At 33.8% G+C, this 72089-nt stretch overlaps 4 protein-coding genes and 2 pseudogenes across 7 annotated transcripts; 2 read left to right on the top strand and 4 right to left on the bottom strand.

Moving 5' to 3' along the window:
• Positions 1-6723: 6723 nt before the first annotated feature.
• Positions 6724-7438, bottom strand: LOC125808535 (auxin-responsive protein SAUR50-like). The gene has a single exon (XM_049488214.1). The coding sequence runs from the start codon at positions 7436-7438 to the stop codon at positions 6938-6940; it is 501 nt and encodes a 166-aa protein (XP_049344171.1). The 3' UTR covers positions 6724-6937.
• A 12599-nt stretch (positions 7439-20037) lies between these two features.
• Positions 20038-31438, top strand: LOC125808537 (galacturonokinase). Of its 2 annotated transcripts, XM_049488217.1 has the most exons (14): positions 20038-20078; positions 21042-21155; positions 21419-21490; positions 25968-26011; positions 26406-26559; positions 28549-28614; positions 28935-29014; positions 29144-29243; positions 29719-29894; positions 30288-30328; positions 30413-30441; positions 30588-30657; positions 30746-30835; positions 30959-31261. In XM_049488217.1, exons 1-14 carry the CDS (start codon positions 20040-20042, stop codon positions 31216-31218), a joined length of 1335 nt encoding a protein of 444 aa, XP_049344174.1. In that variant the 5' UTR covers positions 20038-20039; the 3' UTR covers positions 31219-31261. The 2 variants fall into 2 exon arrangements, with proteins under 2 accessions (XP_049344174.1, XP_049344173.1); XM_049488216.1 differs by lacking the exons at positions 20038-20078; positions 21042-21155 and having other exon boundaries at positions 21385-21490; positions 29671-29894; positions 30959-31438.
• Positions 31439-32111: 673 nt separating this feature from the next.
• Positions 32112-34595, bottom strand: LOC125808567 (uncharacterized; annotated as a pseudogene).
• Position 34596: 1 nt separating this feature from the next.
• Positions 34597-70362, bottom strand: LOC125808539 (ADP-ribosylation factor-like protein 2). Of its 3 annotated transcripts, none has more exons than XM_049488220.1 (6): positions 70321-70362; positions 40257-40340; positions 40050-40160; positions 38245-38407; positions 35674-35754; positions 34597-34993 (listed from the first exon to the last, which is right to left on the bottom strand). In XM_049488220.1, the coding sequence occupies exons 2-6, from the start codon at positions 40319-40321 to the stop codon at positions 34856-34858; spliced, it is 558 nt and encodes a 185-aa protein (XP_049344177.1). In that variant the 5' UTR covers positions 40322-40340; positions 70321-70362; the 3' UTR covers positions 34597-34855. The 3 variants fall into 3 exon arrangements, with proteins under 3 accessions (XP_049344177.1, XP_049344178.1, XP_049344179.1); XM_049488221.1 differs by lacking the exon at positions 70321-70362 and adding an exon at positions 45968-46074; XM_049488222.1 differs by lacking the exon at positions 70321-70362 and adding an exon at positions 42393-42415.
• On the top strand, positions 45212-46298 carry LOC125808565 (uncharacterized; annotated as a pseudogene).
• LOC125808564 (dirigent protein 17-like) lies at positions 66852-67431 on the bottom strand. The gene is made up of 2 exons (XM_049488244.1): positions 67014-67431; positions 66852-66925 (listed from the first exon to the last, which is right to left on the bottom strand). The coding sequence occupies exons 1-2, from the start codon at positions 67429-67431 to the stop codon at positions 66852-66854; spliced, it is 492 nt and encodes a 163-aa protein (XP_049344201.1).
• Positions 70363-72089: the final 1727 nt, after the last annotated feature.

Genomic DNA, 72089 nt, shown 5'->3' with positions numbered 1-72089 from the left:
ACTTGTTTTCAAGTAAGTATACTCTCCATTCCACCTCAACACAAAATTAAAGAATACTCCATATGTCTCAATTTATGTGATATTTTTCATTTTTTAAAGTCAAACAATTTAAGTTTGATCGAGAATTTGCGTATGAAATCTTCAAGTTTTTTAAAATGAAATTTATATATTTATAAACTACGTAAAAAGTACTATAAATCACAATAATTGACAATTTAAAATATTTAAAAGATATATAAAAATTTACAGTTAAAATATAGACTAATTTGAATCTCAAAATCCAAAAAATATCACATAAATTGAGACGAATGGAATATATTCTTATTATACTTTAAAATAGTTCAAAATAATAAAAATGTCATAAAGAAAAATGTACCAACGTGGGGTACACAGGACAGCCCAAAGTATACGGAAGTTGCGTTAAAAGGAGAATTTTTTCTAAGTATTATTTTTCATAATACACAAATAGCAGTGTACGGCTTACTATCATCCAAAATCTAAATTAGTGCTAGTGTTTTTTTTTTCGGTTTCTCATTTGATATTTGGAGTCTCCATTAGAGTTTCAATTAAATTTAAATTGTGCATTATAGGGTCCATTCTAGGATAACGTTTTGAATAAAATTTTCTTCATATCAAAAGCTCAAATCAGAGATCTCTAACTATGAATAAAACAGTTTTACCATTGCACCACAATGTATATTGATTAATAGAGTATTTTAATCACTCACTAATCACTATATTCTCTTCACATTATTACCCAAAACCACAACCCTCCAAACAAATCATTATTAACTTATTTTATACAATATTTTCTTGACTAAATAATGATACACTTTTTGTTTGGCATTTTGTCACCTAATGCAACCAACTACTTGAATTGGGTGAAAAACTTCCTCTTTTTGTGCTTCCGTTTTCACCCTTGGTTTTTTCTTTTCCTTTGATATTCATATTGAGGTTCTGATTAATTTAGATTTGTGTCGTGTGATGCTCATTTAAGGAGGATAATGTTTTCTAATATAATTTTTTTTATATTTCAAGCTCAAATTCAAGATTTTTTATTAAAAATAATTTTTTTTATTCATTTCACCACAATCCTTCTCGATAATTTCTAAAATGTTATTCACCACCATGTTCATTCACATGCAGTAGTTGATTTGTGTGTCCCTTGACTTTCTTCCTTCGGCATTACTTGACCTAATCCTAATTTATTTATTTATTCATTTATTTCTTCTGTAAATAAAACAAATTTAATATATTGAGGTTGAAGTTAATCTAAACTAATTAATAGAATTACAATAATATATTCATGTGGTGTTTAGAGAAAGATAGTATATTTAGATTTTATACCTTCATGAATTAGTGGTATGGATGGTCTTTCCCAGATCTCACTTAGTGAAATTTCACTAGAATTGTTATTATTGTTGTTGTTGTATTTATTAGACCTTATATCTCTACTTGATTACCTTGTGATGATAGAAAAGTTGTTAAAAAAAAGTTATCGTCTTAATTACAATAAATCAAAATAATTATGAAGGAAAAGCATTACATTTAAAAGAACATACAACTAAAATAATTATGAAGGAAAAGAATTACATTTAAAAGAACATAACAATTAATAAGGTAAAGAGAGAGTTGAAGTATTGAAAACACCCTTAAACTTAGCGTAAATTATTAGTTTCATTCACAAACTATTAACAGCCTTAAAAACACTCCTCTATTTGACTAAACTTAGATACACCCTAATCTACTACATGATCTAACAAATGGTCTCAAACTCTTGTAGGAGCATGATGCTCTTAATAAAAAGTCGAGAGAAGTACTAAAAACAGTCAAAACTTGGTGAGAATTTAGGATATATTTCACTCATATTGTAAGATTGAGGTGTATTTAAGTTCAGTTAATCAAGTAAAAAAATATTTTTAACACTATCAACAATTCAGGAATGAAATTAATAATTGAGATGCTTTCAATAATTAAGAAGTGGCTGCCGTTTTTACCTGAAATTGATACTGTTTTCTCTATTTGGAGAAGATTCATTACTGCTTCCTTCCTAAATTAATTGTTATTATAGTTGAAGAAAAATTATCACAAACTAAAATGTCACTTTCGAAATTTAAGAATGGAGTTTAGCATTTATTTTAATTATACATACTTAAAGAGCAAAAAATAAATCTATTTCTATTAAATATATATATAGTAACTAATTAGTAAATTATATTTTTATTTATTATTTTCTTAAGGGATATTTAAAAAGCTAAAGAAGCAGTTAAAGTGGGTCGGATGGAGTATTTTTATCATATTTATATGGTTTAGTACATGACCAATCTCTAAAATTTATCATGATTCTTCATATGCTTGAATTAAGTCATATTTTAATTAAACACCTTAATTCATAATAAATTGTGTCCAATTAAATATTTTTAATTAAAATTTTTGAATTTGTTTGGGTGTATTCTATCTATAAGGTATATAGTAAAGTTAACAACATAAACTATGTCATTTTCTTTAATTATATTTACGCATTCGCCTCAATAAATCGTAAAACTCCAGACATTTTTTACTAGAGATTGATGCGTATAATTAGAGGAGTTGGCATATTTTATGTGGTTAACTTAACTATTTAATAGACAAATAAAAAAGTACAATTTTTTCAAAAAAAAAATGAATTAAACTATCTAATTAGAACAATTTATAAGAAGTCTAGGTATTTAATTGGACTTGTACCTCTTTCACCTATTTAATATATTATTTATGATCATAGAAGGAAAGGAAAAATAAGAAGTGAATAAAAAAAACATGACCCAAAGTTTATTCTTTCCCTTTGAGATTAAGCGAAAAAATCAACTAATTTTATATTATATTCTCTATTAATTTATGCATATAATTTCTTAGTTGAGGAGAACCACTTTCTTGCAATTGCATGGAAGATTCCCTTTCCTTCAAGAACGAGTCATCATGATGTCTGTAATCAAAGCTATTAATTAAATTATATAAAAGGGATTAGGGATTTAGTTATATGAATTTTGTATTAATAAAAATATTTATATAATTATATGATAAGTTGGTGATGGTAATATTAATGGCTAGTGATGATTGGTGTGTATCAATGTTGTGTTGGATGATGATGGTGGTTATACGAAGTAATTAGTGGTGATAGTGATTAAAAATAATGATTGTCAATCGTAATTGTAGATGGTGATAACTAATAATTGTGGTGAAAGATGGTAATATAGTTAATTTTGATGGTGAGTGATGATGATAGTTGATATATAGTAAAAATTGATGTTAAGTAGTGATTGCAAGTAGTAATTGGGGGTTGTAATGATAGTTAGTGCATGGTGATAATTATTAATGATGACGATCAACTATGATGATTGGCGGCAATAACTGTGGCTGAAAATGATAGTTGCGGATGGTAGATAAAAGTGGGAGATGACAATGTGAGAAAGAAAAGAGGACGGATTGTAGTGGTGAACAATTATTTTTATTAAAAAATAATAATAACCATCTTAATAATTTTAACAATTTGTTATAAATTTTTTATCATTCATTTTGATCTATTGAGTTCATAAAATTTAAAAATTATAAAACACTTAAGATTAAAATTCAAAACTAAAAATAAATAGATTTAATGATTGAAATTTTGATAGTTAATATTAAGATATTTCATTAGGTCCAACTAAATGAAGCGTATTAAGTTCATATGTACTTTAGACTTCTTTAGAAAATTAAATAACGATACATAATCTTTCAATTATAATTAGTTTATATGTAAACTCAAATTAAAGTACTCCCTCCGTCTTATTTTGTTGAGTACTTTTTATTGATTTATTTTTTTAGAAAAGAATGAAAAAAATTTATATTTAAAAATAATAATTTTTTTTATTTTTATTTTATCTTAATTAGAAGTTTTTATAAATATTATGATATATTTTAAAGTAATTTTTAAAAATAATTTTACGGTCACACAGATGATGTGAGTTATGATATATTTACGATCATAAATTTTAAAGATATTCAATTCTTTTCTATATTTTATGTTAATTTATGATATATTTCATTTGAACGGAATGTTTATCGAAATTTTTTTCTTTACCTTTACAAGGTGAAGATAAAAATAAGATTATTTATATATACCACACCCTTTTTAGATGTCACCAATAAAGTTAACTAAATTTATTGTTATTATTTTTATGTCAAATTAATATCAAACAAATTAAAATGAAAAAAAGTATCAAGTTTGAGACATAACGACAATAAAGGTGGTTATAATCTTTCGATTTGACAGCTACTATGGAATCCTCTTAACATTATGTTGTCTAATTAAATAAAAATACTCATAATAGAAAATTTGGAACAAAATGAGTAAGAAAATTGTTAGAATTATTAGCAGGAGAACCCACTCAACAGTTAGGTTGAACTATTGGTACTAGCTTTTCGAGAAATTTCCAAATGAACAATTTCAACGAAATTTTTTTAATTTTCTTATTTTATTATGTTTAACTTATGTATTCCTTTATTCGTAGAATTATATATTGAATAATGTATAGAAATAGTTATAACAGAGTTTCTCTTATTTATACTAACAACTACTCTAGGGGAGGGTTTCTAGCAATCTCCCTTTTTTACCTTTCCCTTTAAGTGACAAAGGGGGTGAGGTCATCGATAAGTCTTTCCTTATTCATTCTATAGAGCGGGGTTGTGGACTAATAATCCAACAAAAAGAATGTTTGTTTCTTAATCAGATGTCTCAAATTTGAATTGTAAATATGAAAAAATCATTGATAGAAAAAGTTTCTCCTCAAATGAGATCCTACACAACTCAAAACAAAATTGATCGGACTTTAATGCAGATATCAAACATTGGATTGAAAAAAAATAAAATTAGGTTGAAACAAAGCAAAAGTCAAGTATAGACACAAGTGCTTTGTGAATCTACCGTTGAAAATTAGTAAATAAAGATAGTACAATTTGTTAAGATGATGATATGACAAAGAAAATAAATAATTAAAGGGCAGACAAATCTAATGGAATCTCATCAAACACTTGAGCCAGTTGGGGAAATTTTAACTAAAAATAAATTAAGTACAACATGAAGACTATTCTTTAGTTAGAAAAATATTTCCATTTTTTTATTATTACTATTATTTTTTCATTTTTCTGAACTGCAAGTGTATTTTTGGCATCACCTGTCAACATTTTTTATTTCTATTTGGGAATCTTGCCAAATTGGAAATCAGGTGATAATAATACTTGGAAGGAGTACAGGTTGTATAAAGCATAAACTTTGAGCATATATATAATCATTTGTCTACATATTTATTTATTGTTATAAAAAAAACTAAAATATAAATTAAAAATTGATTTCAAAGAAAATTTAATGATGAAATATTCCATCTATTTCAATTTATGTAATACTTTTCATTTTCTGAAAGTCAAACAGTTTAAGTTTGATCGAAAATTTGCGCATGAAATCTTCAAATATTTTGAAATTAAATTTATATATTTGTAATCTATGTAAAAAGTACTCTAAGTCATAATTTCAAAAAAAAAACTCCAAGTCATACTACCTCCGTTCACTTTTCATAGTTTCCTTTTTTAGAATCAAACTATATAAACTTTGACTAACATTTTATGATGTTCATATTGATATGCAAAAAATTGCAATTTATAATACTTTTTGTATAGTTTTTGAATATCTAATTTTTTTTGTTTAAAATGTCAAATTAATGTAATTTAATTTAACTTTGAAAATTAGTCAAATTGACTTTCGAAAAGCGCAACATGACAAATAAAAGTGGACAGAGAGAGTAATAATTAACAATTCAAAATTTTTCACATTTAGAAAATTTTATTTGTCACCTAATATTATCGAAATTGACAATTTTCAATTAATATTTTTACTTAATCATAATAAAACTCATAATGTTTTTAACTGAAAGTGATTTTAATTGTCAATTCATCAGAAAAATAAGTAGTAGTAGTATAAGATAAGAAAATTGACGTGTGTTGATTGCAAATAAAGTTGGGAACTTTAGAATTGTATTGGACTTGTAAACATTATCAAAAAGTCAGGATAAGAATATGACACTTATTTTATCTCATTCATTCTTCAATCTTTATCAAAAGTAAAAAAAATCTTTGCTAGAGCTTTTACTCAAAATGTAGCTTTATGCAGAACAAACTTAAATTATATATATAAACTTTATCAGAGATTCGAGCACATGACTCTTTTTGCTATAGTAAAAATAGGTTTTAGTGATAATAAATATACATATTAACAAAAATTACTAAATCATTTATCAATATTAGTTAGAAATATTTAAAAATAATTATTATCATTAATTAATTATCAGTAAAAATAATATTTGATGCATGATTTAGATCTCACACTTTCTTGTCGTTTTTCTTTCTTATTATTTTCTAGCTAACATTTTAATATTAACGATTAATTACCACAACAATTTGATTGGAAAATCTCAGATTCTTTAAGGGGTCACTTCAAATATAGAATCCAACCAAAAATAAAGGGAAATACAAAACAAATCCCAACAGAAAAATCATATTCAACCAAAAAAATAACACCAAAATTTCTGAAATTAATATGAAAATTACATTAGTTACTGTAAACCTTTTTTTTTTCCATCACTTCATCCTCTTAATAACAATGATCCTAAGGAGTAATACAATACAATAATAATCATCAGCCTCTGTCACCACCACCACCAGAACAAATAAATACATTTAATTGTCTGGGGAAAATACCACTAATTAATTAACAACCTTAAAAAAAAAAATTAAAAATTACCCACATCTCATTGGAACCCAGCAAACTTTCAGAAAATTAAATTCTGTGTTCTAGGATGGTTTTAAAATTTCAAAAAATAAAAAACCTAACCCTAAATCTTCCTCCTTCAAGAAACTGAACCGGACCGGTTTAAACCCTAGCATTATGCAAAAGAGGAGCAAATCCTTGTGAAGCAGCTTCTTTACAAGAGTGATCTAAACCATCAAACCCAACTTCATTAATCATTTCATCTAAACCCAAAAAATGACCGAACCGGTCTTCATCCCGGTCCAATAACCTTAATATCTCCGAAAAGTACTCAACTTCACAAGGCAAAACTAAACCGCCGGTTCTTTGATACCCAAACTCCTCCTCTGCTTTATCAAGTAGAGATATAAAGACAGGGAGGTTCAAGAACCGGGTCGGAATAACGAACCGGGTTCTTTCTGGACCGATGTAAACCGCTAAAGATCCTGAAGGTGTGCGGCGGCGGCGGTGGTTCGAACCGGGTAAAGCCGGTTCATCTGAATCGGATGAGGAGTATGATAAAACGCCGCGGCGCTTAAGGGATTTGTGTTTCCAACGCTTGACGACTTGTTTGAGGCGTACGATTTGGGTAATCATGTTTACTTTCTTGATGGCAGAAGCCATTGTGTGACGAGAGAAAATGAAGAGAGTGAGAGAAAGGAGGAGATGTTTTGGTGTTTGGAGACTTGTTATTATAGAGGGAAAAAAATTGAAGAGTTGAGGTGGCTAAGGGTAGTGGGATTGTAGAAAAAGTGTACTACTAAATTCCATTGAGTTTGTTTCCTTCTTGTACTTGTTTGATTTTGACCAAGATAGTCTTCCAAAGCATTTTAGGAGATATATTAATTTTTTGTGTAAGTAATACTATCAAACGGTAAGTTATTTATTTAGGTATAAAATTAATGTGGTGTTAATTTGATTTGCAATTTAAGTATTTCACATAAGTAATACATATGGGAATATATGTATTATTTTAGTATAAAGTACAGAAACTTCAATAATTTGAGCGTCAGTTGCATCATATTTCGAAAGTTTATTAAATTATAATAATTTTAGATTTTTCATAATTTGTCGATAGATTATACATGAGTTATGTATCAGATATATAACTATAAACCAGATTCATACTGATTTAGGTATGGATAATTGTGGTTATCTATCAATAACAACATTTGTACCAAATACATTATACAAAAACAAAGTTGTAATGTATCTGATAGAGGTGGAGTGATTTATCCAGATAGAAATTTTTAGAGATTATGTTATCTTAAATCGTGTAATTATGTAATAAGTAAACTCTGTGTCATAATTTATAATCCCAACATCAAAATAATACATAAATTATCTCATAACTAATTTATATATTATTAATATTTGTATTACTTTAACCACTACTAAACGACTCTTAAAGACTTGCTTGGTTGATTATGTTAGAAAATTTGGCACAATGTGCTAACTTATCCATAGAAAGAAAATTGGTATAGAATAGCCAAGTTCTAATTTTCTTGGCATAAAATGGTCTTTTTCACACTGATTGACTCAACTAAATTAGCATTACATGACCCAAAAGCAGGATTGTACATGGTCGGATTGGTTCGAGTTTTTCAAATATCAAATCAAACTATTTGTGTTGGATTTTTAAATCTATAAACCAAACCAAACCAATAAAACACGGGTTTTTCAACTTCGGATTTTTTCAAATTGTTTCGCTAAAGTATTCATACAAACACATAATTTACTTGTACTTCAAATATTTTTTCAGTCCTACCAAAATATAACTATCTAAGGTGTTTCTTAAGAATACAACACAAACAATGATATGATTAATGACACTAAAATATCCAAAAAAAATAATAATAATGAAATCGCATAAAACAAATATTGCAAATTAACAAGTCATAATGAAAATGATCATAATTTAAAAGTACTAAATCATGCTAAAATAAGTTTAATAAGTATTAGTTACATGACTAAATATTAAAGGAAATTAAAATCAGATTATGTACTTTAATTGTCTAAACCAATGTAAAACTAAAGAACAAATATTCAATATTATTGTTATTCTTAGTGTTAAATTTATTTTCTTTTTGCATTAATATTAATTTGATTTTGATTTAAGTTTTATTATAATTACCAATATCTATGGACTATAATCTTTATGGAACCATTCAAAATTCTAAGTTTCAAACTTGAAATAATATATTAAAAGATAAAAGTTATGAAAAAGAATAAGAAATATTTAAAAAATTATATCAAAGTAAATATTTTATGTATAAATATTTTTTTTAAAATTATATATATAATGTCGGGTTGGTTTGGTGCTGGATTGTTTTTTTTAGTTAAAACCAAACCAACCCAAATATAGTCGGATTTTTTTTTCAACACCAAACCCAGTCAAACCAACCACTAGTCGGGTTTTTTTTTCTGATTTGACTCGATTTGTGGTTTGATTCGATTTTGTACACCCTACCCAAAAGACTTAGTAATAATGATCTCTATGAACCTGATTATTATTATTCATATCAAAATTTATTGAATGAAAATAACCACATTATAGATATATGCAATCATAAATCATAGTTATATGCACAACTAATTAAATGTATACATAAATGGTAATTTTTTGAAAGTATGATAATATATACTTAATAAATATAATATATAAGTTAGTTACACCGTGTACTGCCATGTACTGCTGCATATTAAGTTATATTAATATAATTATCTTTGCTTACCAAAAAAAAAAAAGTTAGTTACACCCAGTAATTTTTCTTTTTTTTTTTAAAAAAAATAATGTCTATTGTATAAAAACCTGTCATATAGTTTGAATAATTTTTTTAAAAAAAATGCAAGAATATCAATTTGATTGGCTGAAAATAAAAACATTTTCAGAATATATTGTAATTCTACTGCAAAATACATCCATTAATTCAATTAATACAAAACTTCTCAAACATATATCTCTCTTGCATACGACGAAAAAAAAATGCAGGAATTTTATGCTTATGATTAATTAATTGAAGAAAGAAAATCAAGTTGATAAGTTGAAAATTCATAATAGCTATAAAAATAGTACATCCAGTAATACTTATGGTACTCCACATGTCAAACATATACTTGATTAGATACGAATAAAATATAGGCTTATTAGATAGTTAAGTAAACTATATAAAATACGCCATCTCCTTTTAATTTTACGATTAATTTCGGGTAGAAAATATCTGAAGTTTACGACTTATTGAGATAAATGCATATAATTAAAGAAAATAACATATTTTATGTGATTAACTTAACTACCGAATAAATGAATGAGAACACACATAAAAAAGTTTTTAAAATTTAAACAGAAAATGTCTAAGTTGAACACGTTATCAAGAGTTAAGGTATTCAACTAAAACATGATTTAACTCAGAGTCTCTAAATGCAATATTTTGACAAATTTAAGAGTTTGATCATGTATTAAGCCAATAAAATCTGACATAAATATAAGATGTCTGATTAATTATTTTTTCACTTTAGTGTTAATGCACTCAAACGAATTACTTGATATAGTCGTCAATATTGATTAGCCCTCCTAATACTTTGACCATAAGCAAATCCCAAAAAGACTCTTGAAAAAAAAAAAACTAATCAAGTCGATTAGTTTAAAATTAACTAAAATAATTGTGTTGAAAAAATCTTTTTGGTCAGAAAGTTTGATCAGAATGGTAAAAAATAGCATATTTTACATTATATTATTTTATCTTTTTGAACAGTTTTACCCTTTTAGTTAAAAAATGAATAAAAGATCAGTTTATTTTAAAATAAAAATGATATTATAGACTTTTTAAATTTTCTGGCCATTTAACATTATGTTGTACATTGTACACTCATTAAATGCTTATGGTACAAGACTTGCCAAGCATATATTAATTAGGTAAGACAGATAATAAATTATATAAATGTTGAATTAATTAATGTTGCAATAAGTGTGAATGCATTTTAATTAATTAGCAACTTCGGGAAGGGATTTACAGAATGTACGGTCCATTAACATGCAAATGCATTGACAAAATTAAAGTGAAGAAAAAGGACCTATTTTATTTTTGAATCGAACCACATAAAAATAAGCAACTTATAATAATTAAATATATGAAATAGTTAGTAACAGTAAGTTCACATGTCACATGGCCTAATGTTTGAATTTGGCAACCACTTATAAAAAAAATGACGAGAAAAAGTGATGCTATTCTCTTGGTATAAGGACCATTTAGTATATATTCTAATATTATTAAAAGTGAGAAACATCGAGAGTATATTATATAATATAGTTATAGTTCTGATTATTTTTAATATGTAGCTATAGTTTCATGAGATCTTACTATTAGGTTTTCTAGTTGTATGAATCTAGAATTTATATAGTTAGGTCTCTAATTGTATAAATTCATAATTTGTATAATTCAGTTCGTGATCATATAAATTCAGAATTTATATGTGCTTACCCTAACTATTTGTATACTTTGTATATTTGCAAGCGAAATATACAAGTATAAATTATAGGAACCACATATTATAAGTACTAAATAACATCCTATCCCTTTTAGTTTTTTATTTACCAAAAATCCCTTAAAAATGATGTTTACGGGATACATAGCATTGTGCACGGGATACATTAGGTTTGATACATTCCACATAGCGGGATACATAGCGTTGTGCACGGGATACATTAGGTTCGATACATTCCACATAGCGGGATACATAGCGTTGTGCACGGGATACATAGCGTTTGATACATTTCACATAGCGGGATACATAGCGTTGTGCACGGGATACATGCGGGATACATAGATAAATAAGGTATTTTTAAAATTTTTGAAATAAATAGGGATAAATGGATATTAAGGTAAGTAAAGGAGTGTAGTTAAGTAATTTCTGAGTTCTGAAAACTTTTTAAATGTATAAATACAGAATTGTGTATACTTTTCCTGTTTGTATATTCGCAAGCGAAATATACAAATAGACAAGCAAAATATACATATTTTTTTTGTGTTGTTGCAGATATATAGTAGGAAAAGAATAAAAATTGTAGTTTCAGCTTAGTCATCTTACTTAGCAAGAACGTCAGTGAAGATCGAAAGAACCTTTAAAATAAAAAAACTCTAATAATAATATTTATCATTTTAAAAACTTTTATTTTATTAAAAACTATTATTTAAATATATTCTTAATATTTATGTGACGTTCATAATTCAGTACTCATTCATTGATAAAGAATAAACACGTAACACTCATATCAAAAGATTAATAATTAGTGAAAGAGAAAGTAAAAAAATAAAATAAAAAATAATTATGAAAAGGAGTCAATTTGAATTAATAAAGAATAGTAAATAAATAAGAATAAATGGAAGAAAACAAAATTAAAGCCCTTCACACATCTATATATCTATATAAATCTAAATCTAGAATCGTTGATGTGGCAGCTTTCAATGACCAGCATTTGCAATTATCTATTTTATCTTTTTAATTAAAGTAAAATCTGAATTTTTTTCTAAAATAAAAACTTCAATGAATTAAAATTTCACACTAAATAGGAATAATTAATTACTCAGCAGCCCAAAACGTCTTTGTCAATTTTTTTAGTTTTTATCTCATTTTTTATCACTAAATTAATATAATATTCATAATTTAATGAAAAATTAATCTTATCAATGATTATTACCGTTACAACCTTTCACAATCCATATTTATTGGCCATTACAATTTTTTCATACTAATTCATCATATTTATGAAGAATAAAGTATTTCTAATTTATAAATGGAGTTATAAATCATTCATATCCTATAGCTATATATATGCATACATAGATGCAAAACGGGTAAAGTCTAAAGATATGTATTTTTGTTGTTTTCTTTTTCATTTCCGATAATACCTTTCTCTTTCTCTTTTTTTTTTTTTTTCCATTTGTCGTGCTAATTTTTTAAGGTTAGTAGGTAATTTGTTCATTTGTAATGAGTTTCCTTTTCTTTGTATTTTGCAGGAAATTTTAAAATGAAGCACATGTATGTATTTAACTGTTTTTTATTCTTTATTTTTTGTAATATCTTTTTTTTCTTCATTTTAGTGATGATTCTATCAAAGAAGATTACTAGATACTTAACTTTACTGATGATATGAGTTTATTTGTTTTGTATTTGTAATCAGTGGCGGAGTCAGAAATTTTATAAAGGGTGTCCAAAATATATTATTTAATCATTTCGTGTATTATTTTACTTAGAGAAAATGGTCTAAACCCCTCCCCCCCCCCCCCACCCCAACCTATACCCGAAATTCCAACTACACACTCCAACTTCACGGGTGTCCTATTACCCCCCTGAACCTTTTATTTTTGATATTTTATAACCCTTAAACGCTCAACTTTTGTCATTACCAGATATACACATATATGCTTGTATACAAACGCTAGGTGGGCCCACTTTCTTCAATTTTATTTTCCTATTTATTTCAGATGCAGTAGACCCCACTTTTTTTTAAACTTATTCTTTTAATTAGGTTAAAATTCTCAATTCCAAACATAACAAACAACATGTCTACTCTTCAATTGAATATCAACCTTTCTTCTTCTTCTTCTACATTATTCTTAACAAGTAATGCAAGTCACAGTGACCCAAGAATTGTTCTTTTCAAGATTACTTACTCCGCCACCCAAATAATTTTAACAATGTCATTTATCATGTGATGTAACCTTTTAAAAAATAAATAAAATCGATCTTCAAATGAAAAAATGAATCTTGCAAATTGGTATTTTCTAAATCACTAAATCTTCAAGTTCAGATGTAATGGTGAAGGAGTTGGAGGAAGGTGAAAAGAATGGGTGTACATACGTTGTGGTTCTATATTTATGAATTGAAGAGGGAAATAACTTATTTTTGGGCATTGACATTGAGAAGAAATCTCAAGCTCCATAGCTAGATCTAGTTGACTTTGCAATTTTATATTTATGAGTGAGGAAAATAACTTTGAACCTTGAATCTAATAATTTTTTTTAGAGAAGATTAGAAATTCTAAAGATTCAAGATTTGAAATGGAAGTTACCATTGAAACTTTGAAATGAAAGACAATCGTTCCCAAGCTTCAAGCTTTTTAAATGGTAGAAGAAAGGAAGAAGATGAAAGATTTGTGGGAGAAAAAAAGCTTAGAAATGCAAATTGTAATTGAAAGCCTTAATTTTAGGTTGATTTGGACTTACACGTTGATTTCAAAATGCAGATAATGTGTTTTAGATACATCCTTACGCGCCTAAGGGAGGTGAGAACACCTCCTATGACAGGTCAGCGTTTAAATGTGTAGAAAATAGAGAAATATGAAGTTCAGGGGGGTAATAGGACATCCGTAAAGTTGGAATGTGTACTTGAGATTTCGGGTATAGATTAGAGGGGTTTTAGACCATTTTCTCTTTTACTTATATGTCCACGGTTTGTAATATTTTAGATTTATTTATCATATTGTAATATTATTTTGATTAAGACTTAATTTTTCAAGACCAAGAAGAGTTGGTCATAACTGGGTGAAGTTACTAATTATTCAATCGTTTTTTTATAATTTATAGTTGAGTTTTGAATATATATATATTTTTATACAATTTTAATTTATTGAATTCAAATAGAATTTTTCACGCAATCTTCAAAATCCCCCCCCAAGAATCAAGTAGGATTAACAAAGGAACTAATTAAGTGTCCACCGTACTTATTGATAATGAAGATGCGCAGCTCCAATTTCTAAAAAATTGTATATGACATAAGTTTAGGAATGGTATTATAGAATCTTATTGATAAACTATTACCCACATAGCAATAGATGATTGGCTATAAAATATGAAGTCTTGTACATTACGTGTATAAGCAAGAAGCTAAAATACAAAAGAGCAGTTTTTTACGAGTTCTTTAATCTATTCATTTTCTTAATATAACATATAAAATCTTGATCACTTCTCTCACATCTCCACCATATAACAAAACTGAATCTCATACATTTAACTAATGTGAGACTTCAATATTGAACAATAATTTCAGCTATAGGAAAAGAAATAACTACTATGAATCTAGTAAACCAAGAATCCTTACGAGGAATAATACATAACAAATTGACATTAATGCATATGGGCTTAATAGTAGTAGGATTAAAAGGATTAACTAGAAAGAATCTAGGAACTAAAGTATTAATAGTAATATACGATGATAGGTGGTCTGACTTAAAGAAATCCATCATAGGATTAACAGAAGTAGATATGACCAATAATTGAGAAATATTCTATATTAGCTCAGATTTTATGATTAATTTAGGAGAATTCGGAAAGCATATAAAAATAGGAATACAGACTAAAGGCTACGAAGAAATGAGTACCGGAAATAATCTACTTATGTGTATAGGTTTCATTGGAAAAGTTGCATCTAGAAGTAATACAAGGTTTAGACTAAAAGTAGAAGATGTAGTAGAGGTAATGGGAAACAAAGGCATAAAGTTAATAAAACCAATAAAAATAAATCCGGAAGAATATGCAGGATTAGAGTGGAACCTAGAACAATTTAATAAAAAGAAAGTACTCACACCAGAATCTCATCTAATGTACACTAATACAAAAGGAGAAACATTATAAGATTCACCAATTATAATTACTCTAATCAAACTAATTTAGAAGAAGAATTAGAATTAGAAGAAGAAAAAGAGTTTATGAATGTAGAAATAATACAAGAAGGATATGAAGTAGATGAAGCCTTACAAGAAGCTGAAAGAAGATATAATAATAATGATATAACCTTTAAATGTAGAGGATGTAAGACAAGAAATATGGGTACATTTGAGATAGACAAACATTTTAAAACATGCAAATTCCGAACAGATAATCTAGGGTATAGAAAAGAGTACAATGACCAAGAAAAATTAGAAAGCCTTGAAAAGATAATAGAAAATATATATGAAAGTGAAGATGAAATAGAAAGAAATTCTATAATAAGTCAAAAAGAACTAATGGAATCCACTAGTTCAAGTGCTAGTCCATTCCAATGAACTGCCCAACCACATACGATAGACACAAGTACATGAAATGTACCAAGAAGAAGAGTATTTAGGGTAAATTCAGACACCGTAACTGAAAATGTAAGACCAATGGGTAGAAGGATGCCTATAGAAGAACCTATTCGGTTACAAGAAAGGGGAAGAAAAGGAAAAATATTAAACATAGAAGCACATGATCCTCAAATGTGGAATGCAGTAATAGATTTACGGAAAGGAATAGTAGTAGCATACCATATAAAAACTTACCAAGATGCAGACGCAGAAACAATGTATAAATACATGGAAACCTTTCTAGGAGAATCTGCAAAAGCCTTATGGGAAGCATATAAGTCTAACTTCCCACAAAAATTCTAAGCGTTGGTAAATATGGGAGAATTTTACAAATAAAATACATAGTCTAATTACAGGGGAAGACCCAAATAGTGGTTTAGTAATACTACAAAGAAATGCTTTAATAAAACTGGAACAATTAAGCATTACAAGTTGGTTCCACATAAAGAACTTTCTAAAAGATTATTATTATTACTGTACAATTAGTGGAAATTCTTTTGATGAAGAATTAGAGAAGAAGTTATTTAATAAATTACCAGGAGCTTTAGGTAGAGAAATAGAAGAAAGATGGTATAAAAGGGACGGAGTAACACAAAACCCAAATGGTAAATGGTCTATAGGACATAAAGTACAACATATAATGGAAATATTAACAGAGAAATGTACAAATATACAAATACAAAAACAACTAAAGCAAAATGAAATGGGTTTCTGTAAAAATGTTATATACACAACCCAAAGTTATGATAAAGAACAAAGTAAATCAAAGAAAAGATACAAGAAGCGTCGACCCTACTATAATCAGCAATATAATAATAATAAAATATACTATTTAAGAAGGTCTTCAGTCAGGAAGCCATATCTAAATAAAGATAGACATGTTAGAAAATATAGAAACGATAGGAACTATAAAAATAAGCTAGAATGCTTCACATGTGGAAGTATAGAACATTTAGCAAATGTATGTCCTAAATGATCTTTAATGTCTTTACTAAATACTAAGATATCATCGACATATACTAAGACAAATCGTTTGTAGTCTCCAAATATATTATCCATTTTTCTTTGAAATATTGGCGGGGCAGTTTTTAGTCCAAATGACATGGCTAACCATTCAAAATGTCCTTCAGGGCAAGTGAATGCTGTCCATTCTATGCTTTCGTCATGCATTTTTACTTGCCAATATCTTGATTTACAATCGAATTTACTAAATACCCTTTTTCCTTGGATTCAATTGATTAATTCATTTTTATCTGATAATTTATATGCATCTGTTCTAGTGTTATCATTAAGTCTTTTGTAATTAATTACCATTCTTGCTTTACCTCACACTATCTCACTATAATTTCTTACCATGAATGCTGCTGACCTATGTTTTGACGTAGATCTTCTTATTACTCCTAAGTTTAGTAATTCTTTTATCTGTATACCAAAATCCTCTAAGTCTTGATTAGTTGCTTCAATATCAGCTGTTTTTATTATATATTCAGGGTTTATGATGTATATATATATATATTAGTAAAATTGCTCGCGCTTCGCGCGGGAATTTGATATCACAAAATTTATAAAGTAATACTTAAAACCTATCGGTCATTAAAATTAAAACACTATGTTGTCTTATATACAAGATTACGTTGTAACGAACATTAATAATATAAAGGAAAATGATAATTATAACATCTTATCATTTTTAATTTCATTTTACAATTTATCCTTTTGCCTCCAAGAAGTGTTACTATTTGATATTTTTGGAAAATTAGGTTAACATAGACATGACATATTTAATTTTCTAATAAATAAATAATCTTTATCTGTACTAAAAAATACTTATAACAATTAACTTTAAAGAAACATAAACAACAAAGTTTAAAACATGTACTCAAAAATAACAATTAATATCACAAGCATGAATTTATGACGGTAAAAAATATACCAGGATTTATAACAATAGAATGAAACAGAAAGGAAAAAATTGAGTCCACTGCATGCACAATGTCCCCTTAAGGAAATTATTTCCCTCTAGTACCCGAGGTTTAAAGGAATAGACCCTTTTAGGATGTAACGATTCTATTCACAAGTGTATTGATACAAAAACAATGGTGTCAGTGAGCCACTCAACAGGAGCAAAATACACGAATATTTGATTGTGCAAAAGAAAAAGAAGAAGTTCAGAATTTTTGTTGTTTTAAAATGAGAGGAAATTCCTCTATTTATAGACAAAAAAGGTAGTGTGAACAAATGTTTATTGTGTCTTATCAGAAATGTCACAACTCTTTGGAAAAGTTACAAACCTTCAGAAAGGTCACAACCTTTCATAAAAGTCTCAACTCTTCATAAAAGTAGCAACAGTTCATAAAAGTCACATCTTTTCATGAAGGAAACGGATATTTTTGGAAATAAATAAATTTAAAAGAAAATTCTTGCTTTTGGTGGCGCCACGTAGGCAGACCTAGGTTTTCTTTTATATAAATATATGATATATATATATATATATTTAAAGTTTTTTCCGAGATTACTGGGTGCCGTGGCACCCCCACCTATCCACTTAGTTCCGCCCATGATTACATACAATAAAAAAATAAAATTCTGAAATAAAACTTAACCAAACATGTGAGATATGATAACTAATTAATAGGAGATATATTAATAAATATATATACATAGAAGAAATATTTTTGTGTTGATTTTTTTTCTGTTTTTGCTTAGCATAAAATTTTGACTTCTTTCTAATGGTAGAAAAATTAGTTCTGCTTTAATTTAAAAATAATTTTACTAATTTGTCAAACGCTTTGATTTTTCAAAAAAAATATCTTTTTCTCTGAATAAAGTACTTTTGGTCTCTCAATAACAATACCGAATAGACTTTTAACCCATGAATTTTGTTTTATCTTGAGTTGACTATGAGTATGAGAACAATAATGATTTGTCTTTGGCGGTAAACGCGAGGTGCACAAATATTGTCCTTCCTAATAAGCCTATTGTGAAAGCTCAAAAGTCAATATCGAAGATTCAAAATATCTAAACAAATTAATTTGAAATCCAAATTTTAAAAGTCAATCCAATCTGAATTTATTTAAATTGCAACCTTTTCAACTCAAACATAAAAAATTCTAATCATAGTTTTCATATTCAATTCGAATGATCCAAACATTCACCCCTACCCATAAATAACAAATTTAAAAGGTACTCTCTCCGTCCCATATTAGATGAATACTTTCTATTTTATACGGTATTAAAAAATCATTAATAGATTGATTAACTTCACTATTTTGCCATTTGTTCATATTAATTAGCCTCTTGAAAAAAGAAATTATGAATCTTCAAAATTTGTTTAAACTTCTAAAGGTCATACTCCTTCTGTCCAACAATAGTTGTCCACTATTGAGTTGTCACACCCCTTAAAAGATAATAAATAATAAGGGTAATATTACTATATTATCTTTGACTTTATTAAATTTAATATTGTGAGAAATGTGTTAGATGATAAATAATATCGAATAACAAGGGTAAAATAGACACAAAAGGTAAATTATCTCTAAGTTGAACAAGTATTATTGAAGAGCTATTTTTAATATAGTGAACAATTATTGTTGGACAGATACAATATTAATTGTAAGGGTAAAAATATTTTTTTAATTAATACTATCATAATCATTTATAAAACAAATATTTTTAATAAGATAACAGAGGAAGTACTTAAAAGAAGAGTTAATAAGAGGAAGAAATATTCATATTCTTAAATAGGAGGAAAATTTATTATTATTATTATTATGATTATTATTTTTTGTTTTGTGAAGTGAAAATTTGTAAGCATAGTTTGCGGGATTGACAGTTTAACAGACACCACTTTTCCTTACATGGAGATAAACCAGTGTGGCCTTCAATTTATAGTTTGAAATATAATAATAATAATAATAATATAATATAGTATTATTAAAAAAAAAATTCTTAAAAATGGCAAGATATGATTTGGCCTTAGGCCTAATCAAGGCCCTTCAACCGACAAACAATTCTTCCCGCAAATTGTTTTCTTTATTATTATTATTTTTCTTAAATATAAAGCAAAACCCACTTCAATAAAGCTCCCAGATTGACATTTTACCACAAATATCTCAAAAAAAAATGGGTGTTGTTTCTGGTCATTGGCCTTCTGAATCAGAGGTAAAGTTCTCATTTTTATAGTTCAATTCTTGTTATTTTTATTGCTTTGTGGATCTTATCTTGATGGGTGTTGTTGATTTGATTTGTTATCTTGATTTCAAATGATGTTTAAATTATTATTGATGCCAAATACACAATTCAAGTCCTCAAGATGTATGGGCAATGGGGGTCATACCACATTGTGTTTTTCCAGAGCTAGGGGTTATGTAATGTAGAATAATAGTGTTGTATGCTATAAGTGTGTTTGATTTTGTCCCAACTCCTTATGTCAATGATTTTATGCTTATACTCGAGCGGCGGAGCTAGGATTTTCATTTAAGGGTTTTCAAAATAAGAAGAAGTAAACACACGGAGAAGTCGAAGGGGGTTATACATAAAAAGTAATTTTTAACAATGCATAGATAGTGTAATTTTCTATCGAAGGGGGGATTTGGATGAACCCCATGACCTTTACTAGCTCCACCCCTGTACTGGCTACTCTAGATGTTTGTAACAACCCTTTTTGCCCTGTGTCTGATTTCTGTTTGAGCAGTTTTTCTCTTTTGGGCTGCTGTGTTTAAGAAAGGAAGAAGCTTCTGTACAAGAAGAGTCACTAGTAAAATGTTATGTATGCGTTTGAGGAATGTAAATTATAGGAATATTCTTTTGAGCATAGTATCTTCATGATGCTATGTATCTAATGTAATAAAATTTGATGTGCCTGTATTTGAGAGAGATCGAAAAGTGGGAAAAGTAAGATCTTAGCTAGTTGACTCAGCTCCAAATATTGGATGTAGTTCTGTAGTATTCACCAAAGTTTGTGATACTCAATCTCCAGATATTCTTTTGCAACGGATTTATTGAACATTCGTAATTTCAGAACCAGTTGATTAATCTTGTTTCACTGTATCTCCTTGTACCAGTCACAGTTGCTAAGCTCACATAGATAAGCTAAAACTTCCACTGATTTTGTAACTGGTGCAGTTGGATAAAATACGAAAGAAAGTTGCCGAATTGTCTGGTAGAGATGCTCAGGAGGTTAGGGTGGTTGTATCACCTTACAGGATTTGCCCATTGGGTGCTCACATTGATCATCAGGCAAGTTTATTAGTTATTAGTTAATTATGTCTGCTTGCTTAGTTCTTGACGGATAAAATTTCTACTTGCTGTATTCTACATCTAATGTAAATAAATTATTAGCATATGAATATCATGGTCTGCCTTAATTCAAGCAATAAACTATGCCTCAATTCTGAACTTGTAGACAGTTATTTGAAGCTTCGGCACCTAAGTGTAATTATTTGCAGTTTTACCTTTACTCAAGATCTATATGGAATTATGTTATCTTCGACATGTCTCAGGGTGGAGCTGTTTCAGCTATGACAATCAATAAGGGTATACTACTTGGTTTTGTTCCTTCTGATGACACCCAGGTATGATTGTTTTCATGTCTTATAGCCAAATTGTGCAGTGTTTTGACAATGTATGCATGTGATATTGTCGATATGTTGTGAAAGATAAGTTAAATGTTTGTAGTTTTAGCTTAATTTGGTTCTGAATCTACAAGGCTGGATACTGGCTCACACACAATCCTTGTCAAATCCTCTTAGTCTACCAATTTCTATGTTTATGTTGGGATTCTACGTATCTTATTTTTTAATCAACATAGTTCTACAAACTCCAAGATATGCCTTAATGAGTACATACAAGTTAATTGATAGGTGTTTGTTCTGGTCCCCTGTTATAGATCTGGTTACGGGATGCTGCAAGGCAAAATCAGAGTCAATGAGGAGTTTGGGAAGAGTTTTTTTTAAGAGAACCTCCAATTTTTCGAGTTAAAGTACTAAAAAAAGGAATAATTTTCTGCATACATTTTTTTGAATTCAAATAACTTTAAATACAACACTGGTGGATTTAACCATCCACCTAAAAAACAAGGAAATAACTTCCTACTATTACTCGAATGAGAAAGTACAGAAATAATGTCCCTACTGCAAACAACTGCTACAAAGAAATAGGAAACATAACTAACAGATAAACTGAAGTCAGCTATTTTTCTGATTTTTTAAAATATTCAATGTGTAAACCATTGGTAAGCTTAAGGGGGTGCTAACATTACTCCTGTCTTTTAAATCACGCTTGTCCTCAAGTGGGAAGTGTGGAAAGCATTGTTGCATAGGATGAACAGTTTCCCAAGATGCCTCAGCTGGAAAAGTATGTTGCCAATGTATTAAGGCTTCAGGTATGTTACGAACCACCTGAAATTCAAGCACGGCCAAAGGTTTGGGTGAGGAAGCTTCTGGCAAACTCGTAGGAAGAGTTCAGCTGCTGGTGTGTCTAGGTCACGAAAAAGCTTCAAATTAGAGACATGAAAAACCAGATGAAGTTTTGTACTCGATAGGAGCTCCAATTTATAAGCCATGGTCCTAATGTGCTGCTCAATCCTGGAAAGGTCATAGATATTAGACAACAATTTCTGATTACGACAAGTAGCCAGAGAAATCTGTCTATATGGTTGTAACTTCAATAAAACTCTATCCCCAACCTGAGATTCAACATGTCGATGTTTGGAATCAAAATTAGCCTCATTTTCTGTTGAGCATGCAACAAATTTGTTGCAAGGGTTGAAGAATCTGATCCTGAGATTGTAAAGCTATAGTAAAGCTATATCCACTGCATCCAATCTGGAAATGCCAGGATAATAAGACATAAGATGTGGTGGAGGACACTACTTCAAAGGGTTAAGCTTTCAAAGAAGTATGATAACTGGTGTTATACGATATTCAGCCCCGGTCCATCAATTTGGTAGGATGTCACTAGTAAAACATCTCAGATACATCTCCATACTATCCGGCTGATAGCTTCTGTTTGGCCATCAGATTGCAGGTGATACACTGAAATAAAACACAACTTGGTACCACTGAGGGGGAAGAGTTCTCTCCAAAAGGTACTTGTGAAAGTTACTTCACGGGCACTAGGAATGGTTACTGGTAAGCCATGTAATTTGAAATATTGTCAAAGAAGAGCCACGAGCTTACAACAGAGTAGGGATGAGCAATTGCAACAAGTGACAATATTTAGAGAAACGATCCATTAGTAAGATTTCATTTTTTCATGAGAAGTTGGCAACAAGTGACAATATTTAGAGAAATGATCTACCACCACCAAGATTACATTTTTCCCATGTGAGGTAGGCAAGCCTTGTACAAATTCCAATGGCAAGTTTGACCACATTTGCTCCACTGCTTCCCATTTGTAAACAATGGTGGAGACAGGATTTTTGTCAAGGGAATTCAAGAATATTTTTTAAAAAAACGCTCGAAGAGCTAAAAATATTAGAAATTTGGGCTAGCGGGAATTGGATCTATGTTGTCTAAGAGAATTTGAAGCCCCTTTACCGCCGAGGTAATCCTTTGGTTTGTGTCAAGGGGATTCAATTTCAAATATATATACACAATAAAAATTTAACCCTATATGCATAAAGTTTTTTCCCCTGATTTCCAACTTCAGTCCACCTAGATCCGCCCATGTTTGTAAAGAATGACATCCACTTGTCTCGGAAGTCCCATAAATGGGGCCCAAGGTCTTAATCCAATTGACACCTAGAACACATCAAAGCCACTTAAATTGAGAACATATAAATTAATAAGAAAAGCATGATTAGCAAACCATATTGGAACATTGTCCCAGATTTCTGACCTGTTCTCCATTTCTCACCACTATCCTTAACCCATCTCGCCTGTTGACTTGAAAATTGAATTGCGACACAAGTTTAGAGTCCACAAAGCTATGGGTGCTTCTAGAACAACCAATGATATCCCTGAATTCCCTTTCAATTGCCTTGAAGATGCATATTTTGTGGGGCTGTGATACATATGATGGATGCAAAGAAATTTGAGGTTGTCTGTACTAGGATTTGACTCTTATTTGACAGATTTTCCCTCCTCTTCATCTATGAGACAATTAAGACTAATTTCTTGCACTGATGGCCTGGAGTGAATGGTTCGTCACAGTTATAACAGAGTCCCTTGAGTCATCTTTCCTCCATCTCAGTTCTGGTCAATTTCACAAATCTGGTGCATTATTGAGGTGAGAAATCTATTATCTTTTTTTATCTATGGGAATCTGACAATTGCAAATGAAGGGGTTGTCCCTTGCTTACATAAAGCTGAGATATACTCATAACAATATCTAAATCTGGAGGATCATGCAACTCTACCTCAATGGTCTTATAGTCAGCAAGACCACTTATATAAAGTTCAATTTTTGTGACGGTGTGATGGTACTGGCCTGTGAACCAGTTGCTCAAATTTTCCGTGATAATCTGCTGCTCCACAAATCTTATGCTCGAATAATCCACAATTATTCAGTACATTTAGAGCAACAAATCTTTGGGGAATATTTAGAAGATAAACAAATCCCCCTTTCTTATCGATCAGGTAGACAAATCAAGTCATGCCTCTATAATCTCAAAATCAAGAAAAATATTCGTGATAATCTGCATCAGACCCGATGTGGCATAACCTAGTCAATTCTCCAACTTCTGACTCATGAATGGTGATCCAAAATGGAAGTTACATTAACGTCTGAATTCATCTCGGGAGGATTGAGGCATATTGTCTTAAGTTCAAGGAACCAGAGTTGTATTCCCTTCCACATGAAAAGAAATAAGTCCAACCTTTCTTCTTCTGGAGTTTGTTGGTGTCTAAAGCATTGTTTGTACCTGTTCAACCATCCCAAAGTGTCCTCCTGGCCAGTAAATCATGGAAAATTCAACTTTGTATATTTTAGCATATGATGGAGCTTTCCCTGGTTTCCGATCCCGACCCTCATGCCACTCAATTTACCCTTCCAACTTCAATTTTGACAGATATTTTTTGTTAAGTCAGAATCGAGCCTTTGAATTTGCTAAATCCTTTGTGAGTACATCCAAGTGAGCCTTTATGGCTTCCTATCTGGCTAAATTGGTTGCACGTTCTTCTTGGAACAAGTTCACCAACTGTGCCAATTGTTGCTGGACTTGGACTCTCATAACTCCAAGCTCTCATACCAATTTGTTATGGTCCCTTGTTATGGATTTGGTTATGGGACATTGCAAAACAAAATCAGAGTCAATGTGGAATAAATGAGGAGTCTGGGAAGAGGTTCTCTTTATGCGACCTACGGTGCTGGTTCGTGAAGAGAGAACCAGCGAGTTGAAGTACTCAAAATCTGGAGCAATTTTCTGCATGCATTTTATCAAATTCAAATAACTTTAGATACAACACTGGTAGATTAACCACCCACCTAAGAACAAGAAAGCAACTTAATAATATTACTGGAATGAGGAAGTGGAGAGATAACCTCCCTATTGCAAACAACTGCTACAAAGAAATAAGAAACAAAACTAACAGATATGCTGAAGTCATCTATTTCTCTGATTTTTAAAAAATTCCATGTGTAAACGGTAAACCGCTGGCAGATTAAGGGGGTGCTAACAGGGTTGCTATGAATTGAATCTTTTATCTGGAAAGCTGCAACTGAGACACAAGTAAGTAGATGTAGCTATAGGATAGAAGTCATTACTCATGTCCACATTGATGTTTATATCTGTCTTTTACACACTTGAATTATGTTGACTGTGTTTGGTTTTACTTTGTAAACCTGGAGAAATCTGTCTAGTTAACACTGGAATTTTACTTTGTAAACCTGGAGAAATCTGGCTAGTTAACACTGGAATTTTACTTTGTAAACCTGGAGAAATCTGGCTAGTTAACACTGGAAGTTGAAGCAGCATTTGTACTTCTCTGCTCCACTATGTTCATTTCTCTGCTTAAGAGCTTGAGTTTATCGAATATTTACTAAATTCTATAGTCATTTTCTTTTTATTCTACTTCCTACTCATTTTCTACTAAAACTTCAAATTCGTAGGTTACATTGCAATCTGGGCAATTTGAAGGAGAAGTTCGGCTCAGGTAAATAAAGCTGCTTTTAGGAATGTTCATACTAGCGTATAATTACTTGGATATCTATAATTGCATTAAAAAATCTCTGTTTGGATCCATGTAAATAAGGTTTTGCTGCTGCTGGATCATGAATCTATGATCTCATGTTCATTGATTTGCAGCAGTCTTTTACAATGTGGAGAATTCCATCACTGTTTTACGCACTTAACCTTTGATGCTTTACTTTTACCTGTATGAATTAGTTTTTAGCCCTTTCAATAACAATAGGTGATGATAGTTTCATGTAATCAACAGTATATCCTGCAAAAAGCATCGAACTCCTAATGTTATCAGTTCCAAAATTTATCAAACTCAAAATTTGATTCAGATATGAATTCATGCCTCACATCTTTTAATTTCACAGAATAGATGAAGTTCAGCTTCCTAAGCATATGTCTGAGACAAATGGTTTAACTGAACAAATGGACTCATCCACACCTCAGGAAGAATGCAAATGGGGTAACTATGCTAGAGGAGCAATATATGCCCTGCAGAGCAAAGGAAATCATCTGAAAACGGTTAGTAAGATTTCTTTGGCTGCTGGTTGATAGACATGCATGACATGCTTAGTTTACCAAACCAGTTATCGAGATTTACAAAAAGGTTCTTTCACATTTAAGAGAAGAATGAGTGGAAGCTTGTTTACAATCGCTGTTTAAGCACTGTACCTGCTCCAAATCTGAGTATTTTCCATTTATTTCTTATTAAAGTGAGTCAATTATATTCAATCAACTTGCAGATTCTTTTTCTGTGAATTGCAGCTGCCTGGTTCTAGATGTTGAACTCTAAAATCTTACATTCCGTTATTCATTCCATAGTTGGACTTCTAGCTCGTTAATATAGATTTAGATCCTTCCATGCACCATCCAACTTTCACTTCTTATATCTCCTATGTACTGAAATGATTGTTTCTACAATTTTGTTCCGGTGGAAATGATCTATTATGACCACTTACAAATTGAATAGAAGAAAATGACCTTTCCTGATCTCTTATGTGTAAAAATGAAGATCTCTTGTAAAAAAGACATAAAACTAAAAATAATTTTGTATAGAGCTATAAAATCAATTCTTGCTTTGTTCTGTTTAATGCTGTTCGACAGGGAACCCATTCATTATTTTTTGAAAATATATATTAGTCACCATGCATCTGCAAATTGTTTGAGTACTGGTTACCGGAAGATGATGCTTCTAGTTGTTCCCATTTGGTTTTCACAAAGATAGGCTAAAGATTTTCAGTAAGAAAATGTTAAAGCTATGAGATATGCTACATATGGAGTTTTGATGATTAGCAAACATAATAAACATGATGAAAGAACTAGACACTAAACATGTCTCAAATAGGGACTAATAGTGTTTATAACACGACTACTGCAAGAGCTGATTACAGGAGCACACTGCAAGAATTGAAGGAATCAGGTCCTTCACAGTATACTGGAGAAGACTGTTGATCAGGGGCAAAGCAAATTCCAAGTACATGAAGGATTCATTGAGGAATTGGGATTACGGCTAATCACATGGATCAAGGAACAAGAAATCAAGATAGAAATATTACCATATTTGCACGCATGGAAAGAGTTTTGGAAATAGGAGAAAACAAGTGGAAGTCGACACGTGAATGGAAACGAAGTTTGAAAGAAGGATGCACATCCAGCCAAAAAAATTATGATAATAACAAGGACAGAAAACAGTCACATATCTTCTAAGTGGTTAAGAAGAGGACCCCACCTATTTTGGAAAGGATTTTTAAGACTTGAACTTGGACAATTCTCAACTTATGACCAAAGGTTTATTGTGACCAATTCTTTTTTCTTAGTTTACCTAATGTTAGGCCCGCCCCTTTGTGATGTTGTTCACATTTGAGATGTCTAGTCCTTGGTGTGGCACGGGATAGGGTGTTAAGTGTCCCATATTGATTGAGTGAATGGGTTGTTGTCTCCTCATTTGAACTTGGAAAATCCTCACCTCATGAGTAACTTATGCAATTGAGTTAGGCCTAGGTAAGTTTTCTTTACCTTGTACCAGAGATAAAACTAGCCCTATTCTTGGTTTAATTTTGGGCCCATTTTATGTTCTCCACGCTTCTGATGTTTAGTCCAGTCTCCAGTGTTATGTGTCTCACATTGGTTGAGGGAATTGGTTATTGTCTCCTTATATTGGCTTGTGCAATCCTCATATGAGCTAAGTTTTTAAGATTGAGTTGGACCCAAAGATCCATTTTCTTAACACGGATGACTACTTTCATCCTTCTTCTTTTCTTGGGCCAAATCCAGTAGTGTTTATTGTTATTTTCCACTGAATACAAAATGTGTGGTTTCAAAGTTCAATTATGTGGTTCTACTCTCGGATACATTCTTCTGTCAAAAGTACTGTTTCATTATCTGCAGTATTTTATTAGCAGTCACCTTGATCTGTATTATTTAGCATAGTTCTTCTATTTAACATATTTAACCTTAGTGTGCATCATATCTTTCATTTATATCATTCTTGCTGGAAACTTTTTCTCGCAGGGTATCACTGGGTTTATCTGTGGTTCTGAGGGTCTTGACAGTTCAGGTCTCAGCTCTTCTGCCGCGGTAAGTTGTGTATTCCATCACTGCCTTTGAATTTGCATTAGTTAGACTATCAAGAAATGTAGTTCCTATTTTTCAATTTTAGCGAAGTTCGTGTAATCTGGTGAAGTTAGTTCTCCAGACCCTGAAAGGCCTTATAGTGGACTTTTTTCTTTTTGCTGTTGCATCCTTGAGGAAAAGAGATCCCACTGTTCACTCTTTCCTTGCATCTTTGTTCTTTTCTTATAGTAGTATCTGTTCCTTACAGTGACTGAGATATCCTATTCAGTATAACTTTTCTTTTGTCTTGTGGAATTTCATTTAACAATTGTCATGTTTAACAGGTTGGTATTGCATATCTGTTGGCTTTTGAAAGTGCGAATGGTCTTGTAGTGAGCCCGACAGAAAATATTGAATATGATAGGTATGCTACCTGTACAGTGGTCTCGTCTTTGTTGCTAGCAAGCTCATTTAAGATACCTAGTGCTTCCTTAGCTATTTAATTTGTGACATTATTTGGGTATGAAACTCTTGTTACTTTTGTTGCGTGCAGGCTGATTGAGAATGAATATTTAGGTTTGAAAAATGGGATATTGGATCAGTCTGCAATACTGTTATCCAGCTATGGCTGTTTGACCTTCATGAACTGCAAGGTGATGCGTTTTATTCCACACAATAAATGGTTGACTTAGCAAATAATCTTTATGTTAATTGAGTTTTGAGAAGTTGTTAGAAAGCTCTTCCTGCCCTTGAATTTTTTTTGTTCTCCCTTAGCATCAGCTAAAAAAGTGATACTGTCTCTTCTCATTTAACTTGCAATGCTCTTGCGATGTATGAAAAGGGTTTAGATGTCAATCCCGAAATAATTAAACATAGGAACTTTAAGCAAGCATGACTATGTGCAAGAAAGAAAGGAGGAAAATTAAGAAATTGGCCATAGAAGTAGAAATTATTTGTTAGTATTCAAAACTGCATGATGAGTTGGTTTGCCTTTTCGTTTATGTCATTTGCTCCAACTTTTCTCTTGTTACAATTTCAGTTTTAAATTATGGCACCTTTTGTTGTTTTCTTCTGATACAGATTTTGTGTTCTCTGGAAAACTCTGACAATTATAGACCACATGTGCAGACCATAAAACACAAACTGATACACCCGCCAACGGTGCAAAATAATCATGAAGGAGAGTTGGGTAATGCATACAAGATATTGCTGGCCTTTTCAGGTCTTAAACAGGCATTGACAACAAATCCCGGATATAATCGGCGAGTTGCGGAGTGTCAAGAGGCTGCAAAAATTCTGTTGCAGTAAGATATTTTCATACATTATTGAAGCTTGCATCCTGGAATGACATTCTTCTTTTTTCAAGTTATGGTCATGGAATGCATGGCCGTTTATTGATTGAATACTAAGACTTGGAACGGTAAATCCTAGATGTAGGCCACTACTCTCCATTAAGACAAATACGTTATATTTTAATCCTGAAGGAAATGTACCAAAAGAATGAACATTCTTTAATGATTGAACTTCAAGCCTTCTTCTGGACTTTCCTGAAAGTGTGAAGCATTCGAAAGACAAATAAAATCTTATTGATTTTTTCGGAATGCAATACAAGTATGATGAAGTTTTGATGAGATCTAATTGATTTATATCACAGCTCTCATTTCCGGGACTTACGGGTATTTTTTTTCTTCTTCTAGAGCTTCGGGGGATGAAGAGATGGAACCTGTTCTATCAAATGGTAGGGTACTCGGCCTGCGTTTGTCATTGAAATAGTGATGCAGCTTTAATGATGATGTTGATAACATTTCTATTGTTTATGCAGTTAAACCAGAAGTTTTTGAAGCCCACAAGGTAAAAATCCGCAAGTATATATTGGATGTTTAATTACTCAACCATCATTATACAAAGGTCGTTTGCGACATCTATATGTGAAAATCTTCTTCGCCTTTATATGGATTGATTGTATTTATACCATGTTTTTGGAATTTTCTTTTCAGAGTAAATTAGAAGTCAACCTAGCTAAACGAGCAAAGCATTATTTCTCTGAAAATGAGAGAGTTATGAAAGGTATTATTCTTTACAGACCTTTACTCCTTTTATTTTTATGTTTAGCTTTAGGACAGTCCATTCATAACTCATGTGTGGTCTGTTTTAGGACTTGAGGCTTGGGCTTCTGGAAACCTTAAAGAATTCGGAGAGCTTATTACAGCATCTGGTCTAAGTTCTATTCAAAACTATGAGTGTGGTAAGTGCTAATTTTCTTACTTGATATCTTAATTTCATTGTTTTCGATATGTAACTTTCTCAATAATGTATGTCTGAGGCACAAAGAATAACCAAATCTTGAACTTCACTTGAATTATTTTAGGTTGTGAACCACTTGTACAGCTATATCAGGTTCTTCTGAAGGCTCCTGGTGTACTTGGGACACGGTTCAGTGGTGCAGGATTCCGAGGCTGCTGCATTGCATTTGTAGAAGCAGATAAAGCAGAAGAAGCTGCAACTTTTGTCGTGAACGAGTACAGTAAGCTCCAGCCCGAGTTGGCAAGTCATCCTAACCAAGGATCGGCTGTATTGATATGTGATGCAAGTGACTCTGCACGCGTGATCAGCAACACTTTCAGTTAGCTAAACGAGTAAACGTTCATAGTTATAGCTCCACGATATCTCATTTTTTCCCATCTATTCTTTTCAGATTATTTGTATTTTTGTACCTTTGGGCGCTTCCTATTATTTCATTTTCCACATTGACTTTGTGTATATTAAATTGGACGCTGGAGAAGCATTACATCAATAAATTGTATTGGTTAAGGATTAAAGGACCTTTCTTTAGTGAATGTGTCACAATGATTGTTTCTTCTCTTTTTTCTTTTGAGATGTTGTACTTTTTTCTTTTATCTAATCAAGGATATGGTCGCAAGGCTGAAACTTAAAAGAATTGACGGAAGGGCACCATCCCTGCGGCTTAATTTGACTCAACATGGGAAAAGTTACCAGATCCAAACATGTAAGATTGATAGACTGAGAGTTCTTTCTTGATTCTATGGGTGGTGGTGCATGACTATTAATTCCACTTAATTCCGTTAACCTACGAGACCCCAAGTACATGGCAAGAACAATCCTCATATATTATACAACAACAACAACAACATACCCAGTGAAATCCCACTAGGTGGGGTCTGGGGAGGGTAGAGTGTACGCAGACCTTGCCACTACCTCGTGCGAGGTAGAGAGGCTGTTTCCGAAAGACCCTCAGCTCAGGTACATCAAATCCAAGTAAAAGGCGAGGAAAACAGTGTATATACATACCATCCAATACGACAGATAGTATACAATCAACAAAGGAAGACAGTAACATCAATAAACAAAAAGAGAAGTGAAACACATTAAACAATATAAGGCTATCGATATCACAGACAAGAACTGCAAGTGCAAGACTAGGACTACTACACACGCTAACAACCCCTACCCTTGCAAGGAGAGACAACACGCTAGCCCTACTAACCTTCAACCTTAATACGCGACCTCCACTCCTTCCTATCTAGAGTCATGTCTTCGGTAATGTGAAGCTGAGCCAAGTCCTGTCTAATCACCTCTCCCCAATACTTCTTAGGCCTACCTCTACCCCTCCGCGTACCCTCTACAACCAACCCCTCACACCTCCTCACTGGGGCGTCTGCGCACCGTCTCTTCACATGACCAAACCATCTCAGTCTCGCTTCCCTTAGCTTGTCCACCACAGAGGCCACTCCCACCTTCTCCCGGATAACTTCATTCCTAATCTTATCACTCCTAGTGTGCCCACACATCCATCTCAACATCCTCATCTCCGCAACCTGCATTTTCTGAACATGTGAGTTCTTGACTGGCCAACACTCCGCTCCATACAACAAGGCCGGTCTAACTACCACTCTGTAGAACTTACCTTTAAGTCTAGGTGGAATTTTCTTATCACACAAGACTCCAGAGGCAAGCCTCCATTTCATCCAAGCAACCCCAATGCGATGTGTGACATCATCATCGATGTCGCCACTTCCTTGTATTACAGACCCAAGATACTTAAAACTTTCTTTCTTAGGAATGATCTGTGTGGCAAGTCTCACTTCTACATCTGCCTCATCCAACGCATCACTGAATTTGCACCCAAAATATTCTGTTTTGGTCCTACTCAACTTAAACCCTTTGGACTCGAGCGTTTGTCTCCACACCTCCAACCTCGCATTAACTCTGTCCCGCGTCTCATCAATCAGTACTATGTTATCCGCAAATAACATACACCATGGGACCTCCTCCTGAATAGACCGCGTCAACTCATCCATCACTAAAGCAAATAGAAAAGGGCTAAGGACTGATCCTTGGTGCAACCCCATCTCAACTGGGAAATGTTCCGAGTCACTTCCGACCGTTCTAACCCGAGTCTTGGCTCCACCGTACATGTCCTTTATCGCCCTAATATAAATCATCGAGACACCTTTAGCCTCCAAGCACCTCCAGAGGACATTCCTCGGTACTTTGTCATAGGCCTTTTCAAGGTCAATGAACACCATATGTAGGTCTCTCTTCCTTTCTCTATATTTTTCTACCAGTCTTCGCATAAGATGAATGGCTTCGATCGTCGACCGTCTCGGCATGAATCCAAACTGATTCTCAGAAATGGACACCCCTCTTCTCACCCTTATCTCCACCACTCTCTCCCAAATCTTCATAGTATGGCTTAGCAATTTGATACCCCTGTAGTTGTTACAGTTCTGGATATCACCCTTATTTTTATACAACGGAACCATTGTACTCCACCTCCATTCATCAGGCATCTTTGCTGTCTTAAAAATAACATTAAACAACCCAGTCAATCACTCTATACCTGCCTTGTCCGTGCTCTTCCAAAAATCCACCGGAATCTCATCGGGTCCGGTCGCTCTTCCCCTGCTCATCCTACTAATAGCACGTATAACCTCCTCGCTCCTAAAACACCTGCAGTACCCAAAGTCCCGAAGTCTTTCCGAGTGTGCCAAATCACCCAACACAATGTCTCCGCCCCCTTTTTCATTTAGAAGTTTGTGAAAGTATCTTCGCCATTTCTACTTAATGGAGGTCTCATCCACCAATACTTTGCCTTCCTCATCCTTGATACACTTTACTTGGTCCAAGTCGCGTGCCTTCCTCTCTCTTGCTTTTGCGAGCCTATACAATTTCTTATCCCCACCTTTGTCCCCCAGTTCGACATACAAGCGCTCAAAAGCTGCCGTCTTAGCCTTCGTAACTGCTAACTTAGCTTCTGTCTTCACTGTCTTATAGACTTTCTTAAGCGACCGCTTCTCTTCCTCGTCTATGCACTCCACCAACTTTGTGTATGCAGCCTTCTTCGCTTCCACTTTGCCTTGGACTTCCCCATTCCACCACCAATCTCCTTTACGACCTCCAAATTTACCCCTTGATACCCCCAACACCTTTGAAGCAACTTCCCTAATGCAACTAGCTGCTTTATTCCACATGGTGTCCGCATCCCCGCTACCACTCCAAGCCCCCATCCCACTCAACTTCTCACCCATCTCCCGAGAAAGGTCAGGGGTCAAGCCACCCCATTTAATCCTCGGTCGATCAGATACAATCTTCTTCCTCTTATCCCTCCTAATTTTCAGGTCCATCACCAAAAGCTTGTGTTGGGTAGTAACATTTTCACTTGGGATAACCTTGCAGTCCTTAACGAGGCCTCTATCACCCTTCCTAAGGAGTAGGTAGTCTATCTGAGTCTTAGCTACCGAGCTACGAAAGGTAACCATGTGGTTCTCCTTCTTCGGAAAGCATGAGTTAGCAATCACCAACTCAAAAGCCTTAGCAAAATCCAGAAGCGCAGTTCCACCCCCATTTCTCTCCCCAAAACCAAAGTCTCCATGAACATCATCAAAGCCATTAGAAGTTGCCCCGATATGGCCATTAAAATCTCCACCAATGACAATTTTCTCAGTTATCAGTATACCTCTAACTACCTCATCCAAAATCCTCATATATTATAAAAATTATTAATTTGTGAATTTATTTGGTTAAGGACGGTCACTTTTTTGTGCAATCTGCTACAATTACAACAAAAGACTGGCATATTGGGAAAGGTCTTAAAAGAATTTCCTCACAAATGGTCATTTTGAGCAGTAGCTAGTAAAGTGCTCCTTACATAATTTTCTTTATCTTTACATGCACAAATGTTGTATATCCAAAAGATTTTAACAATGTCATCTTGCAGGAATCAAAATCTTAATGTAAACTTCGCTTAATCAAGCATATAGATTCGTGATGCAACGTCTTGTACCAGCCAATCAAATCCCTCAAGTAGCCCGTCTCCTGTGTATGCACTACATCCTACGATTCTCCAGTGCCTGCTATTGTCCATAGCCTCCAGATTAAGCACCTGAATCAGAAGAAAAAAGTTGTGACCCCTCTCTGTGAATGTCAAGTTCATGAATAATTGACCATACATAAAAGAAGGAAGCAAGAAAAAAAGAAGCAGATCTGTGTAGAAATAGGTTACTAGTCAATTGAAGTAACTTGGAAACTACTACATAATACTTTGGCATAATACGTAAGCATGTCCATTAACTTAGCCTTAGGTGACAACTATGCCCTCCAACTTTGGGGGTGCACAAGTAGATACTTCAACTTGTATAAAGTTGAACAAATAGCCATATGCATCCTACTATATGACAATTTTGCGTCCTACGTGGTATCCTACGTGTATTATGCCATGTAAGATGCGTGTGTCTACTTGTTCAATTGTATACAAATTTAAGTGTCTACTTGTATACACCCAAAGTTGGAGGGCATACATGCCAGCTAAAGCCAAGTTAAAGGGCGCATTTATGCCTAGTACTTTCTCAACCACCACTAGAAAGAAGCTTCTCTCGTGATCTCTCAGTTTTTTGGTTTGCATAATTGGATCTTCAGATTTTTGAACGAAACAACAGTTCCTGCTTAACCTTTGACATAATTGTTAAGGGTATCATAGATTGCAACCTTACTAGTTCCAAGTGTAAGAACTTCACTTCAATATTCATTCGACACAGTTTAAGGTATAACAAGAAGCATCCTTACTTTGGCTATTTCATCTGGAGAAAGAGCACCTTGTATGTCCTGCTTATTTGCAAAAATCAATAATGATGCTCCTGATAGCCTCTGCACAGAACATATAGCACCAAGTAAAAATCATTTTCAATGATTGACATTGTAGGTTCCCTCTTTGTTGCTCTACATTGTTACCAGTCATACCAAGCCTCACCAGAAATGAACTGTTGTCTTTATGAAGAATAATCAGAGAGAATATTTTCAGCAATAATCAAGTTGCAGAGTACTCCTGGTATTGAATGAATAAAAATGAAAAAAAAAAGAGTACTCCTGGTATCACTTACTGAAGTGCTTGAATAACTTGTTAAGAACAAAAAGAAATCGAAAATAATGTGGTAAACTAACTAAAATGACAACAACAATGGATTCATTCAATAACGAAATTTGACCTTTGTGCCTGCTAATTAAAGAAAGGAGGAGGTCAATCAAAAAGAGACGCTATTAATGAGAGGGCCCCGATGCACATGTGGAAGTTCTTTCATGAATAAGCCAACCAACACTTAGCTTACTAATAATGGAGTAAGAGCTTACTAATGTATAGGATATGTTACTCTTTCTACCTTGAGTGCAGTGAAGGAGTCTCGCCTCACCCGCCCATTTTACTTATGGCATCATACACTTTCTTTTCAATCAAACGGATTTTATAACAATAAAGAAAGACCTCTCTTTTGGGATGAGTCATGTCCCTAGATGATATAGTCAATCCATAGGACATTCAAAGAAGCTATGCACCTTCACTAAATTTTAATGATAGCAAGATCTGTCATCCTATTCTCATCTAATAAAAAGGGATTTGCACGTTCTTTTTTTGGGACACATAGGATGTTACAGATACACAAAAGAAGACTTTTTGAAGCGCCTAATAAACACATTCAACAACAAGGTTTATGCCTCTATGGTGCACTTAGTAACATGATGATCTGAGGGTGGACAGTTAGGCAACTACTTGTAAAATTCTAATGGCACCACATTATGAAACATGTAACAAGATGAATAGAGCTAGTAAATGTGCATAGGCAGTTCTGTTAGAAAATCACTAAATAGGTTCTGTACACAATTTATTATATTCATAGCCACCACACAAATAAGTTTCCAGAAAAAAATCTTAATTGAGATTATTAATAGTATGATGATTTTGGCTGAGGGTGGAAGGAAGCTATAACATGTGGTGCAACTTGCATCAAACAAAGTTATAGCATTCGTTACTTAAAGCCTCCACTGTGGAGGAAAATGCAGCAAAAGGAATGTCACCAAAAAATGACATGTAAATGATTGCAAACGCTAATTAACTTGAACATAACAAAATATTCAAACAAGTGTCATAATAAGCAGAAGCTGGCAGCATTTCCACGACGAAGTCTGAGATTGGATGCGCTTTGACATGTGAATTTACTGAAAACTCATCCCCTTGCTTTTGACTCACTATTTTGCATTTAGACCACTGGAAATAATCCCTCCGTTCCAATTTACATGGCAATATTTCCTTATTAGTCTGTTACAAAAAGAATGACAACTTTCTAAATTTGGAAACAATTTAACTTAAACTTCCCAACCCTTAATGAAAAGCTTTTATAGCCACACATGTTTCAAAAGTCTTATAAACACACAAATGCCATGACAAGATTAAACCATAAGTTTTAAATGTTTTTTTTTCTTTCTTGACCTCATTGCCCAGTCAAACTATGCCACACAAACTGAAATGGAGGGACAAGCATAGGTATACAGTATAAAAAGTATGCACGCATGCTGTGCCATAACTGAAACTTATTCCCTAGTTTCTTGACCATTATGTTGCACTTAAAACAGTATGGAGCAGGTAACACCAAACCAAAGCATGCACGATGTAGATTGTACACTGCTCAATTGTCAGTTGTTAGAGTTGGTGATGCATTTGGGAGAGACCTTTTAAGACAATGCTAAATAGGAACAAGTAGTTCCAACAAATCCATCCCCTATGTATTACAGTATCAGCTATGAATTAAATTCAACATCTTGTTTAGGGAACACATGCTCTTGCTTCTTCATGTATTAGGGGATGTAGTTTTTTTTTGTAAGGGTGGGGACACACGTCTTCCTGAATGACACTTATCACATCACCGTCGCCCTTATCAAAAAGAAAAAAAAACTCCATCCAATAATACATGAAGAAGCAAGAACATCTGTCTCCTAAAACAAGATGCAATGTAAAACAACTCGGGAATCAAAATATCTCACTAGGTTAATAAACCAATGGAGAAGTGCAAATTCAATGGTTTGCTGCCTACAAACATCGTAAGAACCAAAATCATAAATCTGCATGTCTTAAAAATGATAATGCAACTATATAGAAGCAAGAAAAGTTCAAACAAGTTGTACCCTTTACTTGGCACAACTTATGAAGGACTCACACCCCTAGATACACTCGTACGACAGTGGTTAGTAGAAGAGAAAAAGGGGAATTGGATCAGTAAACCACCCTAAAAATCCATATGTTATTGGAGTTTTTGCACAAGGGAATAAATGAGGTTCAACAACAGAAAAGAGAACCAATATGACATATACCTCCTCCTTCAGAAGATTATGTAGCTCGTATCTGCAGTCATCTAGCCTTCTCAGATCAGAACTATCCACAACCCACACCAAGCCATCAGTTTGCTCAAAATAGTTTCTCCAATAAGACCGTATTGTTTTCTGCCCCCCAACATCCCATATATTGAGGGTATACCTGCAGCATGTCAGGTTAACTTGAAATCAGCTATTTTGAAATTTCAGCAAAAGAATCTCAATTCTAACAAGGATCAGTTAGAAGGAATTTAAACTACTAAAATGATTTAAACACACCAGATAGTAATTTCAAAGACATACATGCTGACATAACTCTGTTTCTGTTGTGTTTTTAAATGGATGGAGCAGCAAAATTATTAGAACTGATTGAAATTGTCTCTGAAGTTTTATTAAGTATAGAGAGTTAAATAGTCAATTAAAAAACAAAAAATGTGCAAAATTCTGTAGAATAAAATTTTAAAAACCTCAAATATATCACTTAGACTTATCTAACTAAACCTAAAATTTTAAATTAGAACAAAGACTTCTCCTACAACTAAACTAATTATTCTAGTAAATCAACACTAACAAAAGCAAATATTCAACACTCTTCCTTTGCTTCAATTACTGCAATCTGAAAAGTTGATCCTCCTCAACTTATGCTTTTGTTGTTTGTGATGGAGGATTGTTTTGAACATCTTTGAACTTGCAACTTTCATAATATGGTTTGTTTGTTTGAAATTTCCACATATTGAGGTCTCCACCAATAATTTTTGTTCTAGGTGTGTGTTTTCTTTTTGAAGTATCCGTAAAAAGGATAATTAACCTTTTCTCTTTTGTTTATAAAAGCACACACAGTTGCATTGTCTTATATAAATTATAAAGGCTCTTCTTTGTGCTTGAAGAACACTTACCAATTCTTTAACAAAAACAGTAGTTCAACAGAGACAATAGAGAGATTTTTAGACTCTTCTAGACGGGAGATTTTAGATTCGAATATCTCTGAAACTGTCACAAGAATTTTTTTCAACTATTCTGTCATCTTTGAAATCCTTGCCAAGCAACCTGATTCTATTAACGATTAAAAAAAAATCTTGTTATTACACTAAGTAATAGTCTCATTCTTTCATCCTAAGAGATTCAAAATCTCTTTTCAAATTACAAATCTGTATTTGTCTTAACTCAATCACTTCCTTAGTAGTCTTTTTTGAGTTTTTCCTAAGTTCTTTTGTTGTCTCACATGCAATGATTTCAGAGAAAATCGAATCTGAAACTGAATTTTGAATTACAGTTTTGGCGTTGTATTTTTTGGTTCTCTGCAGAATGAGCTTTAATTTGGACTCTGGACTTCACTAATGAAGCCCCAAAAAATTTATGTCTCTGGCAGGATAAAACTGAGAACTCTACTTGCTATGCAAAACATAGTCATGCCCAAGCTTGAATAAAAAAAAGGGTGTGGTAGGTTGATGTAATGTAAAAAAAAAGGCTATCAATGAGTACACAGAGGATTCATATAGCTGATCCCAACTGTTTCAGGATAAAAATATAGTTGATTAATTGACATCATAAACCAATGCCCTCGAAAGTAATTCAAAAGGTAAGAATCAAGAGTATGTTTAAATGAACCAATTATAATTTTAGGGAATAAGATAATCTAAATGATTCAACTAATCACATAAATATTGCCTGACAAAATACATCTTGAACATGTAGGTCACAGTTAAATGAGTAACAACTATAAATATGAATCAAAACATTATTGAAGCAGGATAACAGAATGCAGACCTGAGAAACAAAACAGAAAGAAAGCAGAGAAACCATACTTCTGATATGTAATGGTTTTGATGTTGAAGCCAAGAGTTGGACTGATGACACTTGTGTCTTCACCATTTATTTTTAACACTATTGTTGTCTTACCAGAGTTGTCAAGACCCCTATATAATAAACAGAATTAAATAACTAGTCAATAAATACACTATGTATACAAAAATCCCCCATGCCACATGTTAGAGGTTAGCTTGTAGACTTACACCATAAGGATGCGCATCTCCTTTTCTTTTCGCTTAATCTTTCGGATAATGCTGAGAAGTCCCATCGTGATCACTCCTAGTTTCCTGGACAAAGTTCAACATTCATTAATATAAGTTGACATGCAAAACCTGATACCAAGTAATCTGTCACAGAGTGATGTCCAACAGTATGTTCTGGCTAATGATGAAATATTTAATGAAAACAAATGACTATGCAACGGTAAAGTCTCTCCTCTTTTATTTCCTTTTTTTTCTGTCTTTCAGACATTAAATGTGGTAAATCTGTTTTCCTTCTCAGAATCAATCCAAATGTACAATACATAAAATCAATGACCCGAAGTATCAACTAGGTGATCATCCAGTTTGCCGTTGCAATTATTGTTATCAAAACTAACAACAAACAACATACCAGTGTAATCCCACAAGTGAGTTTAGGGGAGGGTAGAGTACGCAAACCTTACCCCTACCTCGTAGAGAACTTGTTTCTGATAGATTCTCGGCTCAAGTAAAACATCTCAATAGAGTTTAAGAAAGAGAATATGAAAATGAAAGAAGTAGTAACAACGAAATAGATCGCTATGGAAAGAAATACATAGCATACAGAAGAGAATTAACAACAAACTAGTGCGATAAGCAAAGCATAGGAAACACAGATGGTAACTACAATCGACAAACAAGAAACTACGTGAATAGTGTTAATACAATTGGTAAGAGAGTATGTAATACAACAACCTATTCTGCCCTGCAGGAAAGTGAGAGAATGCTCAACTAACCTTCTACTGTAATTGGTGACCTTAAAATCCTTATTTCTAAGTCATGTCCTCAGTAAGCCAAAATGCATTGTGTCCTGTCTAATCACCCTCCCTTGGTACTTCTTTGGCCTACCTCTCCTTCAGGCCACCATTGACAACTTCTCACACCTCCTTACTGGAACATCTATGTTTCTCCTATTTACATGTTCATCTCAATATTGCTTCTCTCATTTTGTCCACCATGAGGGGCACTCCCATCTTGTTGGGGATATCTTCATTCCTAATCTTATCTATTCTAGTATGCACACATTCATCCCCATTTCCACAACTTTTATTTTCAAAACATGAGAGTTCTTGATTGACCAACATTCCACTCCATACAATATAGTCAGTCTAACCACCACTCTGGAGAACTTACCTTTACATTTAGGTGGTGGTTTTTATCACAAGACTCCAGAGGTGAGCCTTCACTTCACCCATCCCGCCTAATACAATTTGTGATATCATCGTCAATCTCCCCATTAACTTGAATTAAAGACCTAAGATACTTGAAACATCCTCTCATGGGGATGACTTGAGTATGAAGTCTCATTTCTATGCTAACATCCTGCGCACTCCAAATTTGTGTTTTGAGTCACCTCCCATTGTTCTCACCTTTGTCTTGGCTCCATCGTATTATTATTGATACCATCGGTGAAAAATGTAACAATCATCTTTACTTTCCTCCCTATGTAAAAGGAAGTTGCAAACACTTGTACTTGGTGACAGTAGAAAAGTGAAAGATCTTCCAGGTGCCTAGGCCATTTTACGTGCACCTCTACTATTTCACTAGGAACTCACTACCTCCCACTAGTTCAGGTATACGGTGTACCCACTTAGTCAGATGAAAAAAAATCACCTAGTGTTTTTTTGCTTTCACTAGGATTTGAATTGGAGCCCTCTTCATACTCCCCTACTTCTATGATCACTAAACCACACTCTTGAGTGCAACTAAAATATCAAATTTAATGCCATAAAATGGACAAGTGAATATATGAAGAAAAAAAAAGAACGGAAAAGCTTATGAAACCCATATAAATGGGAGAAAAGAAAAAAAATGATGGAATTTTGCTCGTAGATGGGAAAGAAAAACTACCAAAATTCACCTTGTTACTTCATAATTGTCAAAATCAGCTCAAAATATGAGCACAAGTAATAGTCTCCCAATTATTTGTTGGACTTATAGTTCAACAACATTCCACAATGTATTCAGAGAATCCACAAATAAGTAGAAAAATTCAAATTTTAGTTTCATGGCATAGAACATAACTTACAAGTTACCAAATTTATACGTGGGTGAGATTAGAAAGAGAAATAGAGTCGGAGAGATAGCAAAGAGCATTACCTGGTGGCCGAAGGTAGGTTCTGACGGCAATCATGGCCAGAGATCGTGTAAATGTGATGTTGGGTATTTTCGTCATTAAATTTCACTTAGTAACCATTTGGAAAGTCTCCTTATTAATTGAGAAAATTATATAAAATAGCAAATTATTAATTCAAATTATATGTTATAACCACAGTTCCATTTAATTGTAATTCGTAGCGAACACTTGCCATTCGCCTCTCTCCCCAGCGAATTTCACTCTCGCTCGCCACTCTCCCTCGCCTCTCTCACTTCATATAAACACAAATGCATAAATTGTGTTTGTGTTTGTATAAAGCGAGAGAAACTATATATACAAATACATATATTTTCGTCGTATACACTTATAATTATACAAATACAGATCTTCCCCTACCAGTTCTCTTTTGCCTTTTCTCTTTCTCGCTTTATACAAAAACAAATTATACAAATTACTATGTATAATTTGTGTTGTATAAAGCGAGAGAGAGATTTTATATACAAATGTTTTATTGATTCAATTATATACAAATTCAAATTATATATATATATATATAAAGAATCATTAATACATATACATAATAATTACATATATATAATTATCTAACTGATATACATATATACAATCGCTGCACTTTTATACAAACGAGAGGTCTGCCAGCGATTTATACAAATCTGATGCTCTGTAGCAAACATAACATACAAATATGTTATGGAGCGCAATTATGCAAACTATAGTTATAACATACAAATATGATTTTTATGTTTGCTAAACCTAAAATTTTAGTTACCGTAATTTGAAATTATGAGATGAAATTACTATTTATATATGTTATTTTGATAGAATCTCAAATTCTCTAAAGCCTTTATTTAAGAAGATATGATTTTACATTTTTCAAATATAAAAACGGTGAATACATGGATAATATATTATTATTTATGAGTTATAGACTTATAGTATATCTTTTACTCTTACATAAATTAGTCTTGTTCTTCTTGCCAGAAATAACTAAATACATATATAATAGTCTCTCAATCTATTCTTATTATCAGAAATAGGTAAATACATATTTAGTAGACTCCCACTTTTTTTTTGTTAGTCCATCTTTCTCTCTCCATCCTTTCTTCTCTTTTTCTTATGTCTCCCTCTCTCTCTTTAACTTTTTTTTTTTTAAAAAAAACAATTATTTTAGTTTAAGATTTGGTTTTGAATTGATATTATTATAAATAATTTCAACAAACACATTATTCCAAAATTAAAGCTTAATATCAACACTAGATGGACACAAATCGATCTTGCAAGAAAATCAATTTTGTCATCAATAGGATCAACTAGTGTTGGTACTTATGCTTAACAAACACATTATTCCTAAATTAAAGCTTTCGTATCAACACTAGATGGACACAAATCAATTTTGCAAGAAAATCAATTTTGTCATCAATAGGATCATCTAGTGTTGGTACTTATGTTTAACAAATATATTATTTCTAAATTTAAAGCTAAGTGTCAACACTAGATGGACACAAATTGATCTTGCAAGAAAATCAATTTTGTCATCAATAGGATCAACTAGTGTTGGGTACTTATGTTTAACAAACACATTATTCCGAAATTAAAGCTTATTATCAACACTAGATGGACACAAATCGATCTTGCAAGAAAATCAATTTTGTCATCAATAGGATCAACTAGTGTTGGTATTTATGCTTAACAAACACATTATTCCTAAATTAATGCTTAGTAACAACACTAGATGGACACAAATCGATCTTGCAAGAAAATCAATTTTGTTATCAATAGGATCAACTAGTGTTGGTACTTATGCTTAATAGATATATTATTTCTAAATTTAAAGCTAAGTGTCAACCAGTGTTTTGGACGGCGAGAGGCGACAAAAGGCGACAAGGGCCTGCCTCACCATGAGGCGAGGCGAGCAGCGAGGCGCTCGCCTTTTTGAATTAAGGCGCCAATTAATACCAAAAAATAATTTTTTTAATTGCACATATAAATATCCAAAATCTTAATAGCAATAACTTATATTAGTAAATATTTAAATTTAAAAACTAATAGTGAACAAAGCACTGAGTGAGTGAACAACCCTGTTCACTACCACACTGAAAACAGAGCACAATAGTGAGTGAAAAACAGAGTAGTGAAGAAGAAGAAGAAGAAAAGAAGAGAAGAAGAAGAAGAAGAAGAAGAGAAGAACTGAAGAAGAAGAAGAAACGCACCTGGCAGTAGTCACGAAGTGGTGAAGGAGCAGTAGTCGCGAAGTCAGTTGAAGAAGAAGGTCGTGAAGTCGGTGTTTGCAAAAAGGAGGCAAACACGAAGAGTTCGCGATTGAGGAGAAGAGGAGGCAATCACAAATGTGGAATGTTTGCAAAAATACCCCAAAAAAAAACCTAATTTGGCTTTTAATTATAAATCAGACCTTAAAAAAAAAAGGCGACGCCAGCCTTGTCACAAAAGGTCGCCATTTTCAACTCGCCTCGCCTCGAGGCAAATAGGTGAAAGGCGAGCGCCTTTCACAACACTGGTGTCAACAATAGATGGACACAAATTGATCTTGCAAGAAAATCAATTTTGTCATCAATAGGATCAAGTTGGTACTTATACTAAGCAAATACATTATCACCTAACTTAACGCTAAGCCAACTCTTGATGGACACAAACAAATTATCACAAAATTAAAGTTAAGTATCAATACTAGATGGACACAAACACATTATAGAAAACAATTGTACTTGAACTTCAGAAATTTGAACACATTATAGATAACTAATACTGTCTTATTGATTAAAGGTCTCTTTTTTATGGGAGCATGCTGAAATTAGTTTTTGAAATGTTGTGTGTTCGAGGAGGTCAAAAGTTGAGGCCTTATCTATGTGTGCATGTTAGTGGTTTCCATACTTCAAAGGTAAAATGGTTTGACTTGATGCTACTACTTCATGCAGCCTTTCTATTTTCAAATGTGCATACATATTGGCAGCAGTGACTGACTGTTCTTGCTTCTGCCTTGTTGACTTGAATGGCTCTCCAATAGGACATGGCTATTTATACCTAAGCTCCACTTGTTAATTCTAAGGTTTCCTGTTTGTTTATCCAGTGGTGTGTTTGTATATCTTTCAAACAAAGACGGTCTTTACGTAAAATAAATGCAGAAGAGTGCTCACTAACTTCCATACAACTGACTCTTGGGTAAGATGACCGATGAATGTCACAAATTACATGGGAATCAGTATGTCTTCTTGTTTCCATACAAACATTGTTGGAATGAACTCTATTGTTTCAGAGTGTCAGTTTCATTTTGAGATAAAGGCTCAAGTGAGTCAAGAGTTAATTTTTCTCGAGAGTCTAGACTCCTAATAAACCTACATTCACGGACATTGTACTTCCATCCCAAGTTTGATTATCTAGTTTTGCTAGTATCATATAACTAGAGCTTAAATAAATTTGAATAGTTTTAGAGTTCTAATATTAGAGTTATTTACAGACGTGTTCGAGAAATTGTTGGACCATGTAAACTTCAATTTAGCTTTTAAGTACTGTTATGTATGTATGATGATTAATCAAATACCTGGATTACTAGAACTTCTCCGAAGAGGAGAGGAATGGAGATGCGTCTTCGATGGGGTTCGCCGGTGATTACCTTGCCTTCGCCAGAGTTGGCTGCTCGCTGGTCAGAGAAGCTGGAGCTGATGTTTGTTGTTGTCGTCCTCACTGGAGCGGAGGAGGAGAGAAAGAGGCTCGCCTGTCGGAGCTGTCCTCGCGCTGCTTCTGGCCGGCGCGGCCTTCGCTTGCTGGCGAGAAGAACGGATCGGAGGCGGCGCCCGGTCGCCGGCTGGTTTTCGCGGCTGTTCGCTGGCCGGCGCCGTTCGCTGCTTCGCCGTTCGCTGCTAGGAGAATAGAGGAGAGGGACAGATAGCGGAGGAGGAGATGGAGGAAGATGAAGAAAGATGGATGGCTTAGGGTTTTGTTTTTGGCAAAATGGTATTCAGATCGTAAACTGAACCGTTCTACTCTCTAAAGTTTCAATCAGACACTTCAACTCAAACAAAATAGAAATTTTAAATTCTTATGTAAGTCGGTGTTCCTCACTCGATCTGACATGGATGACACATCATATCCATGTCAAAAACAAAAGCCATGTCATATCCATCTCATTAATTTAATTGTCACAATGCTATTTTTATATATTTATTTTATTAAACAAATAATTACTTTTAAAAAATATTTTTCCCTTTGTTCTCAAGAACCCTAATCCAAAAGAAAGTTCATTAACATTTGACAGCCCCATTTGAGCTTACAATTTCATCAAAATTGATATTAGAAGAAAGCAACTAAACTTGACACCAAAAAGCTTGAAATTGAAAGAAAAATTCAAACTTGAAAAAAGAAAGATCAAGAAATATGAAAATTTCAAAATTGTATCTATGATTTAAAAGATAGATGAAAATTTGTTTTTTATTTTTTTAGAAGTTTTGCTTCTAAAGAGATAAAAAGAAGCAAGTAGTAGCAGTAGCAAAAATCCTTCTTCAATTTCGTTTTGAGCTTTCAATTTGGAGAAGATTTTTTTCTTTCGTTTCCAATTATTTTTGTTTTGGATTTTTGATGAACGTGTTGTTTTCATTTGAAAAGTGAGGAAAAATACTATTTCAAGAAAAAATAATCGATAATAGAGAGGATATGGATATAACAGTTGAGAGATCTACTATTTTCCAAAAAAGTGGGTGGGTGGGTTTGAAGAGGAAAGGGATTTTCTTTTTCTTTTTTTGCCTTTTTTTTAAAGTAGGTAAATTTATTTTTTCTTTTTATTTAATTTTCTTAACTTTTTAATTCAATTCACGCTCATGTTTCGCGTGTGTAACACACATTTTTCCAACCCAGCTAAATTAATGCCACCTAAGGCTGGTCAATGGTCAAAGGGACTTAAAATTTTCTGTTTGTTTGAGTTGAAGTGTCCAGTTGAAACTTTGTGAAGTAGAAGGGTCCACTTTACAATTCGAGTCAAGTATAAGGGTCTACCAGATCCTTTTGCCTTTGTTTTTTTTGGTTTAAAATAGATAAGAATGAAGATCTGATCTCAGCCTTTGGTTTGAATGATATGAACGATCAAGATTTGATCGTAGTTGATTTGGATGAACGAATGGCTGAGATTAAAGGATGGGGCTTTTGAGAATTGAATTGAATCAGATAGGCTATAATTGAAAAGTGTTGAAAGGTTATAATAATTAAAATAAGCAAATGGCCATAATTGACATGAAATTGAATATGAAAGGCTGGAGTTGAAATAGAATTGGATAGGAAGAGGGCTATGAATTAAACAAATTGAACAAAAGAGGTTATAATTTAAATGATTTAAGGGGAGATTAAGGAAATGTTAGTCAATTAAGAAAATATTACATATATTAAGTATTTTCATATAAATTACGCACACCTAAATTTAAAAACATTTAAATAAAGTAGTTATTTCGAGTTTAACTATCGATAAATATAATAATTTAATAATAATAATAATAATAATTTACTAATAATAATTGATAATTTTGTAAATTAGCGATACTCTAATACATAATTTTAGACAAAATCGATTGAGATTTTAAAACTCGTATTATTTTTAAAAAATACGTATTTAATCGAATATGTCGGTCAAAATTAGGTGTCAATAATATATATATATATATACACACACACACCTCTTAATTATATAAATTTAATTTTATCGATCAACAGAAGTTTATCAATATCAAATTTAATATATAAATCTCCTCAAATTGATCATCGGTATTTCTTTAATAGATAATATATTTCATAACTGAAACATTAATATATAAGACTTGATTTGTTAAACTACTCGACGAGTATATAATCAACATATTTCATACTTCGATGAATTATCTTTTACATGTCACTGCATACGGTATGATCACTACACTTGACATTCATTCAAGATCGAACGTAAAAGACTTGATAGAACTTGCTTTGTACAGTACTTTACGATGTTCTATTGTCTATTTCATAAAACGAGATAAGATATTGAAGGTTATACGTACAAATAATTAAACAATTAATTATAAATATAAAATTTAATTAATTGTTATTCTGACATGATTTCTACAAGTATCATCTCGCATTTCATACTCAGAAAATTATATGTTAGTTCTTTACCTCTACATTATTACATGAGATATTAAGTTCATGATATGACGACGGACTAATAGAATTTGTACATTACTCTAGAAATATAAGTATAATTATCCCCTAATTCATATCAACGTAGTTTCATACTCTAAATATGGATTATTGATGTTTTTTTTGTTTATTCCACGAATTCTAACTTTTTATTTATAAAAGTATACAAAATTGTTATACTTTTTAAAACAATTAATTGTACGTATAACCCTAATCTCATAAATACGATAATTTTATTTATCATGTCTTCGTCATTTTTACACCTTAATCTCAAGTTCTATTCCCGGATTTCTAAAAAGATCTTTGTTTTTTCCTTAATGATCTTTGTGATTACTTTTTCCAATGGAGTATTAATGGCAAAGGCTAAAGATGTAATGACCCAGTCGGTAATTTTTGGAAAGTTTTATAAATTTATCATTTTTCTCCTCCCGAGATCGATCCCGAGTCTTTTATGTTTGAGTTTGAAAAAATTACTTTCGAACTTTGAGTTAAAAGTTGAGAATTTGGCAAGTTTTGAGTTTGAAAGGTTGTGTTATTAAGAAAGTGATTTTTGATGTCTTTTGGAGTTTCAAGTGCCAGAATGGAATTCAGTCCATTCCATCAGTCCCGAAATGTGAAATTTTGGCTATGAAAGTTGTTTGTTTCAGTTTCTGAGTCTTTTTTGAGGATTTGAGATCCTAAGTTGTGAAATTGTGGAATTTTAGCCTTTGGGTTGAATTTAGTTAATATTCAAGGTTCGAATACTAGGATTGGAATTATGAGAATTCCATTAGATTTGGGGGATAATTTTAGGCCGGGTGCGGTCTTGGTTGATTTTTGAGAAGTCTCGAGTTTGTTTTAGCGTTTTTAGGCGTGAGTTAGTTTCTTATGGTTTTCACAAATGTCGGATCAAAGAGATCTCAGATTTTTATTTTGACGGTTCCATTGAGTCCGGAACGTTGAACATAATTGATCTGCATATGTGGTTGTGTGTATGGGGTTCCGAACGAATCCCGAGGGTCCTTTTGAGGTTTAGAGTGTTGGCTAATTTTTTGATGTCTCTGTTCTGGTTCACTCCGCTTTCGCGAGAGATGGCTCGCTTTTGCGGGACTCTCTTTAGCGAGGTTTGGGCCGCTTTTGTGAAGCGTCAACCTTGTAGACCTTCGAATTTGCGAAGAACTTCCGCTTAAGCTACCTCTGCATTAACGAAGGTCAGATCGCTTAAGCGAGACATGGGCTTTTAGCTAAGCGAACCCCTGGTCACTTAAGCGACACCTGGGACGATTTTCGCCTGCCATTTTTTAGGTTTATGCCCCATTTTCCATTTATGAGCTTGGGAACCCTTGGAGATGATTTGTGAAAGATTTTCTTGTGCTAAATCGTTTGGGTAAGCTTTTAAAATCCTAAAACTTTATTTCCCTTTATTTATTTATGGATTCTAACATCATAGTTTGGGATTTGAATTGAAAAATGACAAGGTTTTGCAAGAACTTGAGTTTTGATCTAAAATAGTGATTTTGAAGTGGTTTTGATCTCTTTATCGAAATGGTTTTCACTAATGAGTTCATATACCCTTAAACATCATTTTCAAGTATTGTTTTCTCGATTTTAACCCCCATTTTGAAATTGAGTTATGAGTTGATTGACCCATTTCTCTATATAATTGGTGTGGGAATTGTTGTCTCTGATGAGTGATTGTGAATACTTGATTGTTATAGATTGTGTGGCTTTGGAATTGATTCGGAAGGGGAAGACTCAACTCTTAGGGTGATATTTGATTGATTTAAGGCAAATGATCTCTTAAGTTTTGTAATCTAGTAGAATGGTCTACTTTTCTTCATTGTATGTGCGTTAGGGAGTAATCAGGATTCAGGTCAAGGTTCTTATTGCTCCACTTGATTAATGTTAATAAATAATGAAGGGATAAATGAAAAGGCTTCGTGATGATAACGACAATCTGTGAATTGCCTTGTTGTGATCCTATTTGATTGATGTGATTAAGTGCCTTGATGGCTTGAATGTGGAGTTAAATTACATGACTTGTTGTTTGTTCGGATGGTGTGATATTGCTTGAGTGCATTGATTGTTGAACGTTGTGATGAGACATGAGATTGTTATGATGTTGAGGTCTTTACCGATGATAGATATTAAGCCGATGGGAAATGGTTCTGGCTAGTAATTGTTATAAAACCGATGGAAAATAGTTCCAGCTAATGATTTGATATAAATTCGATGGGAAATAGTTCTGCCTAGTGATTTGATATAAAGTCGATGTGAACTGGTATTGGATAGTGATAGTATGCAGATGGGAAATGGTTTTGGCAAGAGATTGATTCTTGTGATTTGATGCATTTATATGCTTGTGTGTGACTTACTTGTTACTTCTGATTGATGTACTAGTTTCCTGTGATCGATCTACTTGACATTGAGCTTGATTTACGTGATACATGTTGGTTGTTGACTTGTGACTTTGGACTATGAATATTGAGCCTTGTGAACGGTTTATTATAGAACTGTTAGGTTGGGCTATTTTCTGTGCAGGTAAGTTTGATGAGTTTTGGTTGAGATAGAAAGGAGTAGTCGAATTCTGGCTGGGTTTCCTTGTTTATTAAGTTGCTTGCTGGGTATCGTGTTTTGGTACTCACTCCTTACTTCTACACTTGTGTAGGTACCGAGCCCGGTATAGCGTGATCACTTTTTTTAGACTCGTTAAAAGACTTGAGAGTTTGCTGCTTGTCCACCCGGGGGCCCTATTTTTCTTTTCTTTAAACTTTTTATTATTTAAGAAACAAAGATTGAGACTTGTACTTATTTCTTAATTCCGCACTTTATGTATTTAGTGTCTTGTACACGTGACTACCCGATTTTTGGGGTATTGTTTAGAATGAATAAGTTTTCCGCCTTTGTCTTGTTCATGCTTTATTGTTTTCCACATTCTTTTCGTTTATCGTTGTGTTTGAGGCTGACTTATCTTGGTGGGAACATACAAGTGTCACTAGGTCCATTTTTGGGTTGTGATAGAATAAATTCTTCCAACTCATGCCTCTCAAGATCTTCGATGTCGCCATCTTCATACTTCACCCTGAACCAACCAGTTTCCTCATCAAATTTTAGTAACTTTCCATTGTAATACATGTCCCAAATAACTAGTGAACTTCTCTTCCTTCGAACCATTGACCAAAATCAATATTCTTATGTGATTGTGCTCTAGTAACTATGGGGCAGGGTAAAAAGATGTCAGCATTTGAAGAAATGGGCGGCAACCCATTAATAACTACGGTTGGCTCTCCAGGTATCTCTAACACTCCACCTGCTAAAGACTTGTCCACGTTATTTTCTTTACACGAAAAATTCATTTCCAATAGACCTTCTAATCAACCCTATTAATAGATGACCAAGTTTTTGTCATACAATGGAGCTTCCTGTTGGAGACTAGCGTAAAAAAGCAAAATTGTGTTAGCGTTAGGAGTATATATTGCATTAGAAGTGTAAGTGTTGTTATGTATTACTAGTAAGAGTAGTAGAATTCAAGTAGAACTCCCAAATATTGTAACCTGCCAACAACCTATATAAGGAGGTATTGTGCAGTAGTTTTGTATACAAAATATATTAATAATATTAAGCTCTTCTTTTCCTTTATGTATTGTGTTTTCTACATGGTATAAGAGCAGTAAAAAAAACGAAACCTACAAAAATCTCGTAACAATGGCCTCAAACACAACTTTCATGTCCTTGTCAACTTCGTCTCTACATTATCTTATTGCTGCTTGTCCATTCAAGCTTAAGCCTACTTGATATGGAGAACTCAGATCATGCACCTTATGCAGGTCATGAAAGTAACCAACTTGATCAAAGGAGAAAGACAATCAAGTACCACATACGGGAAGGAAAAAATTATTGAAGGCAAGGAGAAAGAAGATTTGGAGACTCTTTGGGAAGAGAAAGATGTGTGGTTGAGAACATGGATCTTAGGGAATATGACTGAAGAGATCATGTACCTCATTGTCGGTTGTTCGACAGAATAAGAGATGTGGGAATGCTTAGAAGAAATATATCTTCAAGCAACTATAAACAAGGAATTTCAACTCAAACAACAACTCCAGAACATCAAATTGGGAGCCAAAAAACTTGATGAATATCTAAAAGAGTTCAAAGGAATATGTGCAGCCATTCAGAAACCTGTTGATGAGGATAGCAAAGTAATCAACTTTGCTCGAGGTCTAAACCTTAAATATAGGACCTTCAGGACTGTTATGCTTGGAAAGGCACCATATCCCACACTCAACCAGTTTGTCAATTCTCTTGGAGGCTTTGACATGAGAGAAGATGATGAGGAAGTGCCACAAGAGAATCATAACATGACCTACTCTGCACAAAGAGACAGAGGTAGATGGTAGATAGCTATAATCACAATCAGAATAGAGGTAACTCTAACTACAACTCAAGGGGAAGAGGTTTCAGACCTGCTGGACAGGGAAACAATAGTCAAAATAATCAGAATATGCAAGCTTCAAACCACATGAAGGACAAAGACTTATCCTCCAATGCTTGCCAATTATGTGGAAGGAATAACCACACTGCAATCAAGTTTCTATAAATGGGACTACTCATATCAAGTTGTAGAAGACCTCCCACAAGCCTTAACAACAGTCAGTTTTCAAGATATACAGGCTGAGGACAATGCCATGTATGTTGACTTTTGGAGAAACTAACCACCTGACTAACAACAAAGGTAACTTATCTGATCGTAAGACTTATAATGGAACTGATAAGATATCTGTTGGTAATGGGTCTCGTCTAAACATTACACATGTTAGGAATACAACAAGGTCAGGTCTGAAGGTTAACGAGATACTAGTAGTTCATGATATTAATAAAAATTTATTATCCATTAGCAAGCTAGAAAAAGATAATTGTTGCACCCTTGAGTTTGATGAATCTGATTTGGTTGTTAAGGAGAAGAAGTCACGGAAGCAGCTGGTCAAATGAACTAAGAAAGGAGGACTCTATGTATATGAAGATAACAATATTTATGTTTTAACAGCAACCCGGACTGGGGAAAGACAGATTGCATTTAGCATGCTAGATTAAGTCATCCAAATTTGAAGTCTTTACTATTTTTGAAAAGAAATAACCATATAGATGTTAAGAGTTGGAATGAAGTGCTTAATGATGAGTCCTGGATTTGGACTCATTTAGGGGTTTGTTTATTTAGATTTAGTGTCCTCAAATGCTTAATTTGCGCCAATAACTGATGTTGAATCCTTGATTTTCATGTATATGGATTGAGGAATAAAGTAAGATCACTAACAAACAAAAAGGAACAAAACAAGCTGAAGAAATGAAGAAGGGCGAGCTTGAAGATCGCCAAGAGCACTCAGCGTGTCGCTGAGTGGCTCATCTGACCGCTTAAAGTTCAAGTGTGCCAAGTATCGAATAAAAGAACCAAGTCGGCGACGAAAAGGCAGTCGGCGGATCACCGAGTAGTTCCGCAAAGCTAAGATAGATCACCCAAAGTTACAGACCTTGAGGATGCTGAATGCCAAGGCGAAAAGGCGATGGAAGAGATCAAAGGGTGGGTCGCCGAGTGGTTCAGAGAGTCCGACTTACTTCGCCTAATGGGCTTTCGTAGCTTATTTTCGGCGACTATAAATATGTGTTTGAACATTTAGTTTAGGAGGATGGATTATCTTTGAACAATTTTGCACAGTTTTTTTATCATCTGGAGACAGTTTTCTCTAGAGTTTACCTTAGCTTTGAAGGATTGAATAAATTCACTTTTAAGAAATTGGAAGTGGGTCTTTGAGATTCATCAAATTGGAGAATTGTAAAGACGAAATTACTCTTACCCAGTTGATGGATAATAAATTTGGTAACTCTTTTTACCTTTTTATAATGTCTAGCTAAAACCCCAATTCTTGGGGTGTGATCATGTGATTATGGGCCGATTTAGTTTATGATTATTGCTAATTATTAGTTTAAATGTTGTTTAAAAGCGAGTTTAATCATTAATTGTGGTTTAATTAAAGAATTGTAGTTGTAAATGCAGTTCTATGTTTGTATTCTTAGCTTGCTCGAGAGAGAGGTTTTAGAACTAAGATTATTGATTGATGGTTTGTGGGTATTGGGTTGACATGGGTTTAGCTCGAGAGAGTGAATCCTAAACCTAATCCCACATATTCAGCTCGAGAGAGTGAATGGATTAAGGTGTGGGTTGCTCCTAATTGTATTGTTTGTTCATGTTCGAAATAAATCACCTGATTCGGGGTAATTGTTCGAGAGAAAATTACCTTCATTATAGTCTAGCGTACGCACTAATATCTAGCTATTTACTAATAGCTGCAATTACTCATATGTCTATATTTGCCTATAATCGATCACATTCGAAGAACTCGTCTCCTTATTGTTAATTCATAGCGGTTGTGACTGTTTGTAGTTGATAACTAAAACCAAACCCCCCATCCCATTTGACATTCGTGTCACCCTTTAATTTTAATGATGTCTTTATTCGATAATGTTTATTCCTATGGCTAATTTGGCCACATTTATACTTCCCAATTGAATTTGAAACACGTTCCGCTCCTTATGGGATTCGACCCCAACTCATTTAGTTGGGTTTTATACTGACTTACGATCGCTGACACCTAAAATTGGATGAGGTGTTCTTGAAACATTAAATCAAAATGGTGCTGCTGCTGGGGAGTGGTGTTGTTTGAAATTCTTTTAGTGAAGTCGAATTGTGTTCTTTTTAGTTATAGTTGAATCCACTTATTTTTGTTTTTGGTCTTTGTGTTGCTTGTTGAACAGAGGAAATGAGAGTAAATGGTAGCAATGGTAACCACGTGGGCAACCCTCATTCGATTATGATGATTCTTAGGGATAACATCCTAGATTTCGAGCATTTGGAGGGTGAGACAATCCATGAGATGTGGCTGAGATTTAGAAACTATTGTGGCAGTGCCCAACTCATGGAATCCCAGATAAAATGTTGCTGGAGTGTTTCTATAGAGGTCTTGATTTGGTGAACAAAGGGGTGACTGATCAGCTTTCTCCGGGTGGTATAATGCGACAACCCTATGCAAATAGCATCCCAACTCCTTGATCGCATGACCAAGATTAACAAGGATCAAGATAAGAACCATAACTTAGCCAAAATGATGACCCAACTGGATATCTTGGCCAAACATATCGAGGAATTTGAAGTGCTGTACAAAAACAAATTAAACTTCCTAGCAAATCAAGGAAGAAGTCAATGTGAAAATTACTCAAGGCCATGTGGCAACCAAGTATGTAATAGAAGGGGGAAGGAGGATAGACACGTTCCTCCCCATAAGCGCCAGAAGCCCAAGGAATACAAGGGCAGTCAAATAGAAGATATACTGTTCCGTATTCTCAACAAAGTCGAAGGATATGACAGAGTATTGAAAGAGATAAGAGAGAATGTCTCAACTCTCAATCAGATGGTGACCTCTCATTCCATCTTTATCAAGCAATTAGAGACTCAGATGGGTCAAATTTCTTCACATCTTAACTCAAGATAACAATGGGGGTTTCCTAGTGATACTATGGCAAATCCCAAAAATAAAGCTTGAATGGGTACTTGCGTTATGCCACGACGTTAACTAAGGCACTTCTTAGGAGGTAACCTAAGTTTTTAATGCTATGTGTTTATTTTTGGAATAACGGGTATTGAATGTGCAGGTTGAAAAGTGGAATGTGTTTAAGAATGCACAGGTTGGCGAGCCAAGGGTCCAGTTGGCGATTCGCCGAAGAGTTCGGCGAGCCCGACTTGGACCACCGTTAGACCCACAAAAAAATCACATGTGGGAGTCTGTAAAACTCAGCGGGCCTATGGATGATTCGGCGACTTGCCGAACAGGTCGGCGAGCCTGATTTTGTCCGCCGTTTGGACCCCCAAGTTGACTGGAGGTCCTGTAAAACTCAGTGAGGTAAGTCACCACTTGGCGCATCGTCGAGTAGTTTAGCGAGGTTGACTAATACCATCGAAAGGGCCGCGAACTGAAAGGTTTTAAAAGGCCAAACAATTCAAATTTTCAAAATCTTTCATATTCCCTCATTTTAGCCTTGTACACTTGCACCCACACTTTAGATTATACATATTTTCCCATTTTTGTTGCTTTTCGTGTGGATCTCGTGCTCGGAGTTGGATTACATTGCCACCTAGCATTTCAAACTCTTATTTCGACTTAAAGGTTGGTTTTCCAAACCCCTAATTCTTGATTTGTAGTTGAACTTGAATGCATTTGGTAAATTGTTGTTGTTCTGTGTTGGGCCTGTGTGAAATCGTAGTTGTTGTGTTAATTTGCCCACCGTAGTTTCGTAATTGTGTTTAAATTGCTTAAAATGATTATTTCCCATGTTTTGTGCTTTAAAATTGATCATAAATTGTTGAGTTGCGGTAAAATTTGTTGGGTCTAGTTGGGTGAAGTCTAAGTAACCCCCAATTGTGTTAAATGACGTACTTTACCAAATGATGGAGCATTTGACATCATTCTTAAAGGCAAAAGTCATCATATGACCAATTTTAGCCAAACTAGGGGAAGTCTGAGTACCCCGAAGGCATGGACCAACTGGGTCTGAGCTTAATTGAATAAAAATATTGTTTGATTTTGATTTCGGGGGCTGTGGGCCTGAATTTGGGAAGCGGGGTTGAAATTTGGCACGTTGGCAGTTTGGCGTGCTCATCGAGCTTGCCGAACCGTTTGGCGAGCTCGGTCGAGCTTGCCGAACCGTTTGGCGGTTCGCCAATGTCCCCCTTGATTGCCTTTAATTTCATGATTTGGATTAGTTTGAGTTTGTAACTTTCGACGGGAAGCCTGAGCTCGCTGAAATATCCCTTGATCGCCTTTTCTGTCCCTCTAACCCCTAAAAACATGCTATAAAATTCGGCTGGCTAGTCTGAGCTCGCCGAGTGATGTCTACGATTCACTAAAGGGCCCTTCACATCGCCGACCGACCAGTTGTTAGGAAAATTTTCAAGCCAGTCCTTTCAGCGAGCTCGATCTGGCTCGCCAAAGTGACTCGGCGACTGGTTCAACGAGTCTCTTTGCTACCTGTTTTCTGCATTTTTCTTGGGTTATTTCCAACTTTTTTTGGTGTGTTTTGCAGATAAGGCTGAGACCAACTGAGATGAGAGTGGAATGCCGCCTCTTAAACGAGCTCGGGGCATCGTTATTAATGAAGGAGCAATTGCTCCTTCTGAAAAAGGAAAGAAAGCACCTCCAAAGGGAGGTAAGGGTTAGGGCAAAGCGCCCGTGGCTGAGACATTGGAGCACAACTCCGGCAGTGATTGGGATTATTTCCATTCTCAGGCCTCATTCTCCGATCTTGAGGATGAAAAACCACGTCAGACCCATCGAGCTGAGATCCGTGCTCGAGTTCGTTAAGATATGTCTAAGATCCTGGAGTCTACCCCTTCTGCTGCTGATACAGTGCCACCTCTGACACAGACGGTGGTTCCAGCACCACCAGTTCAGGTTCCTCCTCCCCGGCTACTCAACAGGCTAAAGGATAATGTAGTGGACATGTACTTTCATGTGTGGGACACTCTCCGATTCCACAGGTTTGAGCCATTTACCAGGCCTCTATATTCCTACATGGGTCCGAGAGTTTTACATGACGTACACTGACCTGGTACCGAAAGGAAAGAAGAAGGCTAGTACCTTAAGATCGATAGAGTCTGTAGTGGTCCGGGGGAAGGTAGTGAGATGCAGCAACGAATATATCAACGTTATATTGGATAGAGGGTTAGATTTTGACTACCCGAATTTGGCTACCATTGTGTCGACCTTGGATGACCTAAAGGGATGGCTAGCTCCCCTTATTTTTTAGACCACCCCGAGGTGGATCGAGGTTGGAGTACCGATTGAGAAGAAGGACTTGAATATAGCAGCTCGGTACTGGTTTGGATTCATTAGCAGCTCCATCATGCCCTCACATAATGAGTCCATCTTCCGCTACCTAAAGACGGCCTGTCTCGGATCAATCATTGCCCGAAAGAGCATCAATTTGGGACTAATCATTGAGCAGGAGATGGCCATGATGGCCAAACAACACCAGTCGTCCCTGCCATTCCCAATGCTTATTACAGAGCTATGTCGGCAGCATGGAGTTCCTCGTGATGAGAAGAGGGACATTGAGGTAACACCCACATCCTCCAAAAATATCCAGCGTATAGAGGCCGAGTACAAACGGGATGAGGCGGATAAGAAGATAACAACTCCGGTGGATGCTTCCCTGGAGGTTGATGTTGAGTCTATACCTGTAGAGACATCTTTGCCTACTCTGGCCTTTGGGTCTTGAGGTACACCCGCTACCATTCCTTCCCAGGCTTTTGGTTCTTCTGCTGCTTCCCTGCCCACCAGGATCACTCAGGCCATGCTTTTCAAGATGGGATGTGCCGGCTTCTCGGTTAGAGGCCAATGTGCCCTGGATGATTAAGCGGGCTATTGTAGCTGCGTTGACACCCCTACCGACATCGATTGATGCTCTCACGGTGAGAGTAAAGACTTGTGAGAGAGGACATGGGGTTACTTTTGAGGTTACGACTTTGAAAGCCGAGGTTTCTGATTTGAGAAAAGATGTGGACTATCTGAAGTCCCTAAACTTCACTTTATTGTTTGAGTCAGCTGAGGCTCAGGGTGTTTCGGCCAGTTCCGACATGCCTCCGACTACCACCGGAGATGAGCCCATGGATGATGTAGCAGCTGTTGAGTCAGAGGCGGAGACGGATGAGGAGCAACTTGATGCTCATGAGGCGACCATCTATGAGGACCTGCCCGATTTAGAGGAGGCGATAGTACAGTTAGACATCCAAACATCACTGGTAGAGATGTCCATAGTAGCTCTGGTGGAGCCAATGTTGCTGTTACCCCTGGCACTGATGCCTTAGATCAAAGTGTTACCCCGAACATTAATTTCCCGACAAATGGAGAGACTGAGTAGACATGACTATTCTTTACCTCTCTCTCTATTGTCTTTGTGTTTTTATGTTTTTAGTTGCATTTGAGGACAACTGCTTTTATTTTGTAGGTGGGGTGTGGTATTATCATACCTACCTCTTGTGATTAGATTTTGTATATATATATATATATATATATATATATATATATATTGGGTTTTATGTTTTAAACCTGCATTTTAATTCTATCTTGTGGATATTTGAGCTTGTGGCTTCTTGTTTATGAATGGAAATGGTTTTTGACCAATTTTGAAAATTTTGTGCCACCTCTTTTGTGTGTGATTGTGGCTGTTCTTGTGCAAATTTGAGTATCGGTTATGATCTATATCGATGACTTGAATAGTGCTCTTAATCGAACAAAATGAATGCATAGCTACGATGAGGCCAAATGAAGTTGCATAGACAATGCGTGAACTTTTTGCATCTCGTTGTGACTAGCCGGTTATCAAATGTAGTCTCTTGTGATGAATATTGCACACTAGCTTGAATGCTTCTCATTTGATCTTGGTGCCAATGTCTTGTGTGATGAGCTTACCTTGAACATTGTGTGTGGTGACACCTAGAATTTTTCCCGTTGGTCTAGTTGACTAAGTAGTGCAAGCTCTTGAAATGATCTTAGGCAACGATTTTGATTAGTGAAATAATTTGACAATATATCTTTTTTTGTGGCCAACCTTGTGAGGTGTGTGAACTTTACTTGAACCCCCTTGAGCTTTATCCTTTTCTTGGAAGAAACTTGAATAATTGTGACCCCTTTATCCATTCACCCTTAACTCTCATGAAGTGTGGTTTGTTTGAATAGTCAACTTAGGCCAAAAGCCTAAATTGGGGGTGTAGTGAAAAGAAAAGGTAAATCAAGAAGTGTGAATAATTCCCCTTTGAGCCATGGTCTTGAAAAAATGATGGAACCCTTCTATATAAAAAAAAAAGAAAGCAAAAGAAAAAGAATGAAAAAGTTGTGAAAGTTGCAAAAGAAATGGGGTGTCCGGTAGTCCATTGGAAGTTGAATAATGGGGTGAATTTTGAGCATGATTAAAATGCTGAAGAAAATGAAGAAAAGTGATATTCAGACCACATTTAATGAGGCTAGCAGCCACTGAGCCTAAATGACCATACCTTTACACTTAACCCCGTTACAATCCTTGAAAAGACCTTCTTTTTTTTTTATCTTGAGTGAGTTGAAATGAATGTTAATTGGAAAATAAGGGCAAACATGTGGGTGAAGTCATGCATGTGTTCACTTTTGTGAGTGTGAGAGTCGTATATGATTCTGGAACTATAAATTGTTGAGAAATTGTGTGTGAATATGGATCATCTTTGTTGTGAGGGCATTTGAGTACCTTTGTTGAGCCTGAACTTGCATTTGAAGCAACTATTATGAACCTGAGCATCTTTGATAATGGTAAGTCACGACTTGAATCTTTGAGTGCACAATTGATCCTTGCATGAGTAAGTTAAATCTTGTTGTGTGCATTCATGATTGAGTCTTATGTAGCACTGTTTGAGACATCCTTGTTGAACTGGTGAGCTTGAGTTTTACTTGAGGACAAACAAAAGTTTAAGTTGGAGGTGTTGATGAGTCTTGAATTTGGACTTATTTAGGGCTTTGTTTATATAGATTTAGTGTCCTCAAATGCTTAATTTGCGCCAATAACTGATGTTGAATCCTTGATTTTCAGGTATATGGATTGAGAACAAAGTAAGGACACTAAGAGGCAAAAAAGAACAAAATAGGCTAAAGAAATGAAAAAGGGCGAGCCTGAGGATCGCCAAGAGCACTTGGCGTGTCGCCGAGTGGCTCATCTGACCACCTAAAGTTCCAGTGTGTCAAGCCCTGAAAGAAAGAACCAAGTCGGCGATGAAAATGAGTAGTCGGTGGATCACCAAGTAGTTCTGCGAAGCCAAGATAGATCGCCCAAAGTTACAGACCTTGAGGATGCTGAATGCCAAGGCGAAAAGGCGATAGAAGAGATCAAAGGGCGGCTTGCCAAGTGGTTCAGCGAGCCTGACTTACTTGGCCAAATGGGCTTTCGTAGCTTATTTTTGGCGACTATAAATAAGTTTTTGAACATTTAGTTTAGGAGGATAGATTATCTTTGAACAATCTTGAACAATTTTTTATCATCTCGATACAGTTTTCTCTAGAGTTTACCTTAGCTTTGAAGGATTGAAGAAATTCACTTTTGAGAAATTGGAAGTGGTTCTTTGAGATTCATCAAATTGGAGAATTGTAAAGACGAAATCACTCTTATCCAGTTGATGGATAATCAATTTGGTACCCGTTTTTACATTTTTATAATGTCTAGCTTAAACCCCAATTCTTGGGGTGTGATCATGTGATTATGGGCCGATTTAGTTTATGGGTATTGCTAATTATTAGTTTAAATGTTGTTTAAAAGTGAGTTTAATCATTAATTGTTGTTTAATTTAAGAATTGTAGTTGCAAATGCAGTTCTATGTTTGTGTTCTTGGGTTGCTCGAGAGAGAGGTTTCAGAACTAAGATTATTAATTTATGGTTTGTCGGTATTGGGTTGGCTGGGTTTAGCTCGAGAGAGTGAATCCTAAACCCAATCCCATACATTCTACTCGAGAGAGTGAATGGATTAAGGTGTGGGCAGCTCATAATTGTATTGCTTGTTGATGTTTGAAAGAAATCACCTGATTCGGGGTAATTGTTCGAGAGAAAATTATCTCCATTATAGTCTAGGCTACTCACTAATATCTAGCTATTTACTAATAGTTATAATTACCCATATGTCTATATTTGCCTATAATCGATCACATCTCAAGAACTCGTCTCCTTATTGTTAATTCTTAGCGGTTGTGACTGTTTGTAGTTGATAACTAAAAACCAACCCCCCCCCCCCCCCCCCCCCGCCCCCCTTATATGTCACCCTTTAATCTGAATGATGTCTTTATTCGATAATGTTTATTCCTATGGCTGATTTGACCACATTTATACTTCTTAATCAAATCTGAAACACGTACCACTCCTTGTGGGATTCGACCCCAACTCATTTAGTTGGGCTTTATACTGATTTACGATCGTTGACACTTAGAATTGGATGAGGTGTGCTTGAAACGTTAAATCACCTACCATTTGTACTAGCTGCCAGCTAGGGAAAAGTTGTAAGCTTCCTTTTGCATTGAGAAATAAAATTGAGAAGGAACCATTATTAAAAATTCATTGTGATCTTTGGGGTCCAGCCCCTATTGAATCTTCTCAACACATGAAGTACTATGTATTGTTTATGGATGATAATACTAGATACACCTGGTTGTATCTAATAAAAAGAAGTCTGAGTTTTTTGAGATTTTCTTGCTCCCCTACACTCATCAAAGAAAGTTAATAACATCACCTATCTATCATGAAACAAGTGCCCTAACATGAAGAAATAGTCCACATACTCAATTCAAAAGATTGAATATAAATTAAGGACTTAGCATCAAGAACAACTCTCATACTCACAAATAAAATTCACATGTATGCACAAAGAATCATAGGCTTGCCCATTATGTACATCTCCACTAATTAAGCATGCTTGAATAGAATCAAATATGACTTTAACGGATTGTAATGTAGGCTAAGGGACGGGTAGGAAAAATTATATAATAGTGACTTACACTTCCTTAAGCACTTTGCACTTTAACACTTTATCACCCATTATTTTCTTCTCTTTATTTTCAGCCCTCTCTTCAACAATTATTTCACAAGTAATGCTCATCATCACAAGAATGCTTCAATCTTTTTTTTAAATTTTTTTGAGAGGTTTTGCACTAGTCACCCTCAACTCAAGACTTTGAGGCTCAAGTGAGGTACACAATATTCTTGGTAGGACTATGGCCAATGTTTTAAGTATACTTCTAAATTAGCCACCCTCAACTTAAATTTTTAAGCGTAGTTGAGGTGCACAATATCCACAAGGGACCAGGGCCAAGACAGAGTTTTCACACTTTTCTTCATTCTTCACACACCAAGCATTTTCACCCTTTTTCCACTTCTACCAATGTTTTCAACTTTTTTTCTCAACATAGTGCATTAAGGATTACATTAGGATCGAATACTTATGATATCAATAGAAAAGGATTCGGCCCAATCATGCAGTTTAAAGAAAATTCAAGGCTGACAGGCTCAATGAGGCTTTACTAGTGATATAATATCTGAAAAGACTAAAATTTACAAGACAAATCAAAGAAAGCATATTATCATATCCTAAACAAGGCAACACTTTTTATTTCGCTTCAATAACATGTAGGGCAAGTTCTAGACTAAGATGCAAAACATGGAATAAACAAATTCTCTCCACACATGGCACAAATATCAATCAAGATGGATCAATTCCACTTCTAAGAGAGACATGATTATAACAAACTACAAAATAATATAAGCTATTTACAAAGTCACAACTATGAGCTTAGGTGTCAAAGAGTCTGCAATTTCCTTATCAATCAAGCATTCACAAGAAAGTACTACTAAAAATTTAGGCCTAAATAGCAAGTATCACACCACTCAAGAGGGTCTTTTCTTTTCTATAAAAAAAATAATCAAAAAAATACTTATTCGTAAAAAATAAAAGACACTCGGTTCAAAGGGACTATCCTCAGGAAAAGAACCGAAAACAAAAGCCAAGGAACCCATCCTAAAAAAAAAAAAAAAGACTCAATAAAATAGTAAAAACTAGGAATTCATTCCTCCACTCCACACTTAAAAAGATGCTATGTCCCCAAAGCATTAAATAAAATTTAAAACAAGGGTTAGGAAAACTCCCTAAGGCCTTTAGGCCTAGCTAGTAGCATGTTCTTTTAATTTTCATCAAGGGTCGTCACCCCACACTTAAGCTCAAATATTCTCATTTGCTTCAAATTTTTTTGGGTACTCAGACTTCCCTAATCTGCAATAACAAGACCAAAGGAAAAAAAAGTGATAATAATAAAATAAAAATAAAATAAATTAAGAATTTACACTACTAATTGAGTTGCCTCCCAATAAGCGCTTAATTTAACGTTGCGGCACGAAACCATCAATTTTACTATTTTTCCTTCCACTTTGAAGATATGAATTGCATCCCTAATTTTACATCAATTTTTCTATTACGCTCAAGGGGTGGTGGTACAAAAATAAAGGTCCGAAGCAATAGATATCGCATTATGCACTTCTTGAATCCTAAGTGAGGAATGTAATTCTCCGATATTGGAACAATAAATTCAATAATATAGACACATTGTTCCTCCCCCATACACTCTAGGCTCAAATGACTCGATTAATATTTCATCATCTAAACATACTGTGGAAAAATGATTGGAATGAGGTCTAGTGCACCCTAACTTACGAATTATATTATTATTTACACCCTCATATTTACACATACTAGAGTTTTAAAAAATAATATTATCTACTTCATTACATAACTCTAGTGTACTCTTCTCAACAATGACAACATCAATAAAAGTATGATCAAGCAATTGGCCACTCAACTTTTAGCTATACAAGTTGACTTATAATTATCATTTCTTCCTCACACATATTATTACTAAATTGTTGGGTGTTATATGATTTAATCTTTGCACTCAACTCACAATCTAATTAATAGAGATCAAAATCAAAGATATCTTCAAGCATGCGCTTACATATTGATTTATAGCAAAGTATTCACAAATCTTCCATGTCCCCATACAACTTATCTTGTTGAGAAAAAAATTATCCTATAAGAATCCATAATATCAGAAGTACAAGAATTGCAAGAACACTTATCACTACAAACTTTTTCAGATGCCATCTCAAGAAGAGTAAAAAAAATATGATAATAATAAAAAAAACTAATTTAAAACTAATCCTAAGAAACAAAAATGGACTACAAGTCAAAATAAATACTAAAGACAATTTCTATGCCACATTCCCCGGCAGCGGCGCCATTCTTGGTAACGTCCAAATATACTTCTTGGAAAGAAATATAAACGATCGTATGCAATATTTACCCAACTATGGGTTGGGGTCGATCCCACAGAAAATATGGAAGAATATTGTCAATAGCAAATATTTAACTCGATAGTCGTTATGTAAAAAAGGGGGGGGGGGTTTAAATTGAAACAAAAAAAAAGAATAAAAATAGATTTGAACTAAGTATTTATTTATATTCAAATTATTAGAAATAACTAGGAATGTGTTCCCCATGATTTCATAAAATAGCAAGAATATCGCACTAGTGATCTATTTCAATTTTAGCATGCAAGGTTAGTAAGTTAAGTATCCCTAAGTGATTGGTCCTCCAAAGAGGGAATTTCACCCTGCACCTTGGTCTGGCTACGGGTGTATACTTTACTAGCCCTTACTTTTACCTCAGAATAGACATCACATCGATGCATGACTTAGTTTTCACCTTCCACCAATTGACATTAGACTATTAGATAGCATCCACTAAATCTCTATTGTTTAATTCTTTTCTCATTAACTACCTCCTTGGTCCGGCAAGTAGCAACGAGGCGAGTTCTAACGTTGCGCACCGTTAAAAAGACTTCTAAATGAAAGAATTAACAATAAATGCATAAAAATCATTCAAGAATCACTTCGTACATAAACTTACTTTAATAATTCATCATGGTTCCCACAACTCTAGTTATGAAATTTAGCTACTCATGATCTCAAAAGCACAATCAAAATTTATTAAAATAAATATGCTTGTGTTAATCATAAAAAATTAAGAACAATAGCTAAACTATCTTTTATTAATCACAAATACAAATAAATAATAAAGGAGAAGAAAGAATAAACCACAATTCTCCGGCCTCCACGACGGCTCTTCCAAAGTTCCTAAGCTAGAAGAAAATTTATATTGTGTATTGTTTGTTAGTTCTTGGCTTCCCAAACAATAATTTTTTATCCCCTATTTATAGATAGAGAAACCCTAAATAAAATAATTGAGTTAAAGACAAATTAGAAAAATAAAACCCAATTAAATTGGGTTTGCACTGTACACGTGATTTCTCCAAATTGTTGGCGGCAGAGGGGCGCCGGTCAGCTGACACGTGGTAGCAGCAAGCCTAATTCAAATTGAATTGGCATTCAACTCTGCACCACATAGAGGAATATATTATTTTAATAAATTTAAACCATTAAGCTGTCTGTTTGATTTCCTTTTTCAATATTTCATTTTTAATTCGTTTTAGCTCCAAACTTCTTCGTTTTTCCACCAATTTAATCCTACAAATAAAATATACTATTTAGCACAATCCATAAAATTTATGCTCAAAAGGACAAATATAAATAACAAATGTGAGGCAAATAATAATTAAAAATATATATTTTTGGCTTCACATCAACCATACCACATCACCACAAGATGTTTCAGAATTCTCATGGCTTGCACATGACACTGGATAATGTGCTATTATATCCATAAAAGCTAAAAGTACTCCATGTAATGTTTGACATGCTCGGAGTTCTACATAAATACGATATTTGTTTAACCTTACCTTTGTCATTTTGACATGCTTGGAGTTCTACATAAATGATCTCTGTGTTTACTTCTTTCAATGGAATATTAATGTTCAATGGCTGAAGAACTTCTTTCAACTCATGCGACTTAAGATCTTCGTTGTCGACATCTTTGTACTTCACCCTGAACCAACCAGTTTTCTCGTCATATTTAGTAACTTTTCCATTGTAATACTTGTATTCAAATAACTTGCGAACTTCTCTTCCTTCAAACAATTGGCCAAAACCATCATTCTTATGTGCTGCATCAGTAACTATTGGGCATGGTAAAAAGGTGTTGATATTTGAAGAAATGGGAGGCAACTCATTAATAACAACAATCATGTCTCCCAGAATCTCAAACACTCCAAGTGGTAAAAACTCTTCTACATCATTTTCTTTGGATGAAAAATCCATTCCAGCAGTTCTTCTAATCAACCCTATGATTAGATGACCAAATTTTTGTTATACAATTGAGATTCGCACTAACAAATAACAAAAATTTAAATTGAAAGATCAATTACTATGAAAATAATAGTCTCAACACTTGATATTGTTGTACTTCAGATGCTTTTCAAAGAAAAACTAAAGGGAAAAAAGAACTAGTCTCAACATTTTAAAACACTATCATGAATATGCTAGATTCTGAGCAATTTTCGCAAGTATATAACTAGTTGACAATAAGTGAAGAAGTCTAACGTCATGAGGAAAGAATATATATAATAATAACACTCTCCAATGACCTTGCAGGTTAATTAATTGATTAGAAAAAAAAATTCTTGTATGTTGTTTTTATATAAAACTAAGATTATGCATACATTTAACATGTGTTACATATTTTTGTGAAAAATACCAAAAATAAAACTAATGATAGTAGTTTCTTCTTAATCTAGAAAAAAAGGATTTAAAGCTGAAAATACATTCCTAATTCTTTTCTCTTTATCATTCTTATTTACTTGCAAATTTGAGAGAAACTCTGAACTACCAAAGCAACACAGTAAATGAAAAGAAAAATTCATAATTTTACCTCATTACACATTGTATCATTACCAAAAGAAGAGAATATATGGAGAAACAATACTATTATAGTCACAAGATACATAACACTGCAGTTATTCACAAGAAAACTAAACTCATTGACAAAATTATCAATATTAAATACTATAAATTTTTACTGTCAAGTTCACTTTGTACTAGGTGGGGTATGGATAGGGTAGGTGTAAGAATACTTTACCCTAACTCATGGAGGTAGAGAGGTTGTTTCCACAAGACCATTGGCTCAAGTAACTCATAACAAAGACATGATAAAAATGACATAAAGATGCAAAACAATCATAACAAATGATAACAAAATCATCAATTAACATTTTAAAAAAGAAATAGTTGCAACTTTAAAATAATGTGATAACAAAAGCAAAAAACAACAGGTATTATCAGAATTGAAGGGAAATAAACTACGAGATTAGTGTTTTTTCTTAATGATCTTTTTAACTACTTCTTCCAATGGAATATTAATGTCCAGAGGTGAGCCTCCGTTTCACTCATCCCGCCTAATACGATTTGTGATTTATCGTCAATCTCCCCAAAACTTGAATTAAAGAACCAAGATTCTTGAAACATCCTCTCTTGGGGATGACCTAAGTATCAAGCCTCACTTCTATGCCAACATTTTGTGTTGCATCACTGAACTTGCACTCCAAGTAATTAGTCTTGGTCTTGCTTAGCCTAAACCCTTTGGCCTCTAGGATTTGTCTTCAAACCTCCGTAGCATTAACTCCATCGCAAGTCTCGTCAATTAGTATAATGTCATCGGTGAATAACATACACCAAGGCACTTCACCTTGAATATGCCGCACCAATTAATCCATCACCAAGACAAATAGGACCGGGTTAAAGAATCGATTCCTAGTGCAACTCTATCAAGGAAGTGTTTTGTGTCACCTCCCACTGTTCTCGCCTTTGTCTTGGCTCCATTGTATTGTTATTGATACCATTGGTGAAAATGTAACAATCATCTTTCCTTTCCTCCCTGTGTAAAAGGAAGTTGCAAACAATTGTACCTTGTACTAGTAGAAAAGTGAAAGATCTTTCAGGCCTAACAATTTTTTTTGAGAATAAAACCAAAAGCACCCCCCAGTTTTGTTGAATCAATGAGATGTAGAATGGGAGGCATGTAAATATTTCCATAATAACACCCAACAAAACCAAAAGAAACTTCATAGTTAAGTTCCAAAGCTTTAAGAAACCAAATATAACCAGTATGCATAGATCTGACCAATTCAAAAGAAAAAAATCCACAAAGGAAATTCATATCCCAAAATCAACAGAAATAAATCTAAAGAGAATATTGATGATCATAGAGGCTCCACAAAATGAAAAAGAACAAGAAATGGTGGAAACTGCTTCCATTTAAGTATATCCGTCTAAACACAAGAAAGTACAAAAAAAAAACCCAAAAAAAGAAAGAAGTCCAGATTAATAACCAAAATAGGTTGATGGAAAACCCAAATAAATGGGGGGAAAAAGCTAAAGCAATTTTTTTTGTTAGGTGAAGTATTACTGAAACAAGACCCGACCAGACAATCTGCTACTCTTTTCTCTCTATTAACTCCAGAAAACATATTGCTATTACACCAAAAGTACAAATTCTATAAAAGCTAAAGAAACTACCGTTACTTAACTATTTTTTGAACTAAATGCTATAAAAAAATTATGATGGTAGTGCCCAGGCCATTTTGCCCGCACCTCGACTATTTCACTGGCTACTCACTACCTCCCACCAGTTCAGGTGTACCCATCAAGACTTGGCCAGATGGGAAAAAAAATCACCTAGTATTTTTTTTTTTGCTTTAACTAGGATTTGAATCGGAGCCCTCATCATGCTCCCCCAACTTTGACCACTAAGACACACCCTTGAGTTGCAACTAAAACATTGAATTTAATGCAATAAAATGGATAATTGAATATATGAAGGTTAAAAAAAGAACGGAAAAGCTTATGGAAACCCATATAAATGGAAGAAAAGAAAAAAAAATGATGGAATTTGCTCATAGATAGGGAAAATAAACTACCAGAATTCACCTTGTTACTTCATAATTGTCAAAATCAGCTAAAAATATGAGCATAGCCTCCCAATTATTTGATGGACTTATAGTTCATACCATTCCACAATGTATTCAGAGAATCCCCAAATAAGAAGAAAAATTCGAATTTCAGTTTCATGGAACATATCTTACAACTTTCCAAATTATACCTGGGTGAGATCGCAAAGAGAAATAGAGTCGGAGAGATAGCAGAGAGCATTACCTGGTGGCCGACGGTGGATTCTGACGGCAATAATGGCCGGAGATCCCTAGTGGGTGTAAGTGTGATGTTGGGTATTTTCGTCATTAAATTTCACTTTGGATCTATTTGGAAGTCCCATTATTAATTTAGCTACTGTAATTTGAAATTATGAAATGAAATTAATATTTATATATGTTATTTTGATAGAATTTCAAATTCTCAAAAACCTTTTTCAAGAAGATATGATTTTACATTTTTCAAATATAAAAATGATGAATCTACATAGATAATATATTATATATTATTATTTATGAGTTATAGACTTATAGTACATCTTTTACTCTTACATAAATTAGTCCTATTCTTTTTACTAAAAATAAATAAATACATATATAATAGTCTCTCAATCTATTCTTGTTATCAGAAATAGGTAAATACATATTTAATAGTCTCCTACTTTCTTTCTTTTTTGGTGTGTCCATCTCTCTCTCCCTCCTTTCTTCAGATTGTATTACAACTATAGTTTATATAATAACACATAAATTAATTTGAATAATTTTTGAATATTTAAAATTTAGGTATAATATCTTTTTAATATTGTTTAATAAATAACAATTATAATACATTTTGAACTCAATACTTGATACCATTAGGGCATATATACACACTAATGATATGAAAGAGTAAATTAGTACTGCTTTCACAGAGCTATTCTTTGATACCACCAAAGTGTGTGTGTGTATATATATATATATATATATATATAGATATATTCTAATGATATTGTAGATATTGAAATTATATACCAAAAAGTATATGACACTGATTTAGTACCAGTTAAGCGAAATTATCAGCCTTAATGATACCAATACAATATGTGATACTAATTTAGTATCAGTTAAGTGAAATTAGTTGTGGGGGTATATAATGTAATTATTTAGTGGGGGTATGAATATAAAGGGATATATGTTTGTAGTTATTTTACTTTGGCGAAATGATCTGATGGACCCCTATACTTGTATGCGTTGGTATTATAGACCATTCTACTTAATCATTTATCAATTGAACCCTTAAAATCATTAAAACACAATATATCAAACCCTTCTGACCATTGCCCATTCTTATGTGACATTAAAATGAATGACTTGGCGAGAGAGTGTAACCACAAACATGTAAAGGCAAGTGAAGAACATATTTAAATTTTAAAAATATAAAATAATATTTTTTTTCATAAAAAGTCTTCCTCTTCCCCTCACCTCACCTCACCTTCTTCAGTCATCCCCCATCCCTACCCCTATCCCCCCCTCCAACCTTGCTTTTCAGCCCACCCGCCACCCCAATCCCCCTTTTCAGTCATCCCTCACCCCCCATATCTGCCCTAACCCCCTTTTCAGTCATCCCCACCCCTCTCTTTCAGGCTTCAACTATCCCCCACCCCATCTTTGCCTCAACTCTCATTTTCAGTCACCCCCACCCCATTAGTAGATCAAGTTCTTTTTTTTTTTTCATTTTTTAAATTGCCATTTTAGTTTCACCAAATACCATCATTAAAGAGTAAAATTTTCAAATACAAAAGGCTTACAAAGGAAGGAAAAGAAAAGGAAACAAAGGGAGATTAATTTAGATCTAATTTGAGATTCAAGATTTTCTTTTTAAGACTTTCATTTTCAATGCCCCTCTTTTTTTGTATGAAGACAAGTTTAATGTCACTCCCCGAGCCTATACCCCGGACGTGGCTGGCACTCGAGAACCATTGCTGGCCCCAAGCGAACCCTTGGCCTGGCTTACTA

This window comes from Solanum verrucosum, unplaced genomic scaffold (assembly GCF_900185275.1).
Source record: "Solanum verrucosum unplaced genomic scaffold, falcon-dt-bn FXZP01000160.1, whole genome shotgun sequence".
Taxonomy (NCBI): Eukaryota; Viridiplantae; Streptophyta; class Magnoliopsida; order Solanales; family Solanaceae; genus Solanum; species Solanum verrucosum.
This window is presented reverse-complemented; position numbering and strand designations above follow the sequence as displayed.

Coding starts and splice junctions, on each gene's coding strand:
- LOC125808539 (XM_049488220.1), bottom strand. CDS start 40,321: ATGGGACTTCTCAGCATTATCCGAAAGATTAAGCGAAAAGAAAAGGAG. Junction 40,161..40,256: donor GAGATGCGCATCCTTATGGT/GTAAGTCTACAA, acceptor TTTATTATATAG/GGGTCTTGACAACTCTGGTA. Junction 34,994..35,673: donor CTCCAGATGAAATAGCCAAA/GTAAGGATGCTT, acceptor CTTCTGATTCAG/GTGCTTAATCTGGAGGCTAT.
- LOC125808535 (XM_049488214.1), bottom strand. CDS start 7,438: ATGGCTTCTGCCATCAAGAAAGTAAACATGATTACCCAAATCGTACGC.
- LOC125808564 (XM_049488244.1), bottom strand. CDS start 67,431: ATGGATTTTTCATCCAAAGAAAATGATGTAGAAGAGTTTTTACCACTT. Junction 66,926..67,013: donor AGCATGTCAAAATGACAAAG/GTAAGGTTAAAC, acceptor TGGATATAATAG/CACATTATCCAGTGTCATGT.
- LOC125808537 (XM_049488217.1), top strand. CDS start 20,040: ATGGGTGTTGTTTCTGGTCATTGGCCTTCTGAATCAGAG. Junction 28,615..28,934: donor GTCTCAGCTCTTCTGCCGCG/GTAAGTTGTGTA, acceptor CATGTTTAACAG/GTTGGTATTGCATATCTGTT. Junction 30,329..30,412: donor GGAACCTGTTCTATCAAATG/GTAGGGTACTCG, acceptor TTGTTTATGCAG/TTAAACCAGAAGTTTTTGAA.